Source organism: Rattus norvegicus, chromosome 7 (assembly GCF_036323735.1).
Source record: "Rattus norvegicus strain BN/NHsdMcwi chromosome 7, GRCr8, whole genome shotgun sequence".
Classification (NCBI taxonomy): Eukaryota; Metazoa; Chordata; class Mammalia; order Rodentia; family Muridae; genus Rattus; species Rattus norvegicus.
The window spans coordinates 64,420,724-64,492,812 of record NC_086025.1 but is presented as its reverse complement, the minus strand read 5'-3'; the positions used below and the strand labels follow the sequence as shown (position 1 = coordinate 64,492,812).

At 43.2% G+C, this 72,089-nt stretch overlaps 1 long non-coding RNA gene and 1 other non-coding gene across 2 annotated transcripts; one reads left to right on the top strand and one right to left on the bottom strand.

The window, feature by feature from the left end:
- Window positions 1-41,863: 41,863 nt before the first annotated feature.
- On the bottom strand, window positions 41,864-41,936 carry Trnat-agu22 (transfer RNA threonine (anticodon AGU) 22). Its single transcript has one exon. It is a non-coding gene; the product is annotated as a tRNA-Thr (tRNA).
- A 2,779-nt stretch (window positions 41,937-44,715) lies between these two features.
- Window positions 44,716-58,604, top strand: LOC134479884 (uncharacterized). Its single transcript, XR_010053728.1, has 2 exons — window positions 44,716-45,605; window positions 58,267-58,604. It is a non-coding gene; the product is annotated as an uncharacterized LOC134479884 (long non-coding RNA).
- Window positions 58,605-72,089: the final 13,485 nt, after the last annotated feature.

The following is a 72,089-nucleotide window of genomic DNA, read 5'->3' as shown; positions in this document are numbered from 1 at the left end:
ACACACACACACACACACCCCACAGAGGAGTGAACAGGCATTTCTCATGCCCTCACTGTCCCTGAATAAGCATAGCCTCTCCGACTATCAATGTCTCTGGGAGAATAGCGCATTCATTACTACTGATTAACGCCAAGTGCCATCATTGTCAGGGGAGTCCTTAGTTAATACGAGGGTTCGCTATAGGCAGGGTATATGCTGTGGGTTTGGGCAAATGTATAGTATCATATGTCCACCATTCGAGTATCATACACATATTTTAATCTGTTTATTACTTTTAAAAGTTAATATTTCTGTTGATCATGGTGACTAATGTTGGCAATCACAACATATGGGAGCCTGAGGCAGGAGGATTTTAAACACCAGGCCAGTATAGTAGACCATATTTCCAAATAACCTTCTAACCTGCACATCTGTCAATGATTCCTTAATATGAAATATCCAATGAATGCTAAAAATGCCAATTGTCTCCTAAGTTCTGTGCGTGCCTTCCTGTCTACTCCAGGGCATACCAGGGCATCTGGCATGGAGTAGGAGTGTGTGGCACGCATGGGTTGTTCAGTGTGGCTTCAGCATAGGATCTGACAGGAGGTTGGCATGAATGAGTCTCTACAGCTTGGTGGGGAAGCTTTTCACTTACCTTAAAGGATTTAAACTTTAGGCTGTCTGATGATGTTCCTGAAGAGTTTTGTATAGTACATATAGTCCTGCAATATATTACAATGCATAGCTGTATGTAAATTTATATATTGTGATTTAATGTGATTAAATTACCATTTTAGGGTTTTGTTGCTGTGAACAGACACCATGACCAAGGCAACTCTTATAAGGACAACATTTAATTGGGGCTGGCTTACAGGTTCAGAGATTCAGTCCATTATCATCAAGGTGGGAGCTTGACAGCGTCCAGGCAGGCATGGTGCAGGAGGAGCTGAGAGTTCTACATCTTCACCTGAAGGCTGCTAGTGGAAGACCGACTTCAGGGAGCTAGGATGAGGGTCTTAAAGCCCATAGTGACACACCTACTCCAACAAGGCTACACCCACTCCAACAAGGCCACACCTCCAAACAGTGCTATGGGTCAAGTAGATTCAAACCACGACAGAAAAATAACTTGGCCTTGAAAGATACCCAGCTAGAAGCTGGCAATGAGGGAACAGGACATAATAAAGAATCTTCCTGTGGGGAGCTAAGCAAAGATCAGATCTCGTCCAAGGCAAGTGATACGGAGGGTGGACTTCACTGAGCTGTATCTGATGCTTTGCCCATAGAAAGGTCTAGTAGTGATTTGAAATGAGAGGGAGGGAGGTTAGCAGGCTGAGCCTCATCTCTAGAGTGAAGTAAAGGATTTACTGGTGCTCTGATCGGGAAGGCAGGCTTGTTGGGACAAGTTGAGGTTAAGTCTAGAGATGATGGATGGATTTGTGGAATGGGAGCGTACAGTAGTTGTGTGCTCATTTAACTTAATGCTGTGTCTGTGCGTGGTGTATGTGTGTGTGCGCACATGTGTGTGTGTGTATGTGTGTGTGTGAGAGAGTGTGTGTATTGGATATTCATGATTCATGTCTGTGTGAGTGCACACACAGACCAAGGAAAACTAGAGAGAGGAAGCACAAATCTGTTTATGGATATATTGTGAATCCAAAAGCTTTTCAGTCTTTCTAAGAAGGTGATGCCCACCAACACGTTGTCAGAAAGCCCTTAAAATGAAAGTGAGCAGCCCAGGACCAGAGCATTTTAGATTCACCGTCTTCTTACTCCATACATCGTACATGCAAACACAGACACAACGCTCTTAGGACAAGAGACAAGATGGAGGCTGTACGATACTCTAAACGTTGGGCCAAGAGAATGAAGGAGAAGACAAAGAAGAAATGCTGATGACAGACGTCAAGAGACAGGCTTTAAGAGTAACAGATAGACGGTCAGACCCTGTGGGGAAAGATCTGTCATTTTGAGGGCTGTCTCTGCTTCCTGTTTGGTGTTTGACATTTGAGCTCTCAGCTTTGCTTCAGCTTCCCCTCCTCATTTAAGTTACATTAAAAACAGTAACTCATGAGATTTGTCTTAGAACCCAAATGGCACAAGGAACAGTTACATGAGGGTAAAGCGAAGTCCGTGTAAATCCTACCCCCCATGTTTCTTGAGTTTGCTCACCCCTCTCTGTATCTATGGCCCTCCATGTACAGCCTTACAGACCTGTAATGCTCACCTGATAGTTCAGCAAGACTGTTTCATGTGTTGTTTTGAAATCTGTTATTCTTGCGGTAGATTGCTGGTTCCCTCCCCCATTACCACACGTGAGTCTGTCTTATCCCATCTGTGATTGTCTGCTGTTATCCGACATACATGTAGACAGTTCACACATGTGTGCTTTCCCAGCAACCCCTTGGTGGAGTGTGGACAGATACTCTTTATCTCCACAAAGACTACTCCCCTCTCCCAGTCAGGGTGTCTTTCTGTAGCGAAATTAATTCTCAGCATCTCGAGAACTACAAAGACTAGGAGACATAGTCTAGTCTATGAAGTGCAAGGGGAGATTGGCAGAGAGGCTTCTGGGAAATTGCATCATTGATGAAAAAGCAATATTATTGTCATGAATAAAAATCCCAACTTCCGGCCTTCCTCCCTGTAATTCTAACTTCCCTGCTTTTGAATATAATTTTGAAGTTTTATTAATTGACTGAAGTTACCTAAATACCTCTATTTTCCCATTCTGGCAGTGATAATACCTTTTCATAATTATTAAGACATTATTTGCTTACAGAGAATTAGGGTTCATTATGACATTTTTAAAACAGAATTTTTGTTCTTTCTCTTCCCATCTGCCCTCCTGTGGCTCCCATGCCCAGTGGTGAAGTGGGAGTTTCTGGAAAGATCATGTGATATAGACTAGGGTGTTTTGCTGAGGTAAGGCCCGTGGGAGGATGTGTGATGTTTGGAGACAGTGTAAATAGGACTCAACGGACAGTGACTGACAGAGGCTTACATACAGCCTTTGAACACATGGGTCTGGTGTCTTTGCTGACCTTCACTTAGTTGAGAGAGGCAGGACAGACGTCTCCTGGCGTCCTGCTGATTCCGGTTGCTAATGCTGATTTGGCTGATTTGGCTAAGGCCAGGAAGTTTCTGCTGGATCCTGCTGACTCATGTTTGCTATCCTGACAAATGGAAATTGGAATTGTCCCAAAGAACTACTTCTTTTTTTTTTTTTTTTTCCGGAGCTGGGGACCGAACCCAGGGCCTTGCGCTTCCTAGGCAAGCGCTCTACCACTGAGCTAAATCCCCAACCCCTCAAAGAACTACTTCTAAACAGGTCCTATTTACCGTCTTTTCTCCCCTATCTTTGGACAGTGGGCTAGAAGGGGGTCGAAGCATTTGAGAAGCCTTACTGGGGTAGGTTTTAGAACATCTAAGCCCACACAGTGGCCTCCTTCCACGTGTGCTGTCATGTGACCTGCACTTCTGCCCATCTTTCTCAACACCCGCTGTTCCCCTCAAGGTCCCTTATCTGGTTTGAATATAATTTCAATTCCAAGATGAGACCACAAGGCCGCAGGATGCAGTCTGTTTCCAGTTTCCCACTGTTACAAAGAATACTGCAATGAATATTTGATACAAAACGTGACAAATATGTGGCTACTTTTTTTTTATCAGCTAGATTCTCAGAGAGGGAATTACGGGATGGAAAATACTTACATTTCCATTTTTGATGGATCATATCAAATTGTCCCATGCAAGGCTTTTTTCAGTCCATTTTTCCTGTCCTTAGTGATCCTGATATCTGCTGAGTGAAGTTCAAGTCACCTTTATCTACACTGCTGCGTGGCTGAGGTAAAAGGCTCTGTGTGTCTGTGTGCTGTCCGTTCTTCTTACTCTTTGAGCTGCATTGTCCTATTCTACTGTGTTGTTTTCTTTCTTAGTAACTGGTAGTAGTAGCTTTATTTATGTCCTTAACTAGTTTTTCTTTTATTTCATATGTGATAAAATTTGTCACTTCTTTCATTTATTTATTTAAATTTTTTTCCAATTTCATGTATATATGTATGTCTATGTAGGTGCACAGACCAGTGTGTGACAGAAGAGGGCGCTGGATCCCCTGGAGCTGGAGTTACAGGCAGTTAAGAGACATGGGTCCCAAGACCCAAACCTGGGTCCTCTGCAAGAGCAGTAAGCTCTCTTAAGTGCCAAGCCACCTCTCCAACTATTTGTTTAAGAGATAAAATTTTTGTTAAATATTACAGATACAAACGAGTATAAATGAAATATATTTAAATGTCAAAGAATGACAATGTAGTTAAGTTCTGAGCAATTCATGATCTGGAGGATGCGTTTGTACCTCCGCGTTGCTATTGAAGTCCTCCGCTCCCGCTCCCTTCGCATTCAGAGTAATCGCAGCTCTGAAATTTGTGTGTATTACTCTTCATTTTCCTGAATCTTTTAAGTCTACAGACCCCGTATAGCATTGCTTGGCTTTGAACTGTACACAAATGGGATCCTATACAAGGAAGGCCTTGCTTTTCTTACTAAGGTGTCCCCATTGTATATCTTGATGGGGTACATGGTGACAATTCAATTAATAGCAGTGTGATAATCAAGGAAATATTGTTATTAAGCGTTCCTGTCTCTTCAGCCATTGACCATTTTTATGGCCCGGGAATTCATATTCTTTCCTAGTCATTTTAAAAGATACCACAGATTGTTTTAATTACTACCAGAAGCAGTTCCTGTACTCTGTTTGATACCCTTTAATGACATTTTTTCTGTCCCCATTGCCCTGGCTCCGCCCATTCTCTAATGGTCACCAGTTCACTTGATTCTACAAAATTGCCTTATTGAGAACCTGTGGTGTTTATCTTCGCATCTGGCTCATTTCTCTGAACATGGAGACTTCCAGTTATATTCATGTTGATGCAAATGATGGGACTGTCTTTCAAAAAATGACTGAAGTGCCTTCCCTTAGGTAACTATAATGCTCCCCACTCCCTTAGGTAAGTATAATGTCCCCACCCCTCATGTAAATATAATGTCACCACCCCACCCCTTATGTAAATATAACAAGCCAACCCCACCCCTTATGTAAATATAACATGCCCCTCCTACATGCAATTATAATGTTCCCACCCCTTATGTAAATATAATGCTCCCTACTGTCTCCCAGGTTTCAAGTATCTCAGGCTGGCCACAAACATTGAAGATGACTTGGAGCTGATCCTTTCTCCACTCAATAAGTGGCAGCATTGTAAGCACGTGCACCACACCAGTTTATGCCTTGCTTGGGATCAAACTTAAGACTTTGTGCTTACAAAGCACTCAGTCATTTCCCAAGTACAGCATCTTGCCTTTATCCATGGAGGGAATCGGGGTTGACGTCACATTTGCTGCTGTGAGCTCTGCAGTAAAGCATCTTTTCAGTGAGTGTTTCCGCTCCCTGAGCTGTGTACACTGGAGTGTAATTGCTGGGCCATAGGTAGTTCTAGATCTAATTTTTTTTGAGACCTTCATAATTTTTTTCATAATGGCTCTACTAATTTGCATTCCTGCAAATAAACAGGATACGAAAGTTCTCTTCTTCTAATCCGCCCCAGGATTCGTGAGGATTTTTCAGTTTTCTTAAAGACTAGCCATTCTGACTGGGATGGGATGATACTGTATCATGCTTTTTTTATTTAAATCTCTCTAGTGATCAGTAATACAGCATTTCCCCTCACGTACTTGTTGTCCACTTTTATTCAACTTTTTTGAAGTACTCGATTTTTGAGAAGTATCCATATCATTTTTTGAGTCTGTTTATAAAGTTGGATTGCTTGCTTTCTTGATGTTCTGAATTTTGATTTTTTACCTTTTTGCCCTCGCAGATTTTCTTATATATCCCAATTCTCAACTTATGAGATGCATAGCTTGCAAATGTTTTCTCTTGCTCTAAAGTTTGTCTCTTACCTCTATTATTTCTTTTGCAATTATTTCTTAATTATACGCTTCTTAATTACAGGCAGTCTTTTTTTCCTGAGAATTTTGTATTGCCTTTTTTGTGAAGTTCAGAGTGTGCCCCAAACCTGCTCCTTTCCCCGTCGTCCTTACATCTTGAGGTTTGTTTGTGTGTACTGTAATGCTAACTTCTATAGCCTTTGGTTCCAGGCCTACAAGAGAATTCTCAGGTTTACAAGCTTTTGTTGTGCAAACCTTGTTCCTTGATTAAAAAAAAAAGAAAAAGATTGGTTAAGTACAATTGGCTGCAGCCAATTTCTGGAGGGATTAGAGGTTAGGTGGGTTTTGAGTGACCTGGTTGGGGGCGAAGGGAAAGGAGTGAGGAGAGACCAGGGGGAGAAGGAGGAAGAACCGAAGGGAGAGGAGGAAGCCACCATGGTTCCACATCTGTACAACATTGGTTGTATTACATTTCATATCTGCCCTTCACCCTTGTAACCTCTCCCCAAAAGAAAATAGAAAATAAAAATTAGAGAAAAAGTCTCACTGTGGAAGCTGCAGCATGTCCCACAGTATATCCTTGGTCCCCACATCTTCCCTGTAAATGTTCATTGTAAGTCACTGGTCTCGTTTGAGCCTTTGGCTCCTGCTACATCATCCATACTGGAACCTCACTGAGACTCCTCTTAGCCTACTGTTGCCCTGTGCTGTGGAGGTCCTCCAGCTTTGGTTCTGCAGGACCGGTCCAGCAGCACATAAATGGGGTAGGTGTTGAGTGGGCCAGCTCAAAGCCCTGAATTTTGGCTTGGGAAGTAGCTGAGTTGGTCACCATGCAAGCTCTCCCACACCCACTCCCCTGGGGCCAACTCTCCTGAGTGCCACAGCTGGTTAGAGGGAGGGTCAGCTCTCCCATGTTCACACCGTGGGGACTACCTCTCCTGTACCTGTGCCATCAGGGACAGCTTTCCTGTGTTACCTAGGTGAGGGGAAGGCAGAACTAGTTCTCTTGAATTCTGCATCCAGTGAGGGGTAGGGGTCATCTGTGTCCATGACACCACTGTGGTAGCTGGTGAGGGGTTAGTTTAGCTCAGTGAGGTATTCAGACATCAACATAGGCTCAGGCAACAGCCCAGACTAAGGAGGTCCACATGGTCTTTGGAGTTAACATGGGATATGGCTGTTGACATAGACCCCTGCTGCAGAAGGGCCAAGGACACAGACAGTGGCCATCCACAGCAGCATAGATCCAGGAGTCACTGTGGTCTCAGGTGACTGCAGGCCTCTCACATCAGGCTCAACACTCCCATGCCTCTAGATGCTCCCTTCTTCCTAGTACACAAACCACTCCTTCTCTTTCTCTTCAACCTCTCCAGCACGAGCTTGCTCTGTCTTAGTGGTGGGCCAGGCCTGCAGCCTTTGGCTGTCCCCTACATGCAGTCTTAGTTTGGGAGGCAGCTGTTTCATTCTCCTTCCTTTCTAAGGCATTCGGTTTCCTTACTTTCAAAGATATTTGTCATGTGCATAGGGCGTACACTGCTTGCTGCCTGACAGAGTGTGAGGAAGTGTGTCAGGGTGACTAAGGGTCACACTGAAGCAGATTGCTCAGCCGCTGCTTCTGTTTCTGGGTCTGTTGTTAATCTAACCCTTCCAAAGGTAGAACTGCCCTAACTCGCTGTGGTGGTGTGGATGAGAATGGCTTCTCCCCTCCCCCATAGGCTCATCTATTGGAATATGTGGTTCACAATTGATGAAACTGTTTGGGAAGGATTGGGGGTGTGGCCTTGTTGGAGGAGGCATGTTATTGGCGGTGGCCTTGTTTCAAAAGCCCACACTTTCCCCATCTAAGTCTCACTCTGCCTCATGGTGGTTGTCTCAAGATGGGAGCTCACAGTTCCTGTTCCAGTGCCACGCCTGATGGCCTGCCACCATGCTCCCTGCCATGGTGATCATGGACTCTAACCTTCTGAAGCTATTTGCTCCAAATAAATACTTTTTTTCTATAAGCTGCCTTGGTCGCCGCGTCTTCTCATGGTAAACTGGAAAACATCTAAGATGTGTCCGTTTGTCTAGTCCCATTTTTATAGATGACAAAACTGAGGAACATTTATGTGACTTGTCTAGGATCACAACCACAGAGGGAACAGGATTCATACAAATACGGATCAGCTCTAGATCTCATGTTTACAGCCTTGGAGCTCCTCCTCTTGAAACAAGATCTCTCTGTACAGTACTGTCTGTCCTGGAACTCACTCTGTAGACCAGGCTGGCTTCGAACTCACAGAGCTCCACATGCCTCTACCTCCCAAGTGCATGCTGGGATTAAAGGAGTGCATGGTGGTGCAGGTGCTCAAGGTTTACTTCATGAATTCACTTAGAAAATCTTTTTTTTTTTTTTATCAATTATAAAATGCCATCCCTCTACTGGATTACTAATCCACAGTCAAAATTTCTGACCCAGAATTGTTCCTGTCTACAAGAACTGTAGGGGAAAAATGGAGAAGAGACTGAAGGAAAGGCAGCCCAATGACTGGCCCAACTTGGGATCCACCTCATGGGGTGGGGGTGGGGGCACACCAAGGACCCTGGCACAGATGTAGCAGAGGTCTGCCTTGTCTGACCTCTGTGGGAGAAGATGCACCTAATCCTCAAGAGAGTTGAAGCCCCAGAGAAGGGGGAGGCCTGGAAGAAGGGAGCACCTTCTAGGAGGTAAGGGGGAAGAGGAATGGGATGAGGAACTGTGTGTGTGGGGAACCAGGAGGGAGGGCAATGACTGGGATGAAAATTAATAAAAAAAATGTCATCTAAGATAGTATACAATTTATTAAAATTTATGATCAGTAGAGCCAAAATGAATTGTAGTAAGAATTTGTAGGGTAGGCTTGTTTTTAACTGATGGTAGTTTGTATTCTGAAATAGTTATATATTATAATTACACACACACACACACACACACACACACAACTACACACACACACACACATATACAATATATGTGTATATATCTGAAAAGCATTTTTATAAAAAGGCCCACATATGCGGAAGTCCTCAGTGACAAACTGGATAACTTACAGTGGTGCCTAACTATCTTAGGTAGTCGGTTGTTTTCTCACAATCTTTGAATGTTCATGCCGATATTTAAAACATTGTCCCCTCATTAACCTCTTCCATTAGACAGTGGGACATAATTATGTTTCTGTTCTCTCTTGGGAGGGAAGAGACGATGGCTTCAGCATAGAGCTGGCCTCCGCTGTATCCATAAGTAGCCCGACTGCTGTGCACATCGGGATAACTTTCATGCTACGTAGAGGTAATACAGTGGAAACCACAGTTTAGAAATCCAATTTATCTCGCTGTGAACAGAATTGCCTCCGATACAGATGACAATTAGTTTTGTTCTGTAATACCGTTACAGAGATGTGACATTGAAAAACTACTTGCAAACTATTAAACATTCACCCACCACGAGTCCGTGCCGTGGAGGGAAAAAATGTTAATTCCATTTATGTGGAAAAACATAAAAGTGTTTTTATGAGGAGTATCCGAAGGTCAGGCTGTGACTGCCGAGGTGATGAAGGGAAGGCTCCGCAAACTTTCAGTTGCTCATACATTCTATTAAAGCCGCGAAATTTTGCTGATCCTTGGTTTTCAAAAGTACTGGGGTTGCAGCTCTGGCACAATAGAGATTAATGCAGAGCAAAGCCAGCCTGTGATGTCTCCTCTAACTGCAGAAGGGCCTGCAGCTCCGCTCCTGGCTGCCGTTGGCTCTCCTCTTTTGGTTTCGAGTTGTCCTTCTTTCTTCTTTCCAAGATCCCTAGTCGTGTTCACACATCGCGAGCGTTCTTACGTAGCGAAGGCTCCAAACGGACCTTCATATAACGTGACGGCCAAAGGGCTGTACAGCACTAACATCACAACACTCTGCTATGTAAATAATATTATCCACTCTTCTGCACATTGTAAGACTGGACTTGAGGGCTGGAGAGATGGCTCAGCAGATAAGAACTCTTCCTACTGTTCCAGGGTCCAGGTCCCAGTACTCCATGGGGTGGCCCATAACAGCCTGTAGCTCTAGTTCTGGGGGATCTGACGCCCTCTTCTGGTTTCCAAAGGCACCTGCACTCATATGAGCAACCGTCCACCCACTCCACTAAAAGTGAAACAATTTTCTCTTAGCTTCTTCTTTTCTCAGATCTTTGGCTGACTGAGATGGATTCATATTAGGGAGGGCAATTAACTTGGTGCCTTAGTTACTGTTCTGTTGCTGTGTGAAGAGACACCATGACCATGGCAACTTAAAAAAGAAAGCGTTTAATTGGGGGATCACTTAGAGTTTCAGAGGGTGAGTCCGGCCGGGTTCATCACGGCAGGGAGCATGGTGGCAGGCAGGCAGGCAGGCAGGCAGGCAGGCAGGCAGGCATGGGCTGGAGAAGTAGCTGAGAGCTTGCATCTGATCCACAAGCATGAGGCAGAGAGGCGGAGAGGGAGAGGGGGAGGGGGAGGGGGAGGGGGAGAGGGAGAGGGGGAGGGGGAGGGGGAGAGGGAGAGGGGGAGGGGGAGAGAGAGAGGGGGAGGGGGAGAAGGAGGATGATGAAGAAGAGGATGAGAGGGAAGGAGGGAGGGAGGGAGAGCCTGGCATGGGTTTTTGAAACATCAAAGTCCACCCCCATGACACACACACCCCTACTCTTTCCCAAAAGAGCTCCACCAACTAGAAATCATTCACATATATGAGCCAGTGGGGGGCATTGTCATTCAAACCACCACTCTTAGGCTATCAGTCCAACTAACCTAATCCAGGCAGGATACCCTCTGTATTCAGTTTCATTAAATGCCCATGCGCCCTCACACCCGATCAAGCTGACACGCAGATGCACTGCTTCAAGCTGTGGGAACAAGCGCATGCTGTTCTCTGTGTTTAGGCTTTGCTTGGTCTCTTTAGGACTCTACTTATAGCTACTACTTCTAGACTGGGTTCGGTCCCTCTCCTGCGATACCCTCTTGCCTCTGTGTCATAGCACACTGCTCCAGGTACCACGATTCCCTACTTGTTCTGAGCGTATAGACCCAGCATCAGGAAGCCTTGTAGCTTGCATACCTGCTGGAAGCAACGGTTGTTTGTTAAAATTGAATGAGGAGACTTAGGTAGATGGAGTGGGGCAGGTGGAGGCTGATGTGAGCCTTAGGGAGTGTTTCAGAAGAAATCTAATACCTGGTTGAAGAAAGCCAATAACAGGAAATTACACAAATGTTTATTTCGGAATTAAGACTTCAGACACTTTAATAGTCACTTTGAAAGCCTGCTCTCACTTTCTAATACCCTAAATAATTGAAATTACCCTGACATAGAAGTTATCCTGACATAGTCTGAAGACACAAGGAGCCCTACCTTTTATCAGATTTGAGGAATTCTTTTTTTTTAATTAATTAATTTTACATCCCAACCACAGTTTCCCCTTCCTTGTCTCCTCCTAGTCTTTCCCTCCTCACTGCTCCTCCCCTGTCTGTTCCTCCATTTCTCTTCAGAAAAGGGGAGTCCTCCCGTGGCTATCAACCAGCCTTGGCACATCAAGTTGTAGTAAGACTAGTCACATCTTCTATTGAGGCTAGAATAGGCAGTCTAGTTAGGGGAAGGGGATCCACAGGCAGGCAACAGAGTCAGAGACAGTCTCTGCTGTTAGGAGTCCCACAAGAAGACCAAGCCATACAATGGTTACATATGTGTGGATGGCTCCCACAAAACTGGGTGTGTGTTCGTGAGCATGCGCACGTGAATTTGTGTGATGTGGGGGTTAGAAGGCAACTTGAGGACATGGGAAGGAGACAGAGCCCCGTTTTCTGGAGTCTGTGTGAAGCCTTCAGCCAGATGAGGATCAGGAATTCCAAATTTGCTGCAAAGATTCCTGACACAGGGATGACATTCCTCAATAGACTTTATTGTCAACTCCATGCAACCTAGGATGAAGGGGACAGCAACTGAGAAATTGCCTAGACCAGACTGTCCGTGGGCACGCTTATAGAGGTGTGGTCTTGAATACTGACTTTCGTAGGAGGGCCCAGTCTACCACAGGCAGTACCACCCTTAGGTAGGTGGGTGGGCTGGTAAGAAAGCTAACAGCATGAGGCAGGGAATGGGTCAGAGAGCACAGCCAGCTAGCAGCACACCGCTGTGGCTTCTGCAGCATCATTGAAATTCCACAGCAACCCTTTAATGACTTCAGAAACCACCAAGTCTTATACATGACCACTGCGAAGACAATAAAGTGGGAACCTCCTTTGAGGAGTCATGGCATGTTCCCAGGTGTTCTACCCTCTTCCCCAGCAATTTCTCTCAACTTCGTACATCAAAATGTCTTTTAATAAACCCCACCCCCACCTCACCTTGGCTCGCCCTGAATTTCTTTTCAGTGGAATAACTAAGGATCCGGCTCTAGAAGACGAAGGGAACGTCTCGGGCTGCAGGTGGCAGTGTGGAACTGTGCCTCCACTCCCGATGACTTGTGATGTAGCCTACCTCGCGCTTCTGATGTATCTGTTTGCAAATGACATTTAACTGATTCTTCTTCCTCTTCTCTTTCCCTTAAACTGGGAGCGAGCACCAAAGTCTTAGTTCAAATTCAACTTGTTCTACCAAGGTTGCATAGAGATGAGTTGGCGCTCCACATGACACGGTGGCTGGAAGCATTTTCTGCTGCAGGGATGCCAAAGCAACGCTTCTCCTTCCTGCTGCACAGCTGCATTTCCTCCCGATGCCTAGCAGGCAACCGGAAGAGTGTTGCTTTGGTACCCTGCTAATACCCGAGTATTGTGTTTCAGCATCTCGTGGCTGCCTGTGCTTGTGTCCTAATGCAGGCCACAGGATGGTGATTTTCTAATACTGGTTCCTGCTCCATTTCTTAGTTGGAATCCTTTTCATCCCTCCACTCCCCATAGGGCTATTTAGCATTCTGATTTATTATTATTACATTCTTTTTAAAAGATAAGCTGAATTTTTCAATTCATTCTCCTCAAAGTTTTTGTTTTTTTCTTCTCCTTTTGCGGTAAGAACGTTTCTCAGTGGGCTTTGTGTATTGTAAGCAATGACAGTGACTGTTCTGATGCTCACACTGCTGTGTAGACTCATGTCTGGTCAGTGAGTGCCCCGTTGGCTGTTTTCTGTGACCTTTTGAAGAGTCTCACTAAACTTTGATATGCTTCCCAGAGCAATAAAATACTCCAAGCTCATCTTGTGAATTTTGTGTCTCAGATGTGAGATCATCTTTATCAGCAAGGACTTTTGCTTTCTTTCAGTGGGCACACCATATTCGAATCCAAAGCTGATCAGTAGAGGGGCTTAAGATATGCCTGGGTGTTAAGTGTTTCCAAGTCTTCTGATTCTGAATCTTCTGGCTCAAAATGAATGAGGTTTTTACTTTTATTAAAAGATTATACACATGCAAAAAAAATCTTGAGCTCTAAAACATACCATACTTTTGTAGCATTGAAATTTCTTTTATTATGTTTGGTTTAGTGTGTGAGTGTGTGGTGTGTGTGTGTGTGTGTGTGTGTGTGTGTGTGTGTGTGTGGTGTGTGGGGTGTGTGTGTGTGTGTGTGTGTGTGTGTGTGTGTATGCACATTTGTGTGGAGGTCAGAGGACAACCTGTGGGAGTCAATTCTCCCCTTTAACTATGTGGACTGTGGGGACTGAACTCAGATCATCAGACTTGGCTGTGAGCCACCTTTCTCTGTATAGCATTTTTATTCATTGTGTATAATTAGAGACACCCATACTGCCCTGGCTGGTTTTGTGTCAATTTGACATAAGCTAGAGTCAGAAGACAAAAAGGAGCCTCAGTTGAGGAAATGCCTCCATGAGATCCAGCTGTAAGGCATTTTCTTAATTAGTGACCAATGGGGGAGGGCCCAGCCCATTGCGGGTGATGTCATCCCTGGGTTGGTGGTTCTAGGTTCTTTAATAAAGCAGGCTGAGCAAGTCATGGGGGACAAGCCAGTAAGCAGCACCCTCTGTATCCTCTCCTGCCTCCAGGTACCTGCTCGGTCTGAGTTCCCATCCTGACTTTCTTCATCAATGGATTAGGGTGTGGAAGTGTGAGCTGAATAAATGCTTTCCTCCACAACTTGGTTTGAGGTCATGGTGTTTCATTGCAGCAATAGAAACCCCCAACTAAGCCAATGTTACTCTGTATATAAAGTTTATATATGATTTCTCCTTCAGAATAGAGCTCACTAAATAAGCGTGGCCCGAACACTGTGTTGTAAAGCTAGTCCACTTGTTTCTTTTCTCTGAGCTATAAATGATCTTTCACAAAGATTTATACCATTCCTAATAAATGCCCATTAGACCTGAAAACATAGGACTTTTATTCAGGTAGACTGTGGGGAAGGGCACTGGGAATTAAATTCGCATTCTAAATTAATTAATTGGAGCAACAAATACAACAGCACATAGGATCTTTTGTCACATAAATATTTGGTTACAGTGGCTGTGAAGGCACACGTGAGGTGGAAGGAGCACTTCCGCATCTTCTCCTCTCTGTCCTCGTCCTCTCTGTCCACACTCTCTCTGTCCACATCCTATCTCTCTTACTTTATTCTCTAGAGACAGAAAATCTCGTGGAACCTGATTTCCCCCCTCTCCTGTTCTGTGCCTAATCCCCCTGGTTAATATGAGAAAGCTGTCAATTTTGTTTTTAAGGTGATTGACTGGGACAGCTTACAGACACTGGATTTCTTCCTCTACTTGGCTTTAAGGCTGTTTTTGGCTCAGGTGTGTACTAAGGAGAGAGCTAGGAATGAACCCAAGAGGGGCGTGTCCCTTTCTCATTGAAAACTGAGTGAAGAAGACACCGGGTGGTTCTGTTCTCTCAGCAGAGATTACTTGAGATAGGAGGGACAAAAAAAAAAAAAAAAAAAAGTCAGACTTAGGCGAAGGAGATGAAAAGATGGAAAGAAGGCCAAGAAGATAAAGACTGTTACAGAGTCACCACACTGGGCAATTTAACAACATCAACAGTTCTCAGAGTAAATTACTTTTGCAGCTGTTCTGAAGGAACCAGAAGGTCTGTATTAACAGCATTTTATTTTTTTTGTGAAAGGTTTTGGTCTATTTTTGGGGCTAAATTCAGTAATGGATGGAGCACAATTTGCTACACTTCCTAGGAGTGCCCTCTGAGCTGGAGTGTTTGCTCAGCACACCCGAGATCCTGGGTTCAAACCAAACCAAACCAAACCAAACCAAACCAAACCAAACCAACATTTGCTAAATGGGCTGTGTATTTTGGACTGATGTTGGGACCTCATGTTTTATTCCTTGTTTTCTGTAGGGAAAGAACTAGGGGCACCAGTATTATAAACTGACACCCCACATACCTCTGGATTAGGGCCTTGTATGTAAGTGCCAGCATATATCTGCTGAGTGAATCCCTTGCTTCCTTTTCAGTCTTTTCAAATGCGCTTTAGTTATCTAAGCCTACAGCAATAGAAAACGTATACAGTGTACGTGCACAAGGAAATACAAGTTGGAAATTCCATTCCTGCTGAAAAATACTTTTCTTTTGTAGGAACCCGAAATAGGAAGATCTATTAATAATAGAGTAAGTGTTCGGTGTTGAGATCGTCTGAATCCTTTCCTGATTAGATGTGTGTCAGACATGAGCAAGACACACATCTGGTTAGGGGACAAGTCTGAGGCCCAGGTTTTAAAATTCCTCTTTCTAGGTGCAAGACCATCTACCACACTCAAATCTGAGCCTAACCGAGGACAAATAGCAGGGCCCAACAGAGCTTGAAGAACCCTACACGGTTGCCTTTAGATCCCAGTTTGAAATTGCTTCCTGAGGTGAGGAAGGAGCCTATTGGTCACACATCTCAGAAAATAAATGAGACAGTTCAGCAGACCCAAACAAGCCCATTTTACCCGGAGAAATCGGATAGGCAACGGTCTTCTCAAGTGGCCAGAGAGATGGAGCACTGTTAGCAACATTTTGGGAGCAGCGCCGTAGGACTATTGGGCGGTGTGGGAGAGTCTCCAGCCCTCAGAGAGGTCAGACAGAACAACTGGTTCCGTGGCCAATTTTGGCCTTTAGTGTTTGGGACCGACACTCACAATCTAAATTATTTCCATTTGAACCAAGGGCAGAGGACAAAGCTAATGATGTCTTCAGGGTAGGCACACAGAGACTATTTCCAATTCTGAAGATCAGTCAGTGGATCAGTCCTAGGGTGATGAGCTCTCTGGGAGCTAAGAATTGGTGCCAGCCTCCCAGAGAGAGTGACTGTTTTAAAAACAATGGACTGAAAAATGTCGTAAATTTGAAAAACAATGAAGCGCCTGGTGTCAAGTTTAGTGATTGATGGCTTCTGTTGGTGCCTAGAAAGCCAAAAGGGAGTGAGGAAATTCCTACAGTCTTAGCATTCCAAATGTTTCCTGCAACGATTCATTCATTAAAAGCCATATAGATATAAAGGCATCTCTATGCATAGATACGCACATACATTATTCATATCATCCTCTGTGTTTAAAACGCTTAGGGCCTGAAACTTGCTTGGAAATGTTCAGTCAGACAGGATCTTGCCTTTTGCGATGTGCACTTAGGCCTTGGAGGCTCAAGCTGACTTCCACTTTCTTTTCCCTCTCTCCCCATGTAATTAAAGGTGAAGGGTGAGTAGGGGAGAGACAGTCCGGCTTATTCCGGTGATCTCCCTCAGGAGAGCCACATTTGGCTGTATGGCCTCTGCCCAGCACAGACACAGTGTGAATGTGTCCCCATTGCCTGCAAAGTGTGGCTGTCAGGCCAGCGTTGTGGCCTTATGGGAGTCTGGGGTTAGAAAGTGTCTAGGCTAGTTATTGCCTCTTGATAGCTTCAAACTTCATGGCTTGAAATGACAGCCCTTCAGCGGGCCATGGGGATGCATATTTTCATGGAATCTCAGCACTTTGGGAGATGGAGTAGGAGGTAGGAGGATGAGGAGTTCACGTCAGCCTTGGCTAAATATTGAATTCAAGGCTCTCCCGGGCTACCTGAGACCCTGTCTCAAAACAAAACCAAACAAAACCCAGCCACTTACTTTGTCAGCGCTCAGTCGCTGTCTAGGTGGGTCTGCTGGTCTTCATCGGATTACATCATCAGCGCGGTAGTCAGCTGGTTGGTAGGTACACTGGTGGTTGTTTGGTTAGAACGACCTTGGCATGAGCGGTTCACGAGCTTTTCCCATTCTTCCAGCAGACTGGCTCAAGGTTGTTCTCAGGTCAGTGGCGGATCATGTGTAGTTTTGCTATAAGCCTCTGCTTGATTCAGGCTTGCCCACTTCCTGTTGGCCAAAGGAAACCACACAGCCAAATCCAGATACAACTTGAAAAGGTTTGGGTGAATTCTACAGATACAAAAGGAACTATTAACAACAGAAGGCTCAGAGAGATGATCATGAATGGTAGCCACATTGTTCCTCAAGTCAGTAGTGTTTTCTTCAGAGTTTGGATTTGTTCATTTATTGATTCGTTTATTAGGGGAAAAACCCCATGTTTGCATATTGTTCCAGGGACAAGCGTTTACCTACTGGGACAATTTTCTTTGTCCTTTTGTCTTCTGTTTCTTCTCATCCCTCATCTCAGTTATTTCAAATTCTTCTGTAAAACGGAATTAAGAGAGGGGCTTTGTCAGTATCATACTAACAAAGACCTGTTTTAGGAAACAGCTAAAATTAACTTGATAAACACTGCCAGGTTCCAAATCTTACTCACACAGAGATATTGTTCTGGGTGGAACAAGAATCTTAAAGAGAAAAGGCAGACAGAGGAAGACTCAAAGAGATCAGGGGTAGGCAGGGAGGAAAGAAGGAAGTTGGGGAGGCCGAGAAGAGGGATCTGTAGATGAAGAGAGGCTTCAACTCCTAGGCATCAACTGCAGAGTGCCTTTAAGTAGAGGAGGAGATTCTTGGGGGGTGAGTCTCAGCTCTGTACTTTCTTTGATGGCTGTGTGACTGAGTCAAGGCAAGGTTGACAAGGTAGTACAGAAAAGATGCTTAGCCTTCTGTGCATGTTTATGATTGCCCCCCCCCCCCCCCCCCCCCCCGCTTTTCAGAGGGTTGTTCTAATGTCTTCTAGGACTTGTGGGAGTTACTAAGATGTTTGCTCATGTGAGAATGTTGTGGAGTCAACCCTGTAGCTCATGCTGCCTTTTCCCTCATGGTCTCCTATGCTCACTTAACTTCTCCATCTTCCTCACATAGCAGCTACCGTCACCTTCCATTTGGCTCTAGGAGAGCTCTGTTGACATAGATCTCATAGCATTATTTTTAGTTAATTTTTAAAGTTAGCATGCTAAGTAATGGGGCTCATTGTGGTACGTCCCTACTTACTTTGTTCGTATTCACCCCTGCCCCCCTTTGTCCCCTCTCTTGCTTCTCTTCTTCCTTCCCATTTAAAATTCTCTCTCCTGTTCTCATGTCACGTGCATCCGTGTTCTCACCTCCTCTCTCCTCCCTCTGTTAAGACCTTTTCTTTCCCCTTCATGCTCACCCTTCTAGTTTTATCAAGTACACACACACACACACACACACACACACACACACACACACACGCACACACACTCTACATGCATGCACGAAGGCATGCACACACACACACTGCACTTCATATATGAGAAAGAACATTAAGTATTTTCCCTTTTTGAGTCTGGCTTATTTTATTTAACATAATGCTCTCCAGTTGTATTCCTACATTTCCCTGCAAATTTAATAATTTCATCTTTAAAAAAGCCTGAGTATGACTGCAGCCAGGCAAGCAGGGAAGCTAACTGCAGATCTTCACTCTTCCCTCCTCTCCCTAAATCCAGTCCCACAGTCTTACCTCAAGCTCTGTAGTAGACTACCTACTTCAACCTCCCCTTGTCTCTATGCCCCTTCTCCATCCTCCCCTCCTCCCTATGCCCCATCTCCATCCTCCCCTCCTCCCCATGCCTCATTTCCATTCTCCTCATGCCCTATCTCTATCCTCCCTCTTACCCATGCCCCATCTCTTGCCTCCCATCCTCCCCATGCCCCATCTTCAGCAGACCCTCTTCAACCTTCCTTTTCCACACTTATCACTGTACCCCAGTTCCACAATCCAGCAGGCATTCCCTGGGAACCCACAGGCCACTCAAGCTAGGGAAATAGGCAGTCTAACTGCAGCTCTTCACCTCTAAATCCAACACTGCTGTCGAAACCCCAGTTATGTAGTAGACCCTCTGACACAGCCACCCCTTCCTCTGTCCACATCTCCAGTGGATCATGCAGATCTTCTCCAACCTTCCTTCCCCAATCCATCTCATTATCCCATCCCCCAACTCCAGCAGACATTCCCTTGGGAACCATTCACCCAAGCCTGCCAGAGAAGCAGGTAGGCCAGGGGAGCAGGTAGGCCAGAAGGTAGGCAAGCTTCAAATCTTCACTCACCATCCTCTTCTTCAAATCCAGTCCCTCAGTCTCATTCACAGCTCTGTAGAAGACTACCTGTTATGGCCTCTCTTCATTCTCTGCCTCCATTCTCAGGGACCAAGATTCTGGTGGAACACCTGCTTTCCTGCCTTTTGTGGACACCCTTAACCCACCAACCCGGCCATCTCCTGTTTATTTCTTCATACCTAGATACATATTTTCCTTGGAACCTAGTAGTCACACTGTCTTAGGCAGGATCTCTATTCCTACACAGAAGCAAGTTGGGGAGGAAAGGGTTTATTCAGCTTACACTTCCACATTGCTGTTCATCACCAAAGGAAGTCAGGACTGGAACTCAAGCAGGTCAGGAAACAGGAGCTGATGCAGAAGCCATGGAGCGATGTTACTTCCTGACTTGCTTCCTCTGGCTTGCTCATCTTGCTTTCTTATAGAACCCAAGAGTACCAGCCCAGGGATGACACCACCCACAATGGGCCCTCCCACCCTTGATCATTAATTGAGAAAATGCCTTACAGTTGGATCTCATGGAGGCATTTCTTTAAGTGAGGCTCCTTTCTCTGTGATAACTCCAGCTTGTGTCAAGCTGACACACAAACACAGCCACCACATCCATCAAAAAACCAAAGAGAGCAGTGGAAACCAAGGACAAAACACATTCACAAAGGCAAGATGACATATGAACACTGAAAATTACAATCATTCCAAACCCAGATGCCCAGATGCTAGGATCAAAACAACTAATAACAGTCAAGACTATATGTCTCCACTAGAACCCCACCACCCTACCACAGCAGGCCCTGAATATTCCAGCATAGCTGAAACACAAAATAAGACCTCAAAACAGCCTTTATGACAATGATAGAGATTCTTAAAAGAGGAAATAAATAAATCCATTAAGGAATCTATGAAAACACAAACAGTGGAAAGAAATGAATAAAGCAGTTCAAGATCTGAATGTAGAAATAAAACTAATAAAGGAAACCCAAACTGAGGGAAATCTTGAAATGAGAAATTAAGCAACCCGGAAAGAAACTCCAGGGGCAACAGAACACAAAAGATGGAAGAGAATCTCAGACATTGAAGACACAATAGAAGAAATGAATGCCTTGGTTAAAGAAAATGTTTACTCTAAGAAACTCCTGGTATAAAATGTCCAGGAAATATGGGGCACTATAAAAAGATTAAATCTAAGAATAATAGGAATAGAGGAAGGAGGGGGATCCCAGGTCAAAGGCACAGAAAATATTTTCAGCAAAATCATAGAAGAAAAATTTCCTAACATAAAGAAGGAGATGCCTAGAAAGGTAGCATACAGAATACCAAATAGATTGAGCCAGAAAAGAAAGTCTCCTTGGCACATAATAATCAAAACACTGAATGTACAGAAAAAAAGAAAGAATATTAAAAAGCTGCAAGGGAGAAAAACCAAGTAACATACAAAGGCAGAACTATCAGAACTACAGCTGACTTTTCCATGGAGACTCTAAAAGCAAAAGAAGCCTAGGCAAATGTGCTACAGAGGCTAAGAGACCACAGATGCCAGCCTGCATTGTTATACCCAGCACTTTCAATCACAATAGATGAAGAAAACAAGACATTTTATGATAAAACTAAATGCAAGCAATATTTATATATAAATCAAGCTCTACTGAAATTACTTATAAGGTTAACTCTCGTCTAAAGAGGCTGCCCACACCAAAGGTGAAAAAAAGGGAATAAATAATCTCAGACCAGGAAAACACACACACACACACACACACACACACACACACACACACACACACCACTACCACCACCACCACCACCACCACCACCACCACCATCACTACCACCACCAAAATCACAAGAATCAAGAAACATTTCTTATTGATATCTCCCAACATCAGTGGTCTCAATGACCCAATTAAAATATACAGGTTAACAGAATGGATGTAAAAACAGGATTCATCCTGCTGCATCCAAGAAATACACTTCAACATCAAGGATAGCCATTATGTAAGGGTATAAAGTGTTGGAAGAAGGTACTCTAAGCAAATGGGTATAATAAGTAAGCTGGTATAGCCATTTTGTTGTCTGACAAAATACATCAAACCAAAACTAACCAGAAGAGACAGGGAAGAATACTTTATACTTGTCAAAGGAAAAATCCACCAAGATGACATTTTGATTTTTAACATCTATGCCCCAAACACAAGGGTACTGAAGTTCATAAAGCATACACTACTTTAGCTTAAATCACACATTGACTTTCACATCCTGACAGTGGGAGACTTCAATACCCTACTCTTGCTAATAGACAGGGCATCTAGATAAAAACTAGAGAAATGCTACAGCTAACCAATGCTATATACACCAGATGAACCCAACAGATATGTACAGAACATTCCAACCAAACACAAAAGAATATACCTTCTTCTTAGCATCTCATGGAACTTTCTCCAAAATTGATCACATATTCAGACACAAAGCAAGTCTTAGCAGATACAAGAAGATTGAAAAATTTGAGGCCAGTTTGGGCTATAGAAGACCTTGTTTCAAAAAAGATATATATTTCACCAATAATTCACAGCTTGGTAGAGTCTGCTGTCCTGGGGCTTCTGAAGAACATGTCAATACTGCCTTCATTCCTGAATCTTGTTCCTTTTTCACACCCCTGATTTTCATTCTCATTTTCTATGTCTCTTGTCACCACAGCCAAATTCCCTCCATTTTTTTATTTATATGTGAACTTTGCCCAACATCCAGTCCTGGGGGCTCTTCCTTCATCTCCCCTCTTCAGCCGTAAGGTAGCCATGTAATCTATTGCTTAAATTGAGACTCTATTGTCTAAGCAAGAGAAAACAAAACAAAACAAAACACCAAGACCACTAGAGTAAGCCAAGATGGCCACCTCTTCTAGCTCCCTCAGGCCCACATTTCCATTCCCTGTGGGTTCTATTTGCTTTAAGTGGTTTAGGTGTTATGTGTCCTAAACCAGAAGATTTGTCATGGTTTCCTGCCAAAAGTCTGATTTGACATCACAGGGTTGACCGAGGCAGGAAGTGAACAGAGGATGTATCGTTGACGATTGGAATCATGGCAATGGCAATTGGGGTCATGCTGATAGCAGCTGATGGGCCTGTTCACAGTGGCTGGCAATTTATAGAGTTTGTAATACTGACAGAACAAAACTTAATTATCAGGGGCTGGCAAGAATGCCCAGCAAGAAACTCTGAACTCTTTTAAAGTGTACACACATATAGACGACAGACAGACAGACAGACAGACAGACAGACAGACACAGACACACACACACATATAGTTGGTGGATGGAGCAGACTTTATTTTTTCTCTCTGGCAATTTATACCTTCTTAGACAAAAGTTCTTTATAAAATTACCTCGTAGATAAAATGTTACACAAAAGGCGAGTTACAGAAAAATGTCAATAGTAAGTTCAAAGCAGTGTTTCATTACTGTAAGCTCATTATAAGTTCAAAGCAACAGTTTCAGATGGGCTTGCTTTATCATTGTGTACACCTGTGGCCTCATCCTTGGACCTGACCTAGAAGGAATGTTTCTTATCTTGACTGCAAATCTGTTCTAAGTCTATTTATCTTTTTAGTGCAATTTATAAAAGTTCATTGTGTTCCTTATTATGCAGCCCTTAATCACTATTCTGTGATGAGGGGGCACATTCTATTCTTGACTCTAACTTCATAACATGTCTGGCAAAACAACTAAACCCATCTCCTTAACATGTCTTCCTAAAATTGTTTGGATCAATTAGGAATTCTATAAAGTCATTAATTTATCTACACATCTATTAATTCATGAAAATTCATCTTTGTGTTGATCAGCAGGAAATCTGCCCAATGGATAGGAATCACTAGGCTATGTGATAGTGACAAGAAAGGCTTAGCAGCAGCAAGAAGCAATCCTGGGAGGAAGTCTCTGCATGTATGCATATGTGTGTGTGCATGCACATGTACGTGTGCATATGTGTGCATGTGATTTTTGTGCTTTTGATGCATTGGTGACCTTGCTATGACAGACTTGGAAACCCTGGGCCATTTCTGACAGTTTCTGGATTACCCTTACCCGTGGTGTTGGTTCCTGGGTCTACTGAGTTAGAGTCTTCATTGCTAATGTTTTAATTTTGCCTCTGCTGCCTTGAGCTGGGACCTCTCTCATAGCTTGGTTCCTATCAGCCCTCACAATTGTAGTTTCTGCTTCTCTCAAGGCTCTGCAGTTTCTAACACCTCTCCCAGCTCCCATCCTGCGTGCAGTGATTTGGCTCCTAAGAACTTGATTATGATGTTTCTAGCTGCGAATGCCTTTGAGTTTACTCTACTTGTAGTTTGCTAGCCTTTTAGATGGGATGGATGCTTTATTTTCATCAAATCTTGGTAGATTGTTTCTCTGAATATTCTTTCTTCATCTTAGGGTACTATTACCTTCAATATCCTTTCTTTCTCTCTTTCCTGAGGATTCTTTTACGTATGTTACCATGTTTGATGAGTTCCTTTGTTCTCTGAGACTTCACCAATCTTTCTGTTTCTCTTCTCCAGACTAGGTAACTCCAACTGACTTATCTTCAAGCTTCTTTGTTCTTCCATCTTCAGTCTGCTATGAATCTTTTGCCTCGATACAGAAAGTCTTATTTGCTCTTTTTAGTATGTCTTTGTTTGTTTGTTTTTGAGGCAGGGTCTCAATATGTGACTCTGGCTGTCCTGGAACTCTCTAAGTAGACCAGGCTGGCCTTGAACTGACAGAGATCCACTTGCATCTGCACTGGGATTAAAGGCATGAGCTACCACACCTGGCCTGTTTTGTTCTTTTGATAGTTTCTTTACTGTGCTCTCTACTTGGTGAAATGTTTTTTTGTTTGATTCTTCAGACCTAGGTTTATTTAGTTCTTTGAGTAACTTTATAACAGGTAATTTAAACCCTTTGTAAGTCCCACCTAAGGGACTTGACCGTCCTAAGGGATGATTTGTATTGCTTGCTCTCTGCCCATTCCTACCTGTTTGTTTACACATCTTGTAACATCTTGTCAAAGGTAGACATTAAACATCACTCAGTCTGGCATTTCTGAAGATCAAGTCCCTACTCCCATCTTTCTGATTTGTGGCTGTTGTTTGATTTGTAACTTTGCAGAGTGAATTCTGTCATGGGTTTGTGTGTGTGTGTGTGCGTGTGTGTGTGTGTATTTTTGCACTGCCATTGAAATCTCCATTCAGCTAGTATAGTAGACAGCTCATTTGGACAAAGACTTCAGTGTCATGCACTAGCAGCTCAGCTTCTGTTGAGGGAGTCTGAATGTGTTGAGAGATGGCTTCAGTGCTCTGAGGGGTAGTTTACAACATCCTATTAGCCTTTACTTCCTACCTTCCAGAAGCCTTGTGGTCAATAGGGAGTGAGATGTATGCACATGGCCTCCTAAACACCCAGGAGTAACTTTGAACTTTTTAAAGTACCCTATGGGCACCCCCAGAATTTCATTTTAAGCTTTTGGGTTAGCTTCTCATTTGTCATAGCTGTTATTGCCACCTCTGGCAGCTGTGGGGTTAAACTCTTCCCACGGATTGGATTGTTTTCCACCGATGATGCTGTAGGGGAAGAAAAGGTCGGAGGAGCTAGGAGTGAGGCTGAGCAAGGATTGGACTCACAGCTTCCAGAGTTTTCCAAGGAGCCTGCAACTCAGCCAAAGAGTGCGGTGGGGCTTCATGCAACCATAAACATATTCTGTCCCCTCTGGTGATTACCAAGAGCCTGGTTTATGGCCAATGTTTTGGCAAGGAGTAGTAGGAAGAGAGTAAGCCAGGATGAAATGCCACAAAGCTCCGTGCCCTTCTGGAGGGGAAAAAATGTGCTCCTTACCAGATATTGACTGATTTCCAGAGGTCATAAAAGTTGATGTTTGATGTAGGCTGATGCCATTATGCAGGTGAGGGCTGGCACAAGTTAGATCAAGGCCATGATCGGACAGTAAAAGATAAGGCAGAGACAAAGTTTCTGTAGGGAGGGACAGAAGGAGGAGGAGGAGAAAGAGGGGGAGAATGAGGAGGATAAGGATGAGGAGGAGGAAGAGGGGAAAAAGGAGAAGGAGAAGGAGGAGGAGGAGGAGGAGGAGGAGGAGGAGGAGGAGGAGGAGGAGGAGGAGGAGGAGGAGGAGGAGGAGGAGGAGGCGGCGGCGGCGGCGGCAGAATCAAGATGGAGACTGAGAAGGATGACCCAGATCCGGGTGGTCCTAAATTGGCAAAGTAGCTGGGATGGATTTCTGTAGGCAAATTTATCTTATCTAGGTGGGCAGTTTATATCCTTATCAATTGGTTGTAAGTTTATTGTGTGGCAGTATTGGAGATTGAGAATTTAACACATAAATCTGATTGTTGGGTTACAGTTTGTCGAGTCTTGATGTTATTGGTAGCTGGGACTGGAGTGTTCCTGGCTGGTCAGGGCTGGCCAGGGTGACAGAGAAACTGCTGGGACTAAAAGATAGCTAGGCTAATGTGGGGTGGTGCCACTGAAGCCAGATGCCGCTGAGATAAATTAGGTTAGCTCTATATGGCCCTAGGGTGCCAGAACCAATGCCAGGGAGTGATCGCCCGGGTCCGAGAGTATCAGGGGCCCAGCGTGGAGCAGTGATGTGAAGGAACCAGTTATGCCCTTTTTAAATATACCGCAACAGTTTGACCTAAAAACAAAAACAAAACAACCTAGTATTCTCGTTGCTTTTATAGGAATGGGTATGTTTTGGAGGTCCTGATGCCTTGCTCTGGAATGCAGAATTTTTTTTTTTTGGTTCTTTTTTTTTTTTGGAGCTGGGGACTGAACCCAGGGCCTTGTGCTTCCTAGGCAAGTGCTCTACCACTGAGCTAAATCCCCAACCCCATGGAATGCAGAATTCTGCCTGGACTACTTGATGTGCAATTTTCCTGTTCATTAATCACGCCTTTCCTAACTCTTTTTTGATCATACTGGCTTCCCTCTACCTCACTTAGGCTAGTGTTCTGCAAAAATCCACAGAGCTCTGTGTCCAGGTCTAGAGAGGGCTCAGGATGTGCGTTTTAAGTATCTTCTAGGAAACTAGGTATTTAGTGGCTCATGGACCAAACTTTAACCCCTTCTCCAATATAAATGATACAGTATTACTACCTGCCAATTCATAGTGCACATGAACTTACTGTTATCATGATTGTTACTATTTTTGTTTGTATAAATCATCTTTTCCCACCCTAGAATAAAAACTCATTGCACCAGAGTAAACTCACTCTGAACTCCCAAATCTTCAATATTACAGTCAGCCCTTTGCATGTTTACAGAATGAAGTGTGTGCATGCTCGTGTGTGTGTGTGTGTGTGTGTGTGTGTGTGTGTGTATTATTTTCATATGCAAATGAGCTCTTAATCCCAAACTTCTGGGATTTGCAAATTTATTAGTAAATTGAAACTTTCCTTCAATAGTCCTCTTAATTAAGGTGGCTAATTTTGTGGAGGTTTGTGCTTAGACAAAAAGATCACCTCAACAGTTTCACAAATTATTTTCTTGGAAAGTGCTAACTCATGAAACTCCAGCAAAACGCTTCAGTGAAGACGCTTTCATCTCAGATACCCTGAAGAGAGGGAGGGTAGTCAACATGGTGATAAACTTTCTATCCATTGGAGAACAGGTATTAATTTAATTTCTTATTCACCGGAGATGACAGTCTTAGGTCACCTTGCTGCCATTCATCTGAAGGTCATAGACTTCCTCTGCCCTACGGCCACCTGCCTCCCATCTGTAGAACAGGTGAGTCTGGCTCACACAGAGGCACTGATGCGAACCCTGATCAGACGGTTGCTGAGGTCCTGCACGAGTGTGGGGTGCTTTCCCGATTGGTGAGATAACGTTTTTCTTGTGAGAAAATACTGCTGTGGGGGAGGCAGGATGCTAGGCTGCACGGGTACTGGTCTAGTTCATTGCTAGCGAGAAATAGAGTGGTGGATTGTGCGCTCAGTTCCAGGAGAATTCAGTTAACTGGCCCCGATGAAAGGAGCTCGTTAGAACCCTGATTTGATAGTTTTCTCCCTCGGTTGACTGTGTTGAGATTTGGTCTTTTGCTGTGTATTGTAATGTTAAGTGAGGGCTCCCTCTGCAGGGACACTATGTGACCCTGTCCTCAAATTATTTCTGATTGGTAAATAAAGATGCTGTCAGCCAATAGCTGGGCAGAAGATACATAGGCAGGTTTTAGGATTCCTGGGCTGGAGGTTGGAGGAAAACCCTGAGGGAGAAGAAGGTGAAGGAGGAAAGAGAAGTCGGTTAGGTAAGTCATGAAACATGGCCCTGAGGGCTGACCAATTGGGGTTAAGAGCAGGGTCATTGATAGGAAGTAGATTCTAATAGCATAGAGGGTAGATATCAGCTCAGCTCTTGTGTAGTTTAAAGCTTATTGAAAATACAAGGTCGTGTGAGTCTTTTATCCAGGAACTGAATGGTTAAAATGGGGTAGAAACCCCAGATTGGGGTTAAAAATCTCCACAGCATACTGTGTTGGTAGATATTCATATTGGCTTATTTAAGAAGACTAGGGTGAAAAACCATATTTCGAATGTCAAATACTAGTTAGAAATCATGGGCCTTGACTTTGACATTCAGGAAATGGAGGACATCACACGGAGCTTGACAATAATGAATAGCTCTATTTTAAAGACAGAAATCTCTATTTTACTATAACAGATAATTAATCAAGCACATTCTCTTCAACTATAGTCTGGGCACTCATAATAACTTCATATATCAAGAAAAACACCACTACAATGAAGTAATGCAAGTTCTCTTCTTTTTTTTTATAGCTGTTGGGGCCAAACATTGTGCTTGTAAGGCAAGCATTCTACTATTGATCTAAATCCCTGATCCCACCACTCTTGTCTCCTTCTCCCTCCCACTGTCTACCTTCTTCCTCCTCCAAATCACCTTTTCTCTGATTCTCTGTCTCTCTTGTCCGTCACTCTATGTTTCTCTCTTCCTTTCTTCAGCATTTGAGAGAAAACATGTGACATTTGTTTACCCTGTACCGGCTAGTTTTTGTCAGCTTCATACAAACTAGGGTTGCTGGAAAGAGAGAGTCTCAGCTGAAGAATTGCTACCATCAGAGTGGGCTTGGGCATATCTGTGGGGTAATTAAAAAAATGTTATAATGAAGAAAAAAACCCTTTGCATACAATATATTTTGATCATGATTTCCCCTTCCCCATATCCTCCCATCTCTTGCCCACTTTCTCATCCACCCAAGTCCACGCTCTTTCTTTCTCTCCTTTAAAACACAAACAAGACAACAGTCAAATAAGTCAAATTTTCAAAAAACAGAAAAAGAAACCCAAGAAAAACACACACACACACACACACACACACACACACACACACACACACACACACACACACTCACACACACACACAAAACTCATAGAAGAAAATTGGAAACCATAATACGCAACCATAAGATCAATAAGACAGAAAGTGCCCAAAGAAAAATATGAGACAAAAGAAATACACAAAAGTACCGTTGAGTTTGTTTTGTGTTGGCCACCTACTATTGGGCATGGGGCCTTAAGTGTGGCTAATATACTCAGTGACACTCAATTAAAGAAAACTAATTTTTCCCTTTGTAAGCAGATGATAACGTTAGGTAGGGGTGGGGACGTCTCATCCTCAGCTCTGAGAACCTGTCTGGCTTGATCCTGTGCAGGCCCTGTGCACACTTCCTCGGTCTCATGTGCATCAGTCCTGTTGTATCTGGAAGATACTGTTTCCTTAGTTATCCATTCCTTTTGGTGAAGAGACATGCGATATCCTGCCCCATCTCTGCATTAGTCCTTAGCTTGCACTCCTTTGTTCTTGAGCTGAGCTAAAGCTACCAGCACCCCCTCCCCCTCCAGTACCCCTCCCTCCCCTAGATGCTGGCCTTGGGAGGAGATGAAAGGCAGCCTACCCTAGCCTTCACAGCACCCAAACTTGCCTTCTCTCTCCTGATTAACAACCAGCATTTTCCCAGCTGAAGGAGGCAGGAGCCAATATCCTTGAAGTGGTAAAAGCCCACTCTTGGACTATGGGAAAGAAGCAATTAAGTGTTCCCAGACAGCTGTGACCAGTTGGTAAAATACACTAGCTTTTGATAATAGAAGGAATTGCTTCTTCCCAGGTCAGAAAGGTCTTTTTCCAGTTGCTCGATTCTGCCCCACAGGTTTGAAGTATGATACTCCTTTACCCCCTCCCCAATCATGTAACACCAAAGCTTGAGAATGCCAGTTTACCCATAATCCTATGTATATATATCTCAAGCCCCTGGACTTGAGCATTGCATTCCTAATCTGTGGAGCAGGGAAGGATTGCGGGATCCCCATCAGACTCGTATAATAAAGACTCTCTTTGTTCTTGTGTTGAACTCAAAATTCCTGGTGGTCTCCTGGGGTTCCTGTGAAAAGGCATAACACTGGCTCTTATAATGTTTTGCCTCCTCTTCCACATAGCTTCCCTGCCCCAATGGCAGGGGTTTGATGAAGATATCCGGTCTAGGACTTAGTGTTTTAAGGTCTCTTATTCTCTGCACATTGTCCAGTTGTGAGTCGATGTGTAAATTTCAACCTATTGCAAGAAGCTTCTCTGATGTGGGTTGAGTGACACATTGATCTATGGGTACAGCAGAATGTCATTAGGAATCATTTTATTGCTATGCTTAATTAGCAGAACAATGATATTTAGTTTTCCCCTAGACCCATGGTCTATCTAGTCTTAGGTTTTTGGTTATCTGAGCAGTGTCAAGCATGGATTCCAGGTAGTGAATTGGCCCTAAACCAAAACAGAAAGTGGTTGGTTATTTGTGGGCTAACTTTTTGATAAATGACTAATGTGGGAAGGCTCAACCCACTGGGGTGGCGGGGGCAGAGGGGGGAAGCCCTGGGAACACTCAGCCCACTGGGGGCAGGGCCAAAATCCTGGGAAGGTAGTTCTGGGTTTGTCATGGTTTGAATATGCTTGACCTGGGGAGTGGCACTGTTTGGAGGTGTGGCCTTGTTGAAGTAGATATGTCATTGTGGGTGTGGGCTAGGACCCTCATCCTAGTTGCCAGGAAGTCAGTATTAGCAGCCTTCAGATGTAGAACTCTCAGCTCCTCCTGTACCATGTCTGCCTGGATGCTGCCATGTTCGTGCCTTGATAATAATGAACTGAATCTCTGAACCTGTAAGCCGGCCCTAATTAAATGTTGTTCTTATAAGAGTTTCCTTGGTCATGGTTTCTGTTCACAGCAGTAAAACCCTTTTATACAGACAGGGCTGTATAAAAAAGCAAGTTGAATAAACCATGATAGTAAGTTGTGCTTCTCCATGGTCTCTGCTTCAGTTCCTGTCTTCAGGTTCCTGCTCTGAGTTCCTGTTTTAGCTTCCTTTGACAATAGACTGTAAACTGTAATCCAAGTAAACCCTTTCCTCCTCAAGTTGCTTTTGGTAATGGTGTTTTATCACAGCTCCAGAGAAATAAATCAGAATACTTTCAAGCACACTCTCTTCCTTACCTCTCCCATTGAATTCCTTCTACTGTCATGTCCCACAGACACATTTAAAGCTACATTCTGCATCTGAAGGAACAATGTCCTATGTTTCTTTTTGAGTCTGATATTTTCTTTGGTGTATTAAAAATACTTTCCCTTGTCTCCACTATAGGGAGGACTCCTGTTTTTGTAGTCAGAATGAATCATCTCACCAGCATAAGAGATCTCTCTTTGATAACTAATACAGAGAAAAGTGTCATTCATTGTGATCTGGTGACAGTCTTAACTTCTAGTTCAATGGAATCATTGTTGTGTCTTCTACTGGGAAATTATAATTCTTCCTCTGAAACTAAGACCACTAGGCAAGTAGAGCATAAGTTTGTAAGAACAGAAAACAAAATGTAGTGGGAAAGTGGATTAGTTACTTTTATATTGCTGTGATAAAACACAACTAGGACTTACAAAAGAAAGCTTTTAATTTGGCTTATGGTTTCAGAGAGTTAGAGTCTATGATAGTGAAACAATGGTATAATGGCAGAACAGCTAAGAACTCACATAGGAGTTCAAGCAGTAGTCTATTCGGGATGCCACAAATCTTTTGATACCTCAAGCCCACCCACAGTGACACATCTCCTGATCCTTCCTAAACAGTTCCAACAACTGGGGACCAAGGTTTTAAAAAAATATGAGTCTGTGATGACTGGTTTTATTCAAACCACCACAGAAGTTCAGCAGGCCTAATAAATGGATGTTGCATTTTCAGTTTTCAGTCCTTGATGTGGTCCCATGATTTCCAATTATTGGAGAAAAAGCATCATGTTAGACACTATTTCAGAGAATGTACAGCATTCTGAGGAGATTCTCCAAGCTCTCTCTACTGTCATGGAGCTTGTATTTCAGCTTTACTCCAGAAGACCACTTTTTAAAAAATAAAATTAGCTTATTCTGGATGGTGGGAACATGGCAAACAGGGAATTTCATGAGATTTGGCCTATGCTTTTTGACTCTGAGTGAGTTCCTTGATTATAAGCAATGCTGTTTAGAATTTCATGGTCCTGGATAGGGGGTTTATATGGCCTGGAAGGTAGTTTTGGAAGAATTGGGTTAGGAAGAGCAAATCTACATTGTCAGTAAGTGGCTATTCCAATAATGACAAAACTCTGTCCCTTTCATGATGTGGCCTATTCACTTTATGCTACTTAAATAAGATGTTTGGTAAAGGAATTGAAAAACAACTGATTTTGTTTTTCTGACAGTTCTGGATGCTATGAAGCCCAAGATGGAAGTGTCAATGGATTTGATGTCTAAGAAGAGCTTGCTCTTCATAAATGGTCACTTCTGTGTACTTTCATAATAGTAGGTAAAATTGGACCCAATGTCTCTTATAAAGTCACTAGCCATATCCTAATGATCACAATTTTTAATGCTATAATATTTTGTTTATTCTTTGAGAATTTCATATCTGTATAGAATTTATTTTAAACATACTTATCCCTCATTACACACTTCCTGATGTTCCTTTTTATTATAGATCTGTGTAAGAGTAGCAACTAATAACTACATGACTCAGTCAAGACTAGGCTGTCTTGAAATCTCCTCTACCAATACTATTAATCCAAACCTCTCCAATTTAGCCTTGGGCAGATTTTTTTTTTGGACTAGGCAAAAGGCAGCCACATTCTTCACCAAAATATCTCAAAAGGGGTCTCTAGGCCACTTATTAATGTTTTTCTCCTCTCAAACCTCTTGAACTGGACCATATTAATCTATATTGTCCCCAGTACAACTGTTGTCTATATTCATACTAGTGTAGCCCATAAACCCCACTTAACACATTTAACTGCTTTTCTAATCCAAAGTCCCAGAGTCCACATTCTGTCCACAAACAGTAAGGTCAGGACCCTCACAGCAGTGTTCTATTGCTATGAAGAGATACCATGACCACAACAACTCTAATAAAAGAAAGCATTTCACTGGGACTGGCTTACAGTTTCAGGGCGTTAGTCCATTCTTGTCATGGCAGGGAGCATGGCAGAACACTGGCAGGCATGTTGCTGGAGACATAGCTGAGTGTTTTACATTTGGATCTCAGGCAGAAGGAAGAGGGAAATGTTGTGACTGGCTTGGGCTTTTGAATTCCTCTGACATACTTCTTTTAACAAGGCCACACCTCCTAATCCTTTCACTCTCTGGTGTCCAAACATTCAAAACTATGAGCCAATTTGTCAATGTTTTCCTACACTACAGCCCTAGAAACAATGGAGCTGGGGGGACACAGATGGAAATCTCCAGAAACTTTAGCTGAAACAAATCTTATTTTCCTCCTTTAAGTTGAATTTCTTAGTTTTTTTTTCTCCCAATACTGATGAAAAGCAGACTAATACAAAACATACTTGTTCATCTTGGGGGTTTACATGGGAAGATAAGAGCTAGAGAGTTGGCTCAGTGGGTTAAGGTTCTTGTCCCCAAGGAAGATGTTATGGGTTTGGTAATTAAGATCAAAGGTAGGAGAGAACTGATGGCAGAGAGTGGTCCTCTGACTTTCTCATGCTCTCCGTGTTCTGTGTTCTGTGTGTATCCTTCCAAAGATAAATAAATACATGTAATTAAGTAATGAGACAGTTCTGATCCCTAATACTGCAGCACGCATAGTGGTGACGATCTCTGAGGAGAGTTGTGAACACTAGCATGCTCTATCAGTATCGTCCTCAGACTCAACACTAAGCTACTTGGAGCTCCTAAATGGACCCTTTCTTCTTTCAATGTAATCATACTTCTGCTTGCTACTGTTATCATTTGACGCTCACAATTATGCTGATATTTTCATGCCTTAATTAAATCAATTTTCTTCTTTAGCAGTTGAATGGATTCTACTTCAAATTGAGAAGCCACGATAGCAGCCATTCCGAGAAAAAGAAAATCACTTTCTCTTTTGCAAAAGCATCAATGTTTTGGTTTTGTTCAACACGAATGAGAAAACAACAATGACAAAAATCTATGTACTGTAGGTTTGGAAGAGTTACCTTGTTGTTAGGGAGTAGACTGATTTAATCAAGCCCCAAATTTATCTGATTTTTTTCCTGAGACATTCAGTCTCTTTCTGAGAAGATAACATGTTATACCACAAGCCGTTGATATCAGTAGAGAGAGAAAAAGCATTGAAGTGGAACAGGAGAACTCATCTCTACCCTTCTCCTGTGCCATTTAAAACCATGTTACCTTGGTCATCAATGACAACTCTGCTTCATCTTCATAGTCTGGTGACATGAGGATGGCCATGAAGTCTCAACCAACACTCTTTTCAGGACAAACAGCTCTAGGGTATGTCAACAGCTCTTTGGACCCTTGGATTAGAGTGCAGATTTAAAGTACACATAGCGAAAAGTTTTTTATTTTTGACTGAGGTACTAATGCACACTAATTCTTTAGGTGCAGACAAAAAAATGGAGGTCATTTGAAGTTGTGATGAGGTGCACTGAGTGATAAAATGATTAGTAAAGAATATTAGTGTTGCAAATCTAGGATGTCTTAATCCAACTATTAGTATCCCTAAAATAATCTAAGCCCCTCCCCTGATCTTCTTTCTCCATTAAAAAATATTTGTTGAAGAGTACCATACATAAAGAACAGAAAGCCAGCCAGTCTTAAGTATATAAACAGAAGCATTTAGATGTAAGTGCATATTTACATAGCTGTCACCTTTTACAAGAGGCAAAAGAGTTTGTGAAACATTTGATCACCTTGAAAATGTTCATTTTGCTTCTTTACCATCAGTGTCTATCCCATTATTCTCCATCCATTTCCAGAGGCAACAGTTCTTCTAGTGTTTCTCATTGATGATCTCGAATGTTAGATGAATGTAATTGCATAGGTTTTACTGTGGAATGGACTTTCTTCATGGGACATAGTTATCCTATTGTGTCTATAGGTAATTAAATAACAATGTTTAGTGTTTTACTATATTAATATATGTCTTAGGGTTTTACTGCTGTGAACAGACACCATGACCAAGGCATCTCTTATAAGGACAACATTTAATTGGGGTTGGCTTACAGGTTCAGTCCATTATCATCAAGGCAGGAGCATGGCAGTGTCTAGGCTGATGTGGGGCTGGAGGAGCTGAGAGTTCCACTTCTTGTTCTGAAGGCAGCTAGGAGAAGACTGAATTCCAGGTAGCTAGGACTAGGGTCTTAAAGCCCATGTCCACCCACACCCAAAGTGACACACTTATCCAACAAAGCCACACCTGCAAGGCCACACATCTTAATAGTGCCACTCCCTGGGCCAACCATATACAAACCATCACAATATACTTCAGCTTGTTTATCTGTTGATGGACATTTGTTTATAGATTTTGGCTACTATGTTTAAGAGCATTCTCCTACATATCCTCTGGTGGATATATGCATTTATTTATTTCTCTTGGATGTATTCTTAGAATGAACTTGTCTAGGGAAGTTTAGATAGACTATGTGCTACTCTGGGCTTTGTTTTAGGTAGGAAGCTCTTTTGGAATTTTAATTGACTGAGAAAACAATCATTTTGAAAGAATCTCAGAAGCAGAGGATTAGAAAGTTGGACTTAAAAAAGTGGTGTATAGAGTCATTTTTGTTTAGACCTAAGCACATGGGACTTGTAGAAGAACGTGGCAGTAAAGAAGCCAGGTGGGCAGCAGGGGTCACACTTGGGGAGATTACACAGGACAATGACAGAGTCTGAGGTAATGTTGTAGTGTCTGGGTGTGCTGCATGGATTATGTCAACCTGACACAATGTAGAGTTATCTGAAAGGAGGGATCCACAGTTGAGGAAATGCCTCCATAAGATTCAGTAGGATATTTCTTGATTAGTAATGGGTGTGGGAGGGTCCAGCCCATTGTGAGTAGTGCTATTCCTGGGGAGATTGAACAAAGTCATGGGGAACAAGACAGAAGGCAGCACCCCTCCATCAGCTTCTGACCCCAGTCCCTGCCCTACTTGAGTTCCTCTCTTGACTTCCTTTGATGACGAACAGGGATGTGGAAGCATAAGTTGAGTAAACCCTTTCCTCCCCAAGTTTCTTTGGTCATGGTGTCTCATCATAGCAATAATAACCCCGACCAGGGCAATGGGAGTTCCTGCTTACACTGAAGGATTGTTTAGACCTGGTAAGGATAGCGGTGGAGGTGGGGCCCTCGAGATGCATACCAACTGTTCTTAGTTTCCTAAGAGGAGAATGGAGTTCAAGCTAGAAGATGCAGTCATTTCTCAGGGTCCCAAACAAGGAGCTGACTCTGCCTAACATTGCCTGTGGTTCTTGTTTCATCTCCACTTCCTGTGGCTCCTCAGACGTGATGTGCTGCAGGACAGGCTCCCGGATCATTCCAATATGTTGTGGGATAAACAGTGTCTCCCAGAGATGTGGAGACTCCCATTCCCAGGAATAACACCTTTGGACATTCTCAAGTTAAGACTAGGTCATTGGTGTGGGCCCTGATCCAAGATGACTCTGCCTTTATTATGTGGAAGAGCAGGTGCCCAGAGAGGAAAGACCCAGAGACCCAAAGACACAATGAAACCATTATAGGCAAAGACAAGCAATGCCTGAGGCTATAGATTAAGGGCAACGTTTGCAACAGAGTCTTTCTCAAAGCTATGAGGGAACCAAGTCCACCACCTAGAGTTTGGACTTCTTGTAGCAAGAACCCAGTGACTGGATTCTGCTGTTTGAGCCCTGACCCTGCAGTGCTTTGTTGTAATAGTTTCAGAATATGTACAGTTAGCCACAGCTGAGATTTGCTGACCTGCATGTGTTAGTTGCTCAACTGTTTCCTGTGGATTATGCCAGAAAGGCAGTTTTTAAAAGATTAACTTGCTGACCCATATGGAAATTTCCCAAGCTTGCTGTAACCACAGTAAATACCCCGTACTCCTAGACTTGAGGCTCTCACTTCTGACCTGCTACGATGGTGACAGCGAGAGACCTTATCTGTGAGCTTGTAATAAAGACCCTTATGTGTTTGCATCAGAATTGGCTCCTCGGTGGTCTTTGAGTGCTGCAACTTGGGCATAACATTAATTTTTGATATTAATGGTTTGGGATGGATATCAGGTTAGCCTTCAGTGCCTTGGCTCAAATTACCCTTCTCTTCACCCTTAACATTCACACAGCTAGAACTCACCATACCCTAAAACGAGGCTGTCTTTGAAGCCACCATCTCTGAACCTTTTATATTTATTATAAGCTTTGGCACTATAGCTGGGCAGATTCTCACTAATTCTAACCCCACAATACCGGTCTGGCATATGTCATGCCATGTGGCCTGTTACCTCTCTGTCTCTAGTCCCAGCACTTACTGTTTCCTCTGTGTCATTTGGAGACTTCTCCCGTGCCTGACTCTCTTCCAGAATTCCCATCTCTTCCCTGAAGTCCCATCTTCTTTCTTTCTACCTTTGATAAAGGCCTTCAGATTTTTTTTTTTTTTTGGTTCTTTTTTTCTGAGCTGGGGACCGAACCCAGGGCCTTGCGCTTCCTAGGTAAGTAGGCCTTCAGATTTTTAATAAGCCAATTGGAAGGTGGTGGGAAAAATGGGCTCCACTGATACCAAATAGTCTTACTGTTGCTTAGGTTCCTGTGCTTGCCTCTCACCATCAGGTTGTCTCTGGTGTTAGCTTGTCTTGCCGTTTCTGACAGTGGCTTGACCCTGCTGTAGGCCTGTGTGTCAGCTCCTGTAGAACTGTTTTCCTGTCTTCTTTCAGCTGGTTCTGGGAACAGAGTGCTCTGCTCTCAGGTGTGTAGGTGCTCCTGGTGACTGCCTTTCAGGTCTCTCGGTGTAGGCAGGAACCCGAAAGGTCCTGCCTCTGTTCGCCCCTAGGTCCTTGTGCCCAGGGGGTACCAATGGCACTAGGCGATTTCCTCTTGGGTCAGTAATGTGGGCAGAGAGTAGTCTCCTCTGATTTCTCAGGAGTGTCTGCACTTCTGAGGGTCCAGCTCTCTATCACATGGGATTTGGGTGCAGGAAGCTGTTTGACCAGTTCAGTTCAGTTCTGGGCGCAGACCAGAACTGTAGGTACCTGCGGATGACTTCTGTATTCCTGTATCCAGAGGCACTATGCAGTTTCCTCTTGGGCCAGGGATGTGGGCAAAGGTGGGCAGAAGTGGCAGTCTATCCTGCAGTCTCAGGATGGTCTGCACTTCTGGGTGTTCAAATCTCTACCCCCTTCCTATATTTTTTTATGATAATAATATAATTACATTGTTTCCTCTTTCCCTTCCCTCTCTCCAAATTCTCTCATACACCTTCCTTGTTATTTATCAAATTCATGACCTCTTTTTTTCATTAATTGTTGTTACATGTATATATGCGTATTCATATATATCATATACATATACAGATATACATATACATACATATTCAGATACATATTCACATACACATTCACATACCCATTCACATATTCATTTACATATTCATATACATATCATATTGCCACATACATCATATATATACACATGCATATTAATAATCACATTCATATTCATATACAAAGTCATGTACATATTCATATACATATTTATATACATACGCATATACGTCATATACTTCATATACATCATATACATCAATCACATACATCTTAAACAACACATACACATACACATATACATATACATACTCCTAAACCTGCTCAATCTATATAATGTTCTTTGCATATACATTTTCAGGGCTGCCCATATGGTATTGATAATCAATTGGTGTGATCTTCCCTGAAGAAGACGGTTTCCTCCACTCTCAGCATTCCTTTGCTGGTGACGTTCTTTGTGTAGGGCCCAGGCCTTGTTGGCTCCTCCCTGTTTGTTTTGGCGTGTCTTCTGTTGTCCTTGCTCAGCTCATGTTTGGGCAGTCATGTGGCTGAGACATTATCCATACAGCTCCTGAGATTCCAGGAAGACACAGTCTTACAGCAAACTCCCCGAGCTTCTGCATTTTACAGTCTTTGCATCTCCTCCTCCGCACAGTGTTTTGTAGTTTAGCCATCAGAATTGAGCTCTACAACTCGGCATTTTGATCAGTTATGGCTTTGCAATGGCTTCCGTCTATTTCGAAGAGAAGCTTTCTTGATGATGGCGAGGTCTGCGCTTATATCTGAAGATGCACCATCTTTAAGAGCTCCCAAGGACTCAAACCCTTTAAAATGTTACTGTGTATTTCTCTCTCCTCCAAATAAATCAACATCAAAGGGAAGGAATTCCCTATGAGGTCATGGCTTTGTGCTGGCGATGGTCACAACCACGCTAATGTTACCAGCCTTCCTCTTGCACTTGCCATCCTTAAGGGAAGTGCTGTGGGCAAGAATGGACTCCTGGGCAATCTCGAGTTTTCATGCTCTACCTGAGAGGTCAGTAACTCACCATGAGAGGAAGGACCAGGAGCTTGGTGATTCTTTTCAGGAGCTTGGTGATTTGTGGCACACAGTGGCAGGAAGAGTCATGGAAGCATGATAAACCCTTTGGAGGAAATATTGTTAGGTAAAATTTGCTGGGGCTGGGCAGAAACATCTCCTGAGGTGATTTCTGAGGAACACTTGTTTCTGGCCTCAGAAGGCTACTAGGCGCCTTCTGGAGGAAGTTGCCTAGCGTCTTCTTGCCCAGTGTTTGGGCATCTCTGTGTAAACCAGTGTGTGTTCCCCTGAACTGCTCTGAGCTCCCTTGCTGCTGTCTGTGTGGTTCTCAGAGAGGGGCCACTGGTATGAAGCTTTTCCCCAAACTTTATTAACTGCTGGTTGATTGTTTTTTAATCATGTCTTTGAGGCTGGTGATCTGCAGAGTGCTGAGTGAAAACACAAACTTCAGATTGTTTTCTGGAACATTCTACCCAAACCATCTCAAGTCAGAAAGTAGAGAACTTTCTTGTCTTTCCTGTTTCCTTCCACTTCCTCTAAATTTCTATTTCTTATTCTTCTTTGAGTCTTTGTCAAACAGAACTTGCTTTTTCATTAATTTATTTATTCAATTTACATCCAGATCTCAGCCCCTGCTTCCTCTCCTCCCTCTTCTCCCAGTCCCAAGCACCTCCTTCCATTACCCCTTCCCCCTCTTCCTCAGAAAAGGGGAAGATGCCCCCATGAGTACCAACCTGCCCTGGCACATCAAGACTATGCACATCCTCTCTCATTGAGGCCAGACAAGGCAGTCCAGCTAGGAGAAGAGTATCCAAAGTCGGGCAACAGATTCAGAGACAGTCCCTATTCCAATTGGGACCAACAATTTTAGGGAACCCACATGAAGACAAAACTGCACATCTGCTACAAATATGTAGGGAGCCTAGGTCCAACCCCTGTGTGCTCTTTGGTTAGTGGTTCAGTCTCTGTGAGCCCCCATGGGCCCAAGTCATTTAGCTCTGTAGGTCTCTTGTGGTGCCCTTATCCCATCTGATTCCCAATCCTTCCCCACTCTTCCACATGATTCCCTAAGCTTGAGCTCTGCCTAATGTTTGGCTGTGGGTCCCTGAATTTGTTTCTATCAGCTGCTCGATGAAGCCTCTGAGGAGTCAGTTGTGCTAGGCTCCTGTCTGCAAGTATAACAGAGTATCATTAATAGTGTCAGGCTTGGCTCTCTCCCATGGGATGGGTCTCAAGTTGGGCCAGTCATTGGATGGTTGTTCCCTCAATCTCTGCTCCATCAGCATGCCTACACCTCCTGTAGCCAGGCAGGATTTCCAGTGGAGGGAGGGGGACAACAACCCACTCACAAAACCTTCAAACCAAAATTTGTTCTCCCTACGAGATGTGTAGGGATTAAAATGGAGCAGACGGAACTTTTGGACAAAACGCTCTAAATGAACTGATGTACGTATGGTAGCACTTTAAGAGACGTAAGACAGGTTATTTGTTCAGTTTAGGCCTTAATTTATTCATCTGTGAGATGAGAAAGATTGGGATCTGATTGTCAATGTCTCACAAATATTTAATTTCATGATTTTTTTTTTAGAGAAGAGCATAATTTAGAACCCCAAGGTGGTAACTGCCTAGTTTAGGGTAAAAGAATATTGCAAATGATGTTACCAGCAAACAGTTCGGAATGACACTTAGCTTGTGTCAAATTGTGTGTGCAAATTAGAGGGCCTGTGTAAGTGTAGAGGGGGAAAGCAATGAGCCCAGAGCTCTTTAGCCCTTTACTAGTTTTACTTGGTACATTAGGCACTCAACAGAGCCCCTCAAACAGTGATTTAATGAGAATGTATTTGGCTTTAGAGATATAAAATGCATTTGCTACATGGAAGGGCTTTGCTCTATGTCTCCTGAAGCACTCTTAACAACAGCACAGAGGTTAGCCTCAGTGTGAGAGGAAGGGAAGCCCTCCATCAGCGTAAGCAACTATCCCTTATTTCAGTAACTCTTAATCTATGACAGCTCCTTGCAGAACCTGCAGATTGGACCTAGAGGGCTCAGAACTTGAGAATGGTGGATGTAGACTTGGCTGTGTGAGGTTGCTAACATTTTTTTTTCTATAAAGAGTCAGGTAGTAAATGTTTAGCGTGTGCTCTTAGGTCACCTCTGTAGCTATTCAAGTATACTATGTGGCACAAAGCAGCTTTAGACAATGTATAGGTAACTGGATGAGGCTGCAGGCATAGAAAACTTGATATACAAAGCAAGAGGCAGGCTGGATCTGGCCCATGGGCTCTAGATGAAAACAGACACACGTCAATATACATCTGTAAATGGGTAAAAGAACCCTCACCAGAGCCATGTCTTGCTAGCGCCATGATCTCAGACTTCCAGTGCGGTTGCTCCTTCATGGTTTTAAGTTACCCATAGTAGTCATGGGTAACAACCTGGGCAAGCCCCAGGAAGGGATGTCTGCCATGCTTCAGAGCTGAGGCGCTCAGTGGAGACCCCTCCTCATGGACCTTGGTGAAGGTCACAGGTGGCAATGGAACCCATTTGCAAGGATAACCCACGAAACACCGCTATTCTATGGCACCCAACTTTTTTTTTTCTTTTCTTTTTTTTGGAGCTGGGGACCGAACCCAGGGCCTTTCGCTTACTAGGCAAGCGCTCTACCACTGAGCTAAATCCCCAACCCCTGGCACCCAACTTTTAAAGTGTGGGATCTTGGGATTAATTTCTGGTTTAATGCTTGCAAGGCAAGCACTTTCCCGGCCGAACCATTTCTCCAACCTCAGTAAGCTTCTGTTTTTAGCAAATACGTTCTAATCAGTGTGTCAAGAATGCTGGTTTCAAATTCAGACACCACAGAAATGTTGGTAGTCTCGGAGGAAGTATGGTTCGGGGACAAGTTCTGAGTGAGAGACACTAAGGCCAAAGGGTTCTGAAAAGTGCTCTACAAATTGTTCCATTGATCAATATTTAGAAATTCATAGTCACAGCCTCAGGCTGGCAAAGCCTTCAGCTCCATTAGGAAGTTCATAAAGATACCTCACTTTTATCACAGCAGTCAAGGGGAGAATAGATTGATTTTCTGAAGATCTAATTTAAAGTAAATATTGGGGGGCTGGGGATTTAGCTCAGTGGTAGAGCGCTTACCTAGGAAGCACAAGGCCCTGGGTTCGGTCCCCAGTTCCGAAAAAAAGAACCAAAAAAAAAAAAAGTAAATATTGGTGGAGGGAAACATGTAAGTGGATTCTGCTTTCAAAGTGGGGGGTAGGGGGATCTGAGAAGGTTCCAGAACATGAGTTGGTTTGAACAAGAGCTCTGGGTACACAGCCAAGGATTTTCTGTACTTTGATGAGACCTGGCAATCAATGAAAATCCTCTCTGAATGGTCACTGCCTAGTTCCACACAGTCTCTATGTCCCGCCCCTATAGGGCCAACCTTAAGCGTCGTGAATGTGTGAGTGTTGCCCATGAACCAAAAAGAACATAGCTTTTTAAAATAGGAAATGGGGTGCAATGCACACTCATCATTCAGCACATGGGGCTGTGGCTATTGCATAATGGAACTTACTGTTGGGGCAGGCACATAGAAGTAGACTTCTGCACGGGTGGTAGATCATAGAAAAGACCGTGCCACACGGCTGAGCTGTAACCTGGGAAAATCAACCAGACGTGGGGATCTTATCTGCCAGCTGCTTACTACAAGGTAAGTAAAATTGGAAAAATTTGAGGCGTTGAGTAAGCCTGAACCATCCCAGGATTTCCACTTAGTTATACCATGCCGAGGGAGATAGAGTTCCTAACCTTATGCAAGAAACGAAAAGACCCATCACAATTGTGACAATAGTAATAGCTCTTGAGGGATTTCTGTTTATGAGGCACTCCCCAATTGAGATGTGAGCGATCTCATTTAATGCTGCCAACACCGAGGTACAGACAGTCACCCTGCTCGTTTTTTCAGATAAGGAAATAAAGACAAAGTTTCTGCGTGAGTTGCCTCAGGGTCATACAACTAGGAAGTGGCAAAGCCAGGTTTTGGAACCTGACACCACAGTGTAGTCTTTAACCACACAGTTTCATAGATACTTACAATACAAGGTGGTAAGGACCACCACAGTGGAAACATTCTTTTTAAAGGCAGGGTTTCTCTGAGGGGCCCTGGCTATCCTGGAACTTTGTAGACCAGGCTGGCCTGACATGCAGAGATCCTCCTGCCTCCGCCACCTGAGCCCTGGGGTGAAAGGCACACACTGTCACTGCCTGGGCAGTAGGGGTATTCTTAACCGCCTTTACCCAACTGACTCACTGTATTAACCAATGCTTCTTCCTATGAAGAACATGCTTCAGACATTTCTAGAACCTTGAACGCTACAGCTTGCCACCATCCGATATGCTTGGAGAGCGCTCTTGCAGGCAGGTAGGTTGTGTATGGAAATTATATAAGCTCCCTTTTTAGAGAAATGAAATAGAAAAGCAGACGCGTGGGTCTCCTTTAAGAAGAAAATCATTTTTAATTAAAGGGAAAACTAACAAACAGCTATTGGATCTCAAATTAGTTTCAGCCTGTTATTAAATTGGATTCATGATCGAGTAAACCAAATAAAGGGTTTAGAAAGCTGACTAATCAATCGAGATGAAAGTTTTCTAAAAAAAAAAAGATTAAAGTTTGATTATGGTTTCTGATCTCTATCATAAAGAAGAATTTTCCTCGCTGGGTTTTTTTTTTTTTTTCTCTATGCATCGTAAAGTGAGAGGGACTACCTTGCTGTCAAACTGTCTTCGTACAAAGCTAAACTGTGCTCCAAAAGCCCATTTTTAATCACTGCACAACATCATAAAACATGCCTAGGGTTAGCAATAGTTACAGGCTATAAATTTTACCAACCTTGCTGAATTCAGATATAATCTGTCCTACCATGAACTTTGAAGCAGCAAAGAAGTGAATTTAAAAACCTGAGTTGGCCATAATCTAAATTTAAAAAAATATTTATTTATTTATTTATTTATTTATTTATTTATTTATTTGTGTGTGTGTGTGTGTGTGTGCGCACGCGCGTGCGTGTATGCATGTGCTGTGTGAATGTATGTACTAATGTGTGCTTGAGTGTGTGGAGACCAGAGGAATGTATCAGATGTCCTCTAGGGCTGTCTGCCTACTCCTTTGAGGCAAGATCTCTCCCTGGAACCTGAGGTCTGTATTTCTTGGTGAGGCTGGAAACCAGTTGGCCCCTTCAACCCACTGTCCCTGCTCCCCTGGAGCTTGGGTTACAGGCACGTGTAGGGTGGGATTCAGGGTCAGTATTCACTCTGCATGATTGTGCAGCAAGTGCTCTGAATCCTTGATTCATCTTTCTAGACACTTACTCTGATTTTCCTGGAACTCGAATCAGTGGTAGCTAGGACTGTATGATTCTGTTTCCTTCCTTATGATATTCACCTTCAAATTCTAGTGCCAAAGTCTTTGTCCTCTAACTTAGAGCCAGCGTTCTTCAGAACTATGACCAGTGTGTTTCTTACAGGTACCAGGAAGTGGGCATCTCAAGCAAGACAGGCTGCCTGTTCCAAGTTGACTAAATCCTGAGCATGCTTGTGTGAAGCTTGCTTTATTCCCTTAGTTGGTGGAATTCGTCAGCTTAGATCCACATTCTCTCCACCATCAATGTTGCATACTGGCTGGAGGGATCAGCTTGTGGCCTCAGTGTCCCTTTAGGACACCTTTTACCCATGTTCAGGATCTCATTCTCATTTCTCAACACTGCTGCAAGTTCAAGGAGAACCTATGTAATCCAGACAGGCTCAGTACTTAAGGTCTCCATCTCGAGTGATTGGGGTGGAAGGTCTGTGCCATGAGGTGACGGCATCCTCACCAGACTGATTCCTGTAGTGATCGAAGTCCTTGCTGACCAGTTATTATTCATGGTAACAATGCAAATTAATTATTTATCATGTTTTCCTCCCATGTGGATGTAATAGGACCAGGATCTTTCTGGAAGGGCTAGACAAATGTTGTCCTTCTACCTTATATAATGGAAGGCATTTTCACCAGTTAAAGATAATTGCTATCATTAAATATTGATAGAGCATAGTTTTTTTTTTTTTCTGGAAGGGAAACAACTCTGAGAAATGTAATCATTGTGTCATGTCCTAGACTTTTTCACCAATGGGAACTAGGCTTCAAGGAGGAAGAAAACTCTTTGGAAGGAAAACAACTATTTATTTATTCATTTGTTTGTTTATTTTTTTAATAGCTGACCTCCCAGGTGCCATTGCTTGAGCTGTGAGAGAAAGGAGGCATTTTTACAAGCCAAAGTGAAGAGAGAAGGAACACTTTAAAAGACTAAGCCAGAATTTAACCGTGAGTATTCTCTGACCTTGGGCAAGCTGCCCAGAAAAGAATGCAGAGGAAAGTCAGCTTCCACAGCAAGGATATGGCTGATTAGAGGAGAGCAGGAAAGGACTCTGACATCACTTTGTGCCAGGGAGCCTCAGGCTTGAACGACTAAGCTCAAACCAACCGCAGCTCCATGGCTAGATAGAAGTGAATGGATCTCTACTGGGATCAGCTTTGACTAACACAGTCTAGAGAAGGAAGAGGCAGACCACAGGATCCTTTCTACTTTAGTCTTGGCTAGCCCCAAGGGAAGACACTCCTGTGCCTGCTTCTTTTCCCAGGTTAGCTCAGATGGTTTTGATTTTGATAAATATAAAATGAATTCATTCCCTTATTTCCTCTTGGCAGAAGGGATTTAAAGGTCTATTGGAATACCAAGGGTGAGCTCAAAGGAAGAAAAATAGCTTTAGACAGGGCAATGTTAGGTCTCAGGTAGGAATGAAGGAAGAGAGAGGTTCACCTGGCTCCATTGGGATGTGTTGAAAACAAGATCACCGTGTGTGTGTGTGTGTGTGTGTGTGTGTGTGTGTGTGTGTATGTATATATATATGTCTGTATGTGTTTGTGTGTATATGTGTGTATGTATGTGTATATGTATATGAGTATATATGTGTATGTTATATATGTATGTGTGTATATATGTGTATGCATGTATATATGTATGTTTATGCTATATAGTATATATATATGAGTGTATGTATGTGTATTATATATGTCTGTGTGTATGTCTGTATATGTGCATATATGTGTATGAGTGTATATATATGTATATGTATGTGTATGTTATATATGTCTGTGTGTATGTGTATGCTTGAATATATGTGTATGAGTATATGTATGTTTTATATGTCTGTGTGTATGTATATGAGTATATATATGTATATATGTATGCTATATATGTCTGTATGTGTTTGTGTGTGTATATATGTGTATGTGTATTTGTGTATGCATGTGTATGTGCATATATGTATGTGTGGTTGCCATCTCTTACCACTGGGGAAGTCTGCAGTCTCTATTCAATGTTCCACAGATTTGAAGGACATGTTACATTCCAGGGAACCTATTCTCTTTCTCAGCTAGATGTCAGGGAGGCACCTCCCCACCCCCGGCTATGACTGCTGTAGAGGTTGGACACTGCATCTCCAGAACATGAAACAGTGTGGCTTTACATCCTCTGTGCTGGCTCAGCATGCTGGAGACTGGGCTGTGTCCTCACTGACGTTTCAAGGATGGGGTGGAGATTATTTAAGGGGGAGTCACTGTTCTCCCACTTTCAGTGCTTTTTCAAGTTTCTTTCAAAAGAGAAGAACCCAGCAGAAGAAAGAAAATGTGTGTTTGTTATAGGAAAAAAGCATTTTGAATGAATCAAAATGTGTGTATATTTGTGTGTGTTGTGTGTATTTGTATATGTGTGCATGTGTATATGTATGTATGCATATGTATATGTGTGTGAGAGTGTGTATATGCATGTGTATATGTGTGAGTGTGTATATGCATGTGTATATGTGTGTGAGTGTGTATATGCATGTGTATATGTGTGTGAGTGTGTATATGCATGTGTATGTGTGTGAGTGTGTATATGCATGTGAGTGTATATATGCATGTGTATATGTGTGTGAGTGTGTATATGCATGTGTATATGTGTGTGAGTGTGTATATGCATGTGTATATGTGTGTGAGTGTGTATATGCATGTGTATATGTGTGTGAGTGTGTATATGCATGTGTATATGTGTGTGAGTGTGTATATGCATGTGTATTTGTGTATATGAATGTGTGCATGCACAGGTACCAGAGGACAAGTGTGGGAGGTAGAGGAGCGCTGAGTGGAGTTGATTCTTTCCCTCCAACCCTTGCATGGTTCAGGGATTGAGCCGAGGCTGTCAGGTTTGCTTAGCAAGCACATTCTCCATGGAACGTCTTACCCATCCCCCCAAATGTATTCCGTTTGTTTCTCAAACTTGATGTCACCTTTCTTTTACTGACCACGCTACTAGTTGGGAGCACTACTATATGGAAACTAGTTTTGAACTAGTTTTAAACTTGTGCTTTCATGCTTTCCTGAATACTTTGGGATTTACGTAGTTTATTAGATGCCAGGTTCCCTGGGGCAAGTCTTCTAGTTTTCCACTCTCCTCTGCCTTTCTTCTAAGGTGACATCAACATGGATCATGTGTGGGCTATGGGGCACGTGTGATCTCATGTCAGCAGGGGCGAGGCAGATGGAGATTTAGGTCCTCACTGGTGCTCACTGTCCAGTGGCCGATCCGATGTTGGAGACGGTCTTACCAGGCCATCTGTATTTCAGACACCCAACCCTGATTTCAAGCTATTCACTTGGCTATGAGACCCTTGAATACAGTTTGTACTCCGTCTTACTGTGGTCCTCTGCAGGCACTCCTACATGAATCCATCCTGCCTCTGAGCCCCTTCTCCCCAACACAGGAGCCGTCAGGCCTTTCCCTTCCTTGTCTCAGTCTTAGGAAGCCAGGAACATTGTCTGGATGAGATACTTTTCTTGCTGTGTTACCTAGAATGAGGTCCCAGTATGGTTCTCCTGCAGGATGATCTCCAGGTGGTGAACAGGCATCATGCAGTCACTCCTGTGCTCCTGTTTCTGGATGGTTCTGTTACTTCTTCTCCTAGGGTCCCCTGCTGAGAGGACTTCAGCTGCCTTCTCCCATGTCAGAATGAAAGAAGACTGACTTTCCATTCCTCTTCCTTGCCTGGCAGGGACTTCTTCGATACCACTCTTCTTCCTCCTGGGATGACACTTTCTTTCCTCTTCCTTCATGCCCCAATGGGACAGTTGCAGGGGAGCCCTGACCACACAAATGATGGTTTCACTGCTACCATAAAAATATAAAAGCGGTGGAACCAGTTCTTGAGCGATCTCACTCCGAGCAGATCCAAGGGAGCTGCTCTCTGGCTGTTTCTCTGCTAGCTGCTTTCACACACTGTCCCCTTGGCGGGTTGTTACCATGCCTGACACACACATCACATTCCATGGGCCATTCTAGCACGGCAATACACCACGTTAGCCTAGGGCCTAGCACGGCTTTGAGAACTGAGACAGGTTGTCTCTGCCTGCCCGGAACTTTGCTCACGTCCCCTGTAGCCTGGTAAAATCAAAGCTCTAAAAACTTGTTATTTAACAATTAGATTTATATGTTAAATTCTCAATCTACAATACATCTGCACAATAAATTCACTGCCAATTAATAAAGATATAAACTGCCCACCTAGACAAGATAAAATTGACCTAATCCACCTGGATCTGGATGATCCTGCTCCATCATCTCCATCTTGATTTCCCCCTCCCCCGCTTCTCTTCCTCCTCTCTCCTTCCTAGACTGCTCCCCCGCCCCCCCATTTACCCTTCCTTCTCATCCAATGATAGGCTTCGCTTTATCCTGGACCTGCCTGCCTTGCTGCATAATGACATCATCCTACATTCCACAGACCTTTGTCCCACTGTAAACCAGGCATGGTGGTGTGTGGCTGAGATTAGAGCACTTGGTGGGTGGAGGAAGGGGGATTTGAATTCAGTGCTAGCCTGAGCTATCTGGGGAGATCTTGACTCTCTGAAGATGACAACAGAGTTAAACAAAATGGTAACTGATAATTGGGGCAAAATGGCTGACTTGTCAGGGGAGCCCCTGTCAGTCCCTCTGGTCCTCACAGTCCTTAGAGAAACTTCCTCTTGTAACCATGATTGTAACATGAGGAATAATGTTGGTTGAGCACTGTTTAACTCTTATGATTTAAACACAGAAACCATAAAGATTGGAATGAGAACTCTTTGCCCTGACAGTGAAGCCTCCGCAGTTGTTTGCGTTAGAAGTTACTGTTAACGCTCTGTCCTTAGAACTTGAAAGGGTGAAACAGTCTGGGAAAACGAAGTACAATTTGGATGAAATGTTCACGTTTGCCTTTAACACGTTCACAGGAAGCCACGGCAAGCTCACTGCGTTCTCTGCAGGTGCTGATTCAGACCAGCTCCCAAGAGCACAGAATGGAGGCCCTCTGTCTTTCATGCAAAGAAACAGCACAGCAGTGATAAAAGTGTAGTGTTGAGGACTGGAACGTGAATCTTACCTGTCCTGTTTGGTGATCAGTAGCTGCGGGACACATTTGTAGATTGGAGCTCATGTTATATTGAGGTTTCTTGGGCTTTATGGGTTTGCACTGCACTGGTTTTGTGTGCTGAATCCTAGTCATAATAAAATTTCACTCAATGTGGGAAGTACAGTGAAGCTCACGGAATGGGCCTTATGTTTTATTTTAAAACCATGCTAAAGATCAGGGACCCCATTCTGATTAAATGTGAATGGCAGTATCTTCAGACAGCTAGCCTTGTCTCTAGAGAGGCATCTGAGACCTTAACCTTGATGTTAAGTATAGGAGTTAAAATTCAAAATGGGACCCTCTCCTTGGGAATCATGGAAGCTATTTTATTTTGGGTGATAGGACATGCTTCCATGAAGGAAAACATTATAACGCTAAGTGTGAGTTGGCAAAAGTTAAGGTTTGCCCTAAAAACCAAATGGAAAACCTGATAGAAGACTGAGATCAGAGAGAAAGAGCAACAGCAACAGCAGCAACAACAGCAACAGCAGCAGCAAACGTAACAGCAGCAACAACAGCAGCAGCAGCAACAACAGCAGCAACAACAGCAGCAGCAGCAGCAGTAGCAGCAACAGCAGCAGCAGCAACAGCAGCAGCAGCAACAGCAGCAGCAACAGCAGCAGCAGCAACAACAGCAGCAGCAACAGCAACAACAGCAGCAACAACAGCAGCAACAACAGTAGCAGCAACAGCAACAACAGCAGCAACAACAGCAGCAGCAACAACAGCAACAGCAGCAGCAGTAGCAGCAACAGCAGCAGCAGCAACAGCAGCAGCAGCAACAGCAGCAGCAACAGCAGCAGCAGCAACAACAGCAGCAGCAACAGCAACAACAGCAGCAACAACAGCAGCAACAACAGCAGCAGCAACAGCAACAACAGCAGCAACAACAGCAGCAACAACAACAGCAACAACAGCAGCAACAACAGCAGCAGCAGTAACAGCAGCCAAATATTTACTATTCCTTGTGGTTTCTGAGGGTCAAGAACCTGAGAGTGCCATACCCCATGACATAACTATTAATTAGTCTTCTTCCAGAGAGAACAATCCAAGAGCAAACTAGTGGGTGTTAATTGTCAAAATACAAGTCCCAGAATTTGAAGAAAATTTATGGCATTGTGGATTCTCCAACTCAGGCAGCATCATCCCTGGCAAGCTGGTATTGTTTCTGTTTACCGTTTCTTCTAGGATCTAATTTAGCACAGGCTGGCCTCAGACTTACTGTGTAGCCCTGATCTTTCTGTTTTTACCTTCCACATGTCGGGATTACAGGCATGCATCACTATACCTGGCTCACTGGTAATCTTCAGACATTCCCAGTAATAGAGATCTCTTTGTTTTAACTATTAGGATCCTCAAAGGAAATGGAGCAGGTAGGATACATTTATATCAAAGGGGGATTTATTAAATTGGCTTACATGACACAACCCGGGTAGCCCAGCAATGGCTGTCGCGTACCAGAGAGGCTGAGAACCCGGTAGCTACTCAGTGTACACAGCGGGATGTTTTAGTAATTCCAATCTAATGTTTAAGGTCTGGAGGATTTTAAAGAGCTATGGGTATCAGCCCAAAGTGCAAGCCAGGAAGGAGCTAACTCTTACTAACAAGGAACATTAAAACCGGTGTTGAAATTAACCGATGTTTCTGTTGGAAACCAGAGAGGATAATGGAGTAAGACTGACATTTTGCCCACGGAGTTGGTCTCCACTTCACTTTGAGGCTGTGCATGAAAGCTCTGATGTAGAAAGTATAAGAAACACACTCAGAAGGACAGTGGTATGACAGAAGTAAAGGTTTCCACCTTCCAGCATAATGCGGTACACTTTCCGTGCGCAGCTGCACATGCGCAGTCCTCAGCTTTGGCTACAAGTTTCCACCTTCCAGCACCCTATGATAGACCCACTGCAGCTGCACATGCTCAGTCCTCAGCTTCGGCTATAACTTAAAACTAACTTCTGCAGCCGGCGCTTCAGGGAGCAGGCTTTCGTGTGGTCAATGATATCACCACAGCCCTCGTGGAGGATGATAAATCTTAAACGTTTTTGAGAAATAGAAATTCAATACTTAATATTTTATTAATAAGCACTTTAAAAAGATCACTGCAGCCTAAGGGTTTATTGCAAAATGAAATCATTACTGAATAATAAAACATCGCATTAGAAAAGACGAAATCATCTGATATGGGCTTTCAGGCTACTTTCTGTGATGCATAATAGAGAAACACTGTTCAGACTCTGTTTTGAAATGCCATACGACTTCCCATATTTTGCCTCTCGTGGGTTAAGAGGAGTGCAGGGTGTGTGTGCACACACAGGACTGCCGTTTGTGCAGTTAAGCATCTCACCTGCTAGTTCAACTGGCTCTTCACCAAGTTGCCCACAGAGAGAGCAAAACCGAGGTCTTCCAGGGCATGACACGTTGTTACACAGCGTTTATCGTAATTTGGGGTCCAATATAAGCACCAGATGCTTTTCTTGGAAGCAAGTTATTCATCACGTCACCTCTGCAGAGGGTCAGGAAGGGAAATGGAATGTTTATCATCTTTCAGTTTTAAACCAGGTGTTAAAGTTAGATAGCTCTTTGCCCATGTGTCTTACATGAGGATAAACAAGAATTACAGCAGAAGTAGCAAGAACAGAGAGGCCGTTAACCAAACCCATCTTGACTTTAAAAACAAATTCACTGAGTGTAGTTTGGGCTGCTGGTATACTCCTGGGTGCAGTGTTGACCACACCCTTAAAGAAAACTGCTATTCCCTCCTGCAGAGCCACTGACTGTCCCCATCTAGGAGTGCAGGTTCATGAGCCCTCTTCCCTTCATGCTACAATGTTGCCTGGCTTGATTTTCTGCAGGTCCGGTGCTGGGCAGCCACAGCTGCACCATCATGTGCAGTAGGCACTGTCTCCTCAATAACGTCTGGCTTTTACAATCTTTTCACCACAATCAAAACACTTGAATGCATGAAAAACTGGCGCTGAGTGAGCAGACCTAATCTGGCCCTCTCCCAGGACAAGGGCAATGTTTACTGTGTCACCGAGGGCCAGCTCTCATCTTCACTCCATGCTTGAAGCTTTCCTCTTAGCTTCAGACTGGGTCCTTCTTTGAGTACTCTTAGCCCTTTCCTCTGCCCAGGAAGTGAGGAGAGTCCCAGAGTCTTTGGTTGAATTTTAGTTAAGAGGAACTGTTCAAACTGTTGTTTATGCCTATGTGCCTCTGCACTGGTACTGAATGGTGCAAGGCAGAGTTAATAGGAAAGGGATCTAGGGACAGCCTGCTACCATGTAATTTTGGAAGCTCTGTGTTTTTGGTCCTGTTCCACATTCTCTTAAAGTCACCAGAGAATATCATGGGTCTTTTCTTTCACCTCTTCCTAGTTCCTATCTTTTGTCTACTCTTTAAACCTAGGACACATATGTGCTTAAGGTTTCTCATAGTTGTTATAAAAGTTATGTTTACATAATATACTACAAATGCCTTCTAATTGTCCTGAAAGGCTATACCTTGTCATTTTGGGTACAGAGTTGAAATTATTCTTTGGCCTTTATCCATAGGTTATTTCTACTAAATATGTTGTTTAGTCTTGTAGAATCAAGAGTTGCTCTTTCATTTAGACACCTGTTGTGAAGCCATGAGCTATGAAGGGCTCTTTGCCCTGTCTGCCGCTGAGATGGTTCCTCATCCACTTTTCCTTCCTCTGTGTGGATACATTGGTTGGACGTTCATTGGAGCCTCATCCCCGTGAGGGCTCATTTGGGCAGCATAAATGAGCACTGGACTCCATTGGGGGAAGAAGGCAAGATGAAATTAGGAGGGGGTGGTAAGAATTAGGGGAGAAGTTGGGGGTACAAAACACACTGTACCCAGGTCTAAAATGCTTCATGAATTCATAAACATATTACATTAAGAAGAATCAGTAGAAGAGATGAAGGAGATTGGTAAAGTACGGACAGCTGTTTGTGACGCAGTACACAGGACGCAGGTGGTACCGTCTGTGTCCTGTACCACTCCTCACCTGTAAACAGTACAGAGCTTAGATCTGTCAACAGAACATTACTGCTGGTCAGAATCTCTACAACTATGTGCTTCCAGTCCCTTTCTTTTACAGAAGAGAAATCAGAAATTGACTCTGCTCATCACAGTATCTTCTTATGCGTGGGTACCTAGTGTAGTAGAGGCGGGGTGTGGAGTGGAGGACAAGGTATGCTGGGGTAGCAGAGGAGAGCAAGGCATTCTGGAATAGTGAAGGAGAGCAAGGTATGCTGGGATAGCAGGGGAGAGGAGAGCAAGGGATTCTGGGATAGTATTGGCCTTGGAGTCAGAAGGTTTGTGGTTTGGTAGCAGCTCTGCCGTCCAATATGCATGTGATTTTTAGCACGTTCATTTTCCTTTGAGCATCACTATCTTCATCTATAGAGTATAAAAAGCTAAGGTCTTTTCTGCCTCTAAAGGTTGCTGTTTTGCCTAGCGTTTCCTCAGATTTTACTCTGTGCTTCAATCTATACGAAATGCACAATCATGTAAGGATCCTGGGGTACATTCTGATGATGGATCCAGTTGATGATTAAGTGACCTACTCAAGGTCAGAGGACTAAGACGTGAAAGTTTGAGGCCTGATTCCAAAGCGCACTCAACAATTGGAGGATGAGAGTTTGGGTGAATGTCTGTGTGTGAACATACATTCACAGTCACACACAAATCAAGCATTTTCCAGATCTACAATGCTAATGAGGCAGCCTAATAATAAAGAGCCCAGAAATATCTGAGTCATATAACAGATATTAGATATGGATTTTAGATAAGTTTATTGACTGCTGGTGCCAATTAAGGGTTTTTTTTTTTCAAATTGAAAAAAAAAGGGAGCATTTTCTCATTGAGGAACTGGGGGAGCCTGCTGCCTGGCTCTTAATGCATAGGTCTCCAAGAACTTACCAATCACGCTGGCTCCATGAAATGCCTTTGTTCAGCGTTACTTACAATCACACTTCCCTGATTGCCTGCTTGAATTAAAATATTTTTCTCCACTCTCATAAAAAGGAAGCTAAAAATAATAAGCAATATTATAATAGGCAATTCATAATCAGAGAATTGATTTAAGATCTATTATGACAGGCAAGCGAAAGTGAAATTTTAATGAAGGCTTTCAAGCAACGCTCTGCCTCTCGGATTCCTCAGGAGCCCGACAGGTTGTCATTTTTAAAAGGCCTTATATTTTGAGCTGTCACTGTGCTAGGTGCAATACTGTCTATTCTTTCCTGTGAGGCGACGTCTCAGAGCAGGCACCTGTGGTTTTCCATCTCCCAGAGAAAACCTTGAGAGAAGAGCTTCTCAAAATGAATGGTTCTTTCAAAACAGGACTCCTCAAAATCCCTCTATACTGGGGGATAATTTACACTGACTAAAATTCATAGGTCTTCAGCGGGTTCTGAAAAACATATGCATCGATAGTCTCATTCATGCTCAGGTACAGAACAGTTTTATTACCCTTACATGTTTAGTCAAATCCCCCCGGAAGACAGCCACTTTCGCCAAGAATTTCTTCTTGTCTTTTTCCCAACATCCCTTAAATGAAATAACGTATCTGTATTCTGACATGCCTTTTTATGGTCAATGTTCTGCTTTGAGGTTTATCCATGTCATTGCGCCTCTTTTCCTTTTAGCTACTAGATAATATTTATTTTCTATTGTGCGAATGTGCTACAATTTGTCCATTCACCCTTCTGTCTGTGGACACTTGGATTGCTTCCAGGGTTTGACTGTTATGAATAGAAGTACTATGAATATTCATGTGCAAATGTTTTTGCAGACATAAGTGTCCAGTTAACTTGGGTATAAACCAAGAAGTGAAATGGCCTCACCGTGGTGTCTGCACGTGCTCAGGCAACCTGATTACAAACCAACCAATCAACCAGCCAACCAACAAACCAAACAGACAAAAAACAACCCAGAAAAGATTGTCCAAGAAATTTGCTAACCTTTTGCTAATTATGTATGGAACCGTGCATCAGGATTGACTTGATATTCAAGACCTGATTTAGTTTTAGGAAGCTTGGCTATGCATCTACGCAGCTTCCAGGGGACATTAATTTAGCTAGATAGCTTGTTACATGCTCACACTATTAAGGTTATTTTTATAATAATTATAATTATACAATACATAATATAATTATGATCATCAGTACATTGTTAATGAATTTATCAGAACCCTGCTGAGGATGCTAGAAATGTAAGTCCTAAGTGCTGGTGTCAAAAGATATATGCTTTTATAAGACAGCAGTCAAATGAGGAGACAGACATGCAACCAATTCCAAGGTCGATGGGACAGATGCACAGTGCCTGAGAAGCAGCAAATAGAGTTTATAGCCGCCTGGGGAAGTAAGGCAAGGTCTCCTAGAGGAATCTTGAGGACAAGTAGAGGTTCAACAGATGGGGCTTTGGGTGCATACAAATCAGTTAAGGATGAAATTTTGCTCCTTGTTTGAGCAGGTAAAAGACAACCATCTCTTTTATGAGTTAATTTTATCAATAACCAATTGTAATAAATCTTCATTCATGCCCTACAAAGGAGGGCATGACAAATCTTAAGGATTCCATGACCAACAGGACTTATTGTCTCATTTTTCACTGAAGGTGTGTCAAGAGACATTTTTTTTTATGTCTAAGCTAGTTACTGGGCTGTTCCCATATTAAGGAATCAGCAGATCAAGTTACCTGTCTTGTTTGATTTTTTTTTTTTGAATTTTTTGAGATCTTCAGGTGGTCTCTCCCTGTCATGTCTGATCCATATCACTCTGGAAGGGGTCCAAACCTTTTCTCCTTTCCTGTCAACACAAATACAGAGCCTCTCTCTCAGAATACCATGTCCTTGGTCCAATAACCAGAAATCATTAAAGGTATAGCTTGACCTCTCTCCCAGAGGAGTATTAATATAAACACCAAACTCATAACCACATAAAGGTTGATAATTAAAACAATTCAGAGCAATTAAAGCAATAAAAACAAATATTAACCATGGAGACAGTGCTTCTTCACCATTTCCCGCTCTTCCATCTATAAGGATCTAACGCCTCGATAATTATACATCTCTGTATTTAATTTTAGTGAAATTTTCTTCTACTTGCTGTATAAGTCTACTTACAGGCTCTATTCTTGTCATACCAGGCTAGGCAATCCCAGAAATCCCATGCAGACCCATTTGAGAATTTGTGCTGACGAGACTTTTAAAGCATTTTCTCATTCACTCTCCCTACCTTTTCCCATCTATAGAGCTTAATATCTCTGTATGTTTAAGAACATTTAGACAATTGTCATTATACACCCTTCTATTCTTACAAACAATTAAATAAAAATTTAAAATCTCTATTCTTTGATTATTTGCTTGTAGGAAGCAAATAATCTGGCTCTCTGCCTCTCACTGCCTTCCTCCTAGCAGGGGCTCCGAGCATCTCAGCTAAGGCTCTCTGAGGCAGCTAGACTCCTTTAAAGAGGGCCCGGGGTAAATCCCTGCAGATCATTGTGTTCCTTTGTTCTTGTTTCTTGGTTCACGTGCATCAGAACCACGTGACTTGAGACTGGGCTTGTTGAGGAAACTAAGTCTCCCTCCTCCTAAACTATATCATTGTGTGTGTGTGTGTGTGTGTGTGTGTGTGTGTGTGTGTTTCCGTCTGATAACCTCTAAATAGTTTTAAAAAATGAATTCTCACCGACTACGTTGGCTGTCATTTATATCGTGGAGTTTTTGCTACACTGCTTTGTGCTCCCAGTGGGTCAAGCACTTCCTGCCACCCGCCCAGCACTCTGGATCCTCAAATGAGAGACACACACGTTAGCTTATTTTTGAAATGCCTTGGCTAGTTCAGAGGCTGGGCACTCCTACCCCTTCCCCTGCTATCCCTGGCCCAGTCTTGGAATTAGTCAGTGGCCGCCTACCCACATTACCACATGGCTGGCGCTATCTCCTGCATCTCCTACTGCCATCTGTTCCTCACCCTCAAACTCTCCCTCCCCCCCACTCATGGCGATTCCTCGCTCCTTCTCCCTGCATCGTAGCCCAGACAACTCTAAGGGGCCTGCCCCCTCTCCCTTTGCCCAGCCATTGGCTGCTGGCATTGTTATTTATATATCAAAAACCAATTGGGGACAAGAACCTTTAGCCTTTGGACATGCAGAGTCCCATTTGATTCAAAGCTTCAGAACCAATCTCCAACACCTCAAGTTCCTGGTGTGGAAGACTTGGTCCTCTGCAACAGTGTTGAGAGAGATGGGGTAACTGGGAGGTAAACACGCATTGTGAAGGCACAGACCTCATGAATAGGTTAATGTTTTGGGGTTCCTGCTTATATGGTATTGGTAGAAAGACTATTATAAAAGCAGTTTTTTTCTCTAGTCACCATGCTGTGAATAACTTCCCCCCACCACATATTCCCCATCATAGACAAAAGCTATGAAGCAATGAGCCAAAATGAGATTCTTTCTCCTTAATCTTGGATACTTTGTTGCAGTGGCAGACAGTTGACAGACACATGGCAACCTCGTGGACCAAGATGGCCTCCCTGCCTTCAAGGGGCAGAGAAGAGCGAAGGATGAAATCCTGGGCTTTCTCTGAGGGATTGAGAGTGAAAACTGCCACCTGACCGTCCATGTCCTGTGCCACCAGCTCACATGTCAACGTTTCACTGAAATGAGTCTGGGTAATATCTTTACCTCAGGTATCAAAGTATCCAGCTGAAAAATTAGAGAGTCTGCACCAGTCTCTGTTACCTGCCTGATCTTTTTTCCCTTGGTGGCTCAGTCTGGTGGACATTGCCCCTATTGTTGAAATAAAGATTTTTACCACCAAGTACACATTAAAGATGGTGGCACACACCTTTGATCCCAGCGCTGGGGAGGCAGAGGCAGGCAGATCTCTGAGTTTGAGGCAAGCCTAGTTTACAGAGCAAGTTCCAGAACAGCCAGAGCTACAAGGAGAAACCAAAAACAAACAAACAAAAAACAAACTAAAACCAACCAAACAAAAAACCCCTCAAAAACCAAACCAACCAACCAACCAACCAAACCAAAACAATCAAAACCCCTCCATCCTAGAAGAGCGACAGACCCTGACCATAGACTCTTTTTTATTAACACAGTGTTTGTTTGTTGTGTTACACGGACCCTGGCACTCAGTACCTCCCTCAGTAAACGTTTGCTACGTCCATTCTTACCACTGTGTACAGTATGAAGCAGCTCTGTTTCTCTTTTCGGATTTTTTCAGGCCTCCTTTTGGTTCCTGGGGTTCCACTTCAACTACTCCCAGTCCTTTCTCACACTGAAGGATGATTTCAACCATAGGACATTATTTCCCTCCCAGAGAGAAGATTCTACTTAAATATTTGAATTGCTCTGGTCTGCATTGCTTTCCAAAGTGAATTTAGCCAATGGTGTATGAAGGGCAATGGATAAGCCCAATTCTTAATAATTGGACGGGCTTCTCATTTAGGTCTCGTTAGTCAATTCAGTGTGGTACCATTAATCCAGGAGAGAGGGGCATCCAGTTCAGTGGCTTCTCTCCCTAACTCTCACTGGAAGACTGAGAGTTTCTTTCTTTCTCTTTTTCTTGTGAGGGAGCTGGTGGGCAGTGAGTTAACAGACTTCTGTGAGTTTCATTTCTGTGGAGCCAAGGGTTATGCTGTCGTAGGAAAAGTGAATAGGAAAAAGGATAATGAGATGGTGAAATTACTGGATTAACCGATGCCTAACTCATGCAGACCAGGCCCTGGAGGCAGCTTACAGTAGTTGAGAACGATATGAATGACACTATCATCTTTATTTTGCTGTTATAAACATCACCTTTTCCTACTCCTGATAAAATGCTACAGACAGCAAATTAAACACCAATTTCCAGCAATTGGAATGTGTGGTCTTCTGTGCATTGATCTTCCTGTTCTGCTTAGATATGATCTGACCAGAGGTCTTAGAGTCTACATGTCTTTAAAGGGACACTTTACAGTTACCATGGCTTCTCACCATACCAGTCTCTTCCCAAAGAAAATACGAGTTCAGAGTGTTGCAGACAGAAAAGGATAGAGCTCCGCGAATAGTGACTATTTATTGAATTCAGTCTTTGTTTGTTTGTTTCCTCTACCTTTCCAAATAGGAAAATTATTTCCAAAGTCCCCTGCTGCTGCTTTACACAATGAGAGGTGGGGACATCAGGGTCTGTACTCTACGAGAAGTGATGCTGGGTAAAACCCCGGGGATCGTCCCCACCCACCCACATTAGGTTCTTAGATCTTCCACACACCTGTTATGTTCCCCGAGGCAAAAGCGCTTCCTTTTTTTGGTCACAAATTACCATCTGTAAATTAAGATTAACAATAATACCCAACTCTGTGGATCTAAGCTTTGAGAATTAAAAATAAACATGAATTATATTAATCTAGCCCCTGAGACCCAAATCAAGGGCTTGCTATCATTGTTTAGTATTCTGCTCAGAGAATTTTTGTTTTACCTGACATGAACATTAATAAGAGACTACTGACCCATCTTGCCTCTTGCCACCCTCAGATGACCTGAAAGACTGCTTCAGTTAGCCTGACGCACTTGCCTTTTGTACCATTTGCCTCTTAGGAGGCATCCTGTGAGTGGCAGTCTAACTGGAGTGGTCTCAGGCAGGGACTTTACACCTCAGGGTTTAGGTCTTGGCTCAGTAAACTGTGTGGGACCTTGAGTAGATCCACTTATCTTTCTGAGTCATAGTTTATATAAGAAGGTCACGGAGCAACGAAATGAGGGGAAGACAGAAAATGAATATATTCTGCCCAGGGTCTGAAGTAAAAGCCCAGAAGGTAGTTTTTTATCATGATTGTGTCTAAGTTTTAGAGCGAGTGTCCTAACACTTAGTGTGGAAAGGGTGCTGTCCCAGTCCGTTCCTCTGTTGCTGTGGTAGCACAGCAATCAGAAGCAGCATGGGGAGGAAAGGGTTTATATCACATTGTTCCTTACAGTCTGTCATGAGGGGAAGTCAGGGCAGGGGCTCAGGGCAGCAACCTGGAGGGGCAGGGTCTGGAGAAGAACCACTGGGGAAGGCTGCTCACTGGATGGCCCTTCATGGTTTGCTTGTCTGCTTCCTACCTCCCAGCACCACTTTGTAGGCTTAGGGTTTTCAAAACCTACTTTCAGTAAGGGTTCTTAAATGTTCTAACCCCTATGCTAGCCCACCACCCACCAGAGGTAGTGGAAAGGAAAGGTTAATAGAGCAAAGAGGATGTGGACCTGTTTAGAAATAGTTCTTGGAGCAAATCCAATCTGTGTTGTCAGGATATCAGCAGTTCAGTTCCCATGAATCAGCAATGCAGCTCCGTTCACTCCTGGACACCATTCACGAATCAGCCATGGCAGTTCCATCCAGAAGAAACTGCAAGGCTCTTCCAGCTGGCCTGAGTCTAGGGAAGCAAAAAAAGCTTCAGGAATACCACCAGAAGCTCTTTGGTGTGTGTTTCTCCCTATGAAGTCATGACAAACGATGACCAGAGAAGAATGGTAAGGTGAACCAATACCACCCATTGCCATCAGTAAAGACCAGCATCAGCAAAGCCCAACAATGACCAGTAAAGGATGGCAAGGCATACCAATACCACTCAGCATCGTCCACTTTCTGTTGGGTTATATTTATACCCTTTCCAAACATCACATGTTCTCTTAAGCATCCGCTCTACCAAAATATCATATGCCCCTTTTCCAGGCAGAAAAACACATGTCTGTTCTCAGCAAAACATCTTCTCATAAGACAGTTTCCAGAAAAACATCACATGACACAACTGCGTCTCCAAAGAAAGCAGAAATGTCCACTTCAACATGTGCCCAGGGTCGATATCACTCACAGTAGCCGGACCCTCCATCATCAATCATTAATCAGGACCAAACTCTGCAGACTTGCCCATGGGCCAATCTGATGGAGACAGTTCTTTGGCTGAGTTCTTTCTTCCAGTTTCTGTCAAGTTGCCAAAAGTTAACCAGCATTGGAGTGGACTACTTTTTCCTTACTTTATATTTTCCCCTGGGTGCAAAGTTAAAAGAAGACAAAGCAAATTTCATTCCCAATGGCTCAAAAGTTGCTAACATTATTTTCATGTTTCAACTTGTTAGCTTCAACTTTTGAGAGCACATGGGACACCTTTGACAGATTGAAATCTCACTCATTGAGACATCTCACCCAATGGTGGGTTCTAGACCCAGACGAGGACAGAACTTCGACCTTCTAAATCACCAGTCTGATATCATCTTACTTTTAAAACAGTTGACTTCCCACCATCTTACTCACAGACAAGGCATACCATAAACCGTATACAAATTTAAATAAATAAAAAAAAGACTGCTGTTGATAATTTATCCTTGGTTTTGGTGCAGTATGCTTGCAACTCCCGGGAGGTAGGAGCATCAGTCCGCGCTCAGAACTACTTTGCAGCTGCAGCGAACGCCGTTCACATCGTTCTTTGCATAATGGATCACATCAACCAATATTTATTGCACTTTATATGCAAAGCAGCATGACAAACTCAGAAAGAAATGTAAAGTAATGCTTTAAAAACCCGTCTTAAATAAATGAGTGGCTTTTTATTTTAACCCAGTTCAAATAATTACCCAACACTGAAAGTAAATCTCTTTGATAGAACATAATATGAGAAGTGATGATGAAGACTTCAGCCTGGGAACAGCGCTGGCTCTCTGCCCTTGGCTTCCATGGTTACCCAGCATGCCCCGGGACGCCACTGTTCCTGCCCCTCTTGTTATTCTCATTGTGTTATGTGAGTTGCTGGTCATTCGGGGTAGACGTTAAGGGAAAAACTAGGTTCCTCATAAACGTTAACTAGAAGTTATTAAAGAATTTCCAGTTTTCTGTATTGATTTTGCTGAAAATTGTTTTGGCTTCAAAAACACACGAAGATTATAGAAATAAAAAGATTTTTAAAACGGTGAAAAGTAGAATATATTATAAACAAAATGTAAACAATATGCATAATTACACCTATAATTTGTAAATACCATTAATAGCATGGTATGAATTTTGTTATGAGGACTTTAAATGACATTTGATCTGGGAACTAAAGTCTAGAATGGCACCAGTTACTGCCTTTTTTTTTTAATTTTTTTATCTTTATTAACTTGAGTATTTCTTATTTACATTTTGATGTTATTCCCCTTCCCGGTTTCCGGGCAACATCCCCCTAATTCAATTGGAAAGAATTCATGTATGGACTTATAAACCTACCCAACCAACCATGCTTGCTGACACCTTATATCACAACATATTCCTTAATATATAGTTTGAAGAAGATAAAATAAACCTAGAATTTGATATTTCAGGTTAGGTTAATGATATTTTTCATATTCATTTTCTTTAAATACATAAAAGTTTGAAGTCTTTCTAACTGCCTTTTCTTTTTAGAGATTTATTTTCTTTGCGTGTGTGGATGGACGTTTTGCTCACACGTGTCTGTCTGACATACATGCAGTGCACACAGGGGCCAGAAGGTGGCGCTCTTACTAGATGAGCGTTCTCTCCAGCCCATCTGCTGCTTTAAATAAGCGTTGAGACTGTACTGGGGAGGACAGGCCTCTCATTCCAGCCATTTCCGCTTCCCGAGGGCCCCCCCCCCACATGCTGCTTTCCACATCTCGTTGTTCACTGCTCCAACATTTTAATCACAAAGTTAAACAGTAATGATAAATTAATAACAATAACACTTATTATTAATAACATAACATTTATTACTAGTCAACTGTATACAGATACTTTCTAGAATACCACAACCACTCTATGATAGAGTTATCTCCCTTTGCAGAGATTCAAAAATGGACAGGTGCAGGGAAGTGGTTAGCATATGTAAAGTCATAGATAGTGTATGCAAAAATCAATCCCACCTGATACCTACAACCGCCCTGCTCTGGATCTCCCGGTTCTCAGTCAGGATCTGTGTGTGGCCATTTTGTAACGCCCAGTTAAGACTCATTTTCCTTCCTCTTTCATTTACTCACTTAATCAACATCTGTTGACGCTGCTCCGCTGCCTCCTGAGTGTGCGTTTCCCAGCTAGATTGTAAACAACTTCATGCAAAGTTGCTCCTTCAGGGGACAGGTGGAAAGGTGGGACAACCTTTGTTATTATTACAATATATGACTGTAATGTATATTGTAATGAGGTAACACGGGCCTGTCGTGCCTGGAAGCCTGCAATATTAATTAAATCTCGCAGTGTGCGTAAGATTGTCTCTTTCTGTGGAAACTTGTCTTACCCTAAAAGATAATATTACCTTCCTCTAGACCACCTGGTAAGACCATCTGGTAAGAGTGCCACCTTCTGGCCCCTGTGTGCACTGCATGTATGTCAGACAGACGCGTGTGAGCAAAACGTCCATCCACACCACAAAGGGACCCAGAGCAATCATTTTCCTTTCTGTAACTCAGTGTCTTTGTAAAGTCTGTGCCCTACTCAAAGAAAATTGTTGGTTGGCTGTGACGGCTCTCTCTCTCTCTCTCTCTCTCTCTCTCTCTCTCTCTCTCTCTCTCTCATTTTTATTTCTGTGTTAAAGATAGAAAATTTAGAGCTCAAACAGGGAAAATACACCGAATTGTCATGAAAAATAAGAAATGTCTAAGGCAGAAGTCAAGTGAATTTTCCACATGTGTTTTGGGTGGTTTTGGTGGTGGTGGTATTAGTATTTCCAACAATCAAACTTCTCTAGGAAGATGTTCTTACATCTTGAGTTCTGAAAAAGTAGTAATTCATCCTCCAAGAGACGACAAAAAACTGAGCACACCAGCCCCATCATATTAACAGAGTTTTCCTAAAAGCTACTGAGCATGTTTCTATCACGAGCACCTGCTGGGAGGTGGGATGCATCGTTGGCTGTGACGTGCTGTCTTTTCTGTGGATTGTAAGGTTCTGGTCTGTTATGCAGGCAATTGTTACTGCAGGGTCCTGCATGCTGCCATAGGCTGACTGGTGTCCCAACATCTAGACTGTTGCCTGATACACACTCCCCTGTCTTTTGGTTTCCACCAGCTGAATGAACTATCCCATCCTTCGTAACCGGAGGAGATTCCGGAGGTAGTGTGAGTATTCCTGGAACCTTTCGGCATCTTCTGCACATCTGCTAGCAAGTGTCTTTCCAAAACCTGGAACAGCTTCAGCAGTGTCTCTTGTCCTGAGAGTCAAGGCTTTGATGGATCTGTGCTGTTCACAAGGGCCTTTGACATTTAGATTGGAGGGACGTGCAGGGGTCATAACAGCTTGTGGCTTCTAGTCTTAACCGTAGTCCAGATGCTTGCCTACTCTCCCGCTCTCTCCCCAACCCCTACTTCTCAATATCCCTGTGGTGTTTCCTTTATGTTATATCGTTAAGCTTTGCCCACAGTCGTCCCTCCATTATCCTCCTCCATATTCCCCTCCCTTCTGCTGCTCCCATTTCTCCCTTCAAGTAGACCCCGGGGAAGAGGTCAGACCTGATATTCTATGGGCAATACATGTAGAGTTTTCTCATTGTCCCTCAAGGGGGACAGGAAGCAGGTGGTGCTGGAGGTTACTTAGGACGATGAGATCCACAGACTTGGGACGAACTGACTCTGTAGGAAGGACAGAGATAGATGGGGGAGAAATTGGGCGCTTTGTCATACAGCCAGACCCATGTGCACCAAGCCAGACTAAATTCCTCTTGATCTCCCGGCTTTTCAGGTATGGGAGCCAAGGAATACCTTTTGTTTTTCAATCAAGCCAAATGAGTGTTCTGTAACTCATAACACAAAACATTGTCAATAATCTCCTTTCCCTCTGCCCCCGCCCCCAGCCACCTGACTTAGGGGTTTGTATGTTTAGCATTAGAGGTTCTATAAGATCTGAAACAATATGACCCAAACTAGTTACCACAAGTGTTAATGACAGCCACTTATGTGTGCTGACCTTTGACAGTAAGTACAACCTTTTCGCAAGAATGTAGTACCGTCTTGCTAAGATCTGAGCTGTCCTTGTAGACCTCTAACCACCCCCACCCCGAGGCTGGCTCTTTTTCTCTTATCTTTATTGTCACATTGGTCCGCACTGCTGCACTGCTAATAACATTCTAATTGAAGGTGCTTCTGGGGCAGTCCACTTTCCAAAGGCTTGCCTCAAAAACTCCAGCTCTAACAAGAACTCCATTCGTTCCAGGAGCCCTCAGTGAAGTCCCACAGTCTTGGTATTTCTTGCCCCATTCACTTTTACTTGGGAAATGCTCAGAGCTAAAAATCTAAGTAAATGTCACCAGAACCAGCGTGTACCTTTGTCAGGTGATCAAGCTTATAATGCTGCCCCGAGCAGCATTTACTATCTTTGAAAAATGGCTGTGCAAAGCATATTCCAAAGACTGTGCTGGAGAGCGTTTAAACACAGCTGGGAAAGCTGCACGAGGAATTGAACTTTGTCAACAGCCCTTGAAGTGGGAGAGTATAGTCGTTAACTGGAGCCAACCATTTCTGTCTGAAGGTCTTAAAAGGTCATAGGGTCATTTCCCTGAGCAGGCATTTCTTTGAAGGTTAAGCTCCACATCTGCTTATCGGTGAAAAGTCCGAGTCTGCTTGTTTGTCTAAAAAACAAACCATCTCACAGGAGGCTAAGCCAAGGCTGGAACACATCAATACTGTGTGAGGCTATTTCCAGAAGAGACTTAAGGACCAGTCAATCTTAACTCCTAGATCTTTCTTTTTTGTCAATCCTGAACTATCTGCTTCACTGCTTATCCTAAAAGAATCTAAAATCAGGTTGACTCCAAATCACCCCCAGCTGTAGCAGGCGTCACGCCCACGGAAATCCTTTCCGGGGTGGAGGCGATGTGCCTTTCCTATCCAGAAGAAACAGAGGGCCCCCACTGAACCTGTGTTTTCCTCCAGAGCACTATGATGTTAGCATTTGCCACTGAGTTTAAAATGCCTGGATGAGAGCAGGCTTTGGAGTAAGTCATCCCGTATGCAGAAGGGAAATGCGCTCTGCGTTGACACCTCTGCTCAGAAATTATGATCTGTGCCCTAGGCTATCAAACATCAGCACACAGAATTATTCACAAAGGGCTTATGGTTCAAGTGGTAAATCTAGGCATTTGCAAAATGTTGACCCAAGTGAGTCAGCACAGAAAGCTTGATCTTTCAGTTTGATGAAAATGTAATTTTATGGATGTCAAGTTGAAGTTCAAAAGTGACACGTCGTGTCACGCAGATAAATAGTTTTGCCAAAAGCAATGCCATAATTCATAAGCGCTTGTCAGGGCAATAGTAACCATCAGGCTGATTAAGCCAAGTGCTTACTAATAAATGCAGTTTTTAACCGGCATTATGGTAGTCTCTTTTGAGTCACAAAGATGGCCCTATGCAAGCATTGAAATGAATGCCCCAAGTGATTGCCCAATGTAAACACTTCTGTATGTGCTTCTTTTGCCCTTGAGAAGATTAATTTTAGAAAAATACCCAGGGATGAAGTGTGGAGTATTTGATACTTTTTTTCTTTTGTAGGTCCCTGCAGACCAACCACATAACAACACTCAAAGTAAAAGTGTATAAATGTAACAGCTACAGAAACAAAATAAATCAAATGGTTGTTCTTGAAATGTTAGTGTGGAGGAAGAAAGAGACTAAGAACTCTTTTTTTTTTTTTTTTTTTTTTTTAAGCATTCTGATCTAGACTGGCTTTGCAGGTCTTTTGTGGTCTCCTTATTCTCATAGATACTTCTTCAGGCTTCCGCTGCCCAGTCAGGAAGCGCCACTCACAGAGCGCTCCTTATTGCTCCTGGGCAATCAGTCCCATGATCCTTTTCACCTCTCCCTCTTGCTCCTGGGCAGTCAGTCCCATGATCCTTTTCACACACCCCCTCCCCCTCCCTGTCCCTCTCTGGCTGGCTTTCCTCTTTCCCACTCAACCACCACCATGCCTCTTTTAACACTGAATTTTGCCTTCTGACTTTGGAAGCATCTCTAACTTGCTGGAGGAAACCATTTTGTTTTTCTTGTAACATGATTACGCCATCATCACCCTGCTCACTTTTTTGATTTTGTTTTTTAAGTCTATTTTTTAAGGGAAGAAGAGATGATTTATTCTAGAGCCATTTTAAGTCACCATGGTGTAGGTGGCCTCAAACTCCATGTTGCAATGTGGAAGAATTTCTGTAAAGTTTTACAGTTTAACTGGTCAGAAAAAGTCACTTTTACAGAAGGCTGAGTGCTGTCATGACCCATGATCATGTGGAAGAATTAGGTCAAGACAATTTACATACACATTGCCTCAGGTACTCTTTCTCACGGCAGGCCCATTTGAAATCTACTGTTAGAGACAGAAATGTACAATGCTGTTATTTACTGTCCTCTCTGTGCTGTGCACTGAATCTCCAGGAGAACATGATCTCTCTCTCTCGATGGGAACTTGTGCCCTTGGTCATTGTCTCCCCTACACCCCAAGCCTCAGGACCACCATTTTGTTTTCTGCTTGTATGGTTTTTCACTCTTGATTTTTCTATCTAACCGAGGACATGAGCCCTTTGAGTTCCTGCGCCTGGTTTATTTTACTTAACATAATGCCTTGAAGCTCCACCATCGACGTCACAAATGACAAAATGTCTGTTTTTAGGCACTGTCTGGTGTCCGCTGTGTTATGTAACCTGCCTTCTGTACTCATTCTAGAACTTCAGGCGACTTCCCCATGTCAGCGGTGTGCAGTGTGTGCCGGCCAGTGGTGACTGCAGGCCTGAGGATATTTGTCGTGTTTATTTAAAATCTTTATGTAAATAGAAGTATAGAAGTAGACTTGCTGGGTTATATGGTAATTATCTCTTTTAATTTATTAAGACATGTCTACATGGGCTTGGAGTCTCTCCTCTTTTGTTTCTGATTTATTTGATTCCCCCTCCCCCCAGTTTAGTTGAAAGTTTCTCTAATTAGTTTATTTCAACAGCTAATTCTTACTCTTATGAACCTGCTGACTTTTTAAATTTCATTTAATTCTGCTGTGTATTTTGTCTCTCTTATTGTGAGTGGACTCAGTTTGCTATCTTTATTTATTTGAGGTTTTTTTTTGTGATCTTTCTTCCTCTTTTACAAAAGCAATTGTGAATTTACAAGCATACATCCAATATTGAAACACATACATATGCAAAATAAATCACACCCCCCAGGCAGATCTGCATATAGCCCAGGCTAGCTTTGAATTAGCTGAGGATAGAATAAACTTGGACATCTAATCCTCCTGTCTCTGTTTCCCAAGTGCTGGGATTATAGATTTATAATTATATTACATTAATTATATTATAATATACTTACATTATGTTAATTATAATTATAGATTAAGTACCATGCCCAGTTGCAAATCAAAACTTGGCTAATCTGAAGTCTGAGAGAAGCAAATCTCATTAGGGACTCCACTTTCAACAGTAGTTTGGCCCAAGTGGGGAAGCATTGGATTTGAACTTCAGACGGAATGGGACTAAGAGAATGGGCCATTTTATTCAGCAGCCACGAAATAGCAGATGCACGGCAAGCATCATGCAGGACAGACACTATGGTGGGCTGCAAGGCAAGCTTCAGCCACACAGAAACCCAGCACCTTTCTGACTGCCGTGCTGCAGGATTCCCTCTTTGAGAAGGAACCACGGAACATGCACAAGTGTATGGGATTTCAGCAATAGGCTCGCAGATAACCAGTATCGTAAAGGAAAACTAAAACAAGCACCTCTACTTCCCTTATCCTGTCTTATACATCACACGACTTTGTGTATCTAAAACCCAGGAACCATATAAGAGGAAATGTAAGACTTACCATGACTATCTCGAATTGCATCTTCAAATGGATGTGGATGTCACCCAACTTTGGACCCTTCTGTCTTCTACTTTTTTTAAAAATTTTATTTTTCTTGGATATTTTATGTATTTATATTTCAAAGGTTATCCCCTTTCTCCCCTCTCCGATACCTCTTCCCCCTCCCCCTGCTTCTATGAGGATGCTCCCACTCCTACCCACCTACTTCAACGTCAACACCCTGGAATTACCGTACATTGGGGAAACAAGCCTTCATAGGACCAAGACCACCTCCTCCTATTGATGCTGGACAATGCCATCCTCTGTTACCTATGTGGCTGGAGCCATGGGTCCCCCTGTGTATACTCTTTGGTTGGTGGTTTTGTCCCTGGGAGCTCTGGTGGGGTCCGGTTGTTTGATATTGTTGTTCTTCCTATGGTGTTGCAAACCCCTTCAGCTACCTTAGTCTTTTCTCTAACTCATCCATTGGGGCCCCTGTGCTCAGTCCAATGGTTAGCTGCAAGAATCCTCATCTGTATCAGAAGGCTCTGGCAGAGTCTCTCAGGAGACATCCATATCAGGCTCCTGTCAGCAAGCGCTTCTTGGCATCGGCAACAGTGACTGGATTTGGTGGCTGCATATGGAATGGATCCCTAGGTGGGGCAGTTTCTGGATGACCTTTCCTTCAGTCCCTGCTTCATGTTTTGTCTCTGTATTTCCTCCTTAGATACATAAAGTCATGTGATGTATAAGACAGGAGTATTTGGTTCTCCCTTCTAAGAAGGGGAAATATTTTTATCTTATGAGTGATTGCTTGCATGTGTGTTTGTATACTGTGTGTGTGCCTGGTATCTGTGAGGGCCAGAAGAGGGAGCCAGATTCACTGAAACTGGGGTTTTAGATGGTGTGAACCGCCATGTGGGCGCTGGGAACAGAACCTCAGTCCTCTGCAAGAGCAGCCAGGGCTCTCAACTGCTGAGCCATCGTTCCAGCCTTAACTCTGTACCTTTTTAATGGCTAAAAACAAAACAATCTATTGTGTAGGAACACCATGTTTTCTTCATTCATTGACTACCCATATTATTCTAAAATCTAGTCACTGTGGCAGGATCAATACCTAGCAGGGGCATACCTGGGTTATATGGACTCTTCGGTTTTTGAGAAACTTCCACAGTGATTTTCACTGTGGCTGTGCTAACGTCCATATCCACCAGTAGCAGGTAAGAGTTCCCTTTGGCCACGTCCTTGCCAGCATTTATTATAAAAGAGTGATTCATTTGCCCTCCAAATTATTTTTAGACAAATATGTCTATTAACACATTTGGGTTGTTTTGTGATTACCATGAGTGCTACATAGACCACGTGTATTAATATATTAATAAATTAATGATATATAAATATATAACATAATATATAATATAAGATATTATATATTATAATATACATATATAATATATAAATAATATATTTCAAGCTGGTAATAATTTGAGTGAGTGCAATAATTCCATACTCACAGTCTCTTCTTAAATTTTACTTTATTTTTTAGGTCTTCTGACTCATTAACTTCTTTCTCTATGCACCTACTCACTAATTTTGTCTGTGTCTGTGTGCCATGGCATACATATAGAGCCCAGAGAATATGTGGAGTCCGTTCTCTCCTTCCATGTGCATTCCAGGGATCAAATTCAGGTAACCGTATTTGGCACAAGCACCCACCGAGTCATCTCATTGGCCCTAAATTCACATATTTTTCTTTGCATGTATATTTTTGGTGTGCATGTTTCTCTGTGTGTTTGTATGTGTGTGAGTGTGTATGCATTCGTGCCACATTTGTGCAGAGGATTGAAGTTTATGTGAATGTTTCCCTTGATTACTTTCCACCCTATTGTGACAGGGTCTCCTGCTGAACCCAGAACTTGCTGATTTTTGTCTAGCCTGTTTACTTAGCTTGTAGCGGGAAATGCTAAAAAACAAAACAAAACAAACAAACAACAACAACAACAACAACTACAACAACAAAAAAAACCACCGCACCATTCCACACTAGACAGGGCACTGGGGGGCCACATGGCATCTGCGGGCTGTTCTCACCTCGGCAGACTCTCTGGCCTGGAGCTCCCGAAATCTCTCCACCAGGCTTGCTATGTTCCCAGGGTGGGTGGCTGCCACACCATCCCCAGGCATCCAAATTCTGTGGCTGACTGGGTGCCCTGCCACCATAACTTTCTCTGGAACTCAGAAAACACCACACAAACTTAGTTTAGAATTAACAGATAACTCAATTGCTGGGCACAACTACCAACATCTGAATTAGTAAGTCTTACTAAATTAATTCCTCCAGTGGTGGATCCTGGCAGATCCACCATCTAACCGGGGGCTTCTAGTTCGTTACATCTTGTACCCCAAAATCTTTTCCTCCAAAAACCCCACAAGTTCCCTTTCTTCTCCCTCTTTTCCCACCTTCCAACCTGGAAGTCCTGCCTACTCCTCGCCCAGTGATTGGTCCCCTGAAATCTTTATTCATTAGGAGAAGGT